General features: G+C 40.1%; 1 protein-coding gene across 3 annotated transcripts; it reads right to left on the bottom strand.

Annotated features, from left to right (window-relative positions):
• Positions 1 to 24,237: 24,237 nt before the first annotated feature.
• On the bottom strand, positions 24,238 to 50,828 carry sp7.L (Sp7 transcription factor L homeolog). 3 transcript variants are annotated; one of them, XM_018244663.2, is made up of 3 exons: positions 45,839 to 45,889; positions 42,287 to 42,345; positions 24,238 to 28,687 (listed from the first exon to the last, which is right to left on the bottom strand). In XM_018244663.2, exon 3 carries the CDS (start codon positions 28,652 to 28,654, stop codon positions 27,425 to 27,427), a length of 1,230 nt encoding a protein of 409 aa, XP_018100152.1. In that variant the 5' UTR covers positions 28,655 to 28,687; positions 42,287 to 42,345; positions 45,839 to 45,889; the 3' UTR covers positions 24,238 to 27,424.
• Between the last annotated feature and the right edge of the window lie 21,261 nt (positions 50,829 to 72,089).

The following is a 72,089-nucleotide window of genomic DNA, read 5'->3' as shown; positions in this document are numbered from 1 at the left end:
TTCCTAGAGACTATTATCCCACTGTTACTATAGACACCATCTCTCCCTACTATACCTGCTATCCCACAGTCACACTCCCTTCCCAGAGACTATTATCCACTGTTACTATAGACACCATCTCTCCCTACTATACCTGCTATCCCACAGTCACACTCCCTTCCCAGAGACTATTATCCCACCTTTACTATAGGCACCATCTCTCCCTACTATACCTGCTATCCCACAGTCACACTCCCTTCCCAGAGACTATTATCCACTGTTACTATAGACATCATCTCTCCCTACTATACCTGCTATCCCACAGTCACACTCCCTTCCCAGAGACTATTATCCACTGTTACTATAGACACCATCTCTCCCTACTATACCTGTTATCCCACAGTCACACTCCCTTCCCAGAGACTATTATCCACTGTTACTATAGGCACCATCTCTCCCTACTGTAACTGCTGTCCCACAGTCACACTCCCTTCCCAGAGACTATTATCCCACTGTTACTATAGGCACCATCTCTCCCTACTATACCTGCTATCCCACAAGTCACACTCCCTTCCCAGAGACTATTATCCCACTGTTACTATAGGCACCATCTCTCCCTACTATACCTGCTATCCCACAGTCACACTCCCTTCCCAGAGACTATTATCCACTGTTACTATAGACATCATCTCTCCCTACTATACCTGCTACCCTACAGTCACACTACCTTCCCAGAGACTATTATCCACTGTTACTATAGGCACCATCTCTCCCTACTATAACTGCTGTCCCACAGTCACACTCCCTTCCCAGAGACTATTATCCCACTGTTACTATAGGCACCATCTCTCCCTACTATACCTGCTATCCCACAGTCACACTCCCTTCCCAAAGACTATTATCCCACTGTTACTATAGGCACCATCTCTCCCTACTATACCTGCTATCCCACAGTCACACTCCCTTCCCAGAGACTATTATCCACTGTTACTATAGACATCATCTCTCCCTACTATACCTGCTCACAATCCCTGCTCACACTATACAGTCACACTCCCTTCCCAGAGACTATTATCCACTGTTACTATAGGCACCATCTCTCCCTACTATACCTGCTATCCCACAGTCACACTCCCTTCCCAGAGACTATTATCCCACTGTTACTATAGGCACCATCTCTCCCTACTATACCTGCTATCCCACAGTCATACTCCCTTCCCAGAGACTATTATCCCACTGTTACTATAGGCACCATCTCTCCCTACTATACCTGCTATCCCACAGTCACACTCCCTTCCCAGAGACTATTATCCACTGTTACTATAGACATCATCTCTCCCTACTATACCTGCTATCCCACAGTCACACTCCCTTCCCAGAGACTATTATCCACTGTTACTATAGACACCATCTCTCCCTACTATACCTGCTATCCCACAGTCACACTCCCTTCCCAGAGACTATTATCCACTGTTACTATAGACACCATCTCTCCCTACTATACCTGCTATCCCACAGTCACACTCCCTTCCCAGAGACTATTATCCCACTTTTACTATAGGCACCATCTCTCCCTACTATACCTGCTATCCCACAGTCACACTCCCTTCCCAGAGACTATTATCCACTGTTACTATAGACACCATCTCTCCCTACTATACCTGTTATCCCACAGTCACACTCCCTTCCCAGAGACTATTATCCACTGTTACTATAGGCACCATCTCTCCCTACTGTAACTGCTGTCCCACAGTCACACTCCCTTCCCAGAGACTATTATCCCACTGTTACTATAGGCACCATCTCTCCCTACTATACCTGCTATCCCACAGTCACACTCCCTTCCCAGAGACTATTATCCCACTGTTACTATAGGCACCATCTCTCCCTACTATACCTGCTATCCCACAGTCACACTCCCTTCCCAGAGACTATTATCCACTGTTACTATAGACATCATCTCTCCCTACTATACCTGCTATCCCACAGTCACACTCCCTTCCCAGAGACTATTATCCACTGTTACTATAGGCACCATCTCTCCCTACTATAACTGCTGTCCCACAGTCACACTCCCTTCCCAGAGACTATTATCCCACTGTTACTATAGGCACCATCTCTCCCTACTATACCTGCTATCCCACAGTCACACTCCCTTCCCAGAGACTATTATCCACTGTTACTATAGACATCATCTCTCCCTACTATACCTGCTATCCCACAGTCACACTCCCTTCCCAGAGACTATTATCCACTGTTACTATAGACACCATCTCTCCCTACTATACCTGTTATCCCACAGTCACACTCCCTTCCCAGAGACTATTATCCACTGTTACTATAGGCACCATCTCTCCCTACTATACCTGCTATCCCACAGTCACACTCCCTTCCCAGAGACTATTATCCCACTGTTACTATAGACACCATCTCTCCCTACTATACCTGCTATCCCACAGTTACACTCCCTTCAAATAACATTTGCAGGAGAAATACACCTGTCCCTCAGGTTCATCCATTCAGTCCCCACCCCAAGCATCACAGTTGAATATGTATAGAAAGGTATTAGTAAGGATTAGGAGGGTGTTATTTTCTTTATATTAATGAGCAGCACACTGAATCACATATAAGCAGGTGACATTGCAAGCAATGTTCACCAGGGTTTCTGAGGCCCATGTGCTGCCAATGCCCCACTTAATGACCAATTGCAAAGATTAATTTCCCTTTAATGCTCCATTTGTCTGCACTTGAGGAATGGGAGATCTCTCCCTGTCCTCAGCTCCTCTTGCTGCAGACAAGTCATGACAAACTACAACTCCCTGCACCCTGTCTCCCAGAATCTGCACTGAGAGTGGAACAGAGAGTTGAACTAGAGCTTGCAGCACTCTCTCTCTCTCTCTCTCTCTCTCTCTCTCTCTCTCTCTCTCTCTCTCACTCACAAACACACACACACACGCGCGCTGCAGCGCTCTCCCCCATGGCCCCATCCCATCCTCTGGCAGGACCGGGGAAAGCAGAACCATGAGGCGACCCGGGGAGGAGTATTCGCGCTGCACCGGCATCCTGCGTTGCCATGGAAACAGGTGCCAGAGGCCCAGGAAGCTGCGAGTGGTGTAAGGTAATTACACAGGCTGGGGAGCCTGATCTGGCAATATTACCATTCCCGGCAGAGAGTCAAGGGAGTGCTCTCTCTCGGGGGCTGCTAGGAGTGTTGGGGGAGTCACGTCCTGGAACAATCAAAGACAAATCGTAGTCCTAACCCCCGCCCCAACCCTGCACTGCAGCGGCGCCGCCAGCAGCAGCAGCAGCTCAAGAAGAGAGAGGAGTGGGAGGGGCGGAGCCAGGAGATTGGATCGAGGAGCGGTCCTAGAGCCCTCTGGATTCATTGCAAGGACGTTTATAATTTGGATCGTTTATAATAGCTCCGGAGCGGCCCACTTGTATAAAATGTACAGTGGCCCTTCAGGCAAATGCCCGAACAGACAGATTGTCAGTCCGGGCCTGGCACCTATGCCTGTGACAGTTGCAAGGTGGTAGCTTTGAATTTTATACCTGCTATCAACCTAAGTGACATAGAATCTCTGACACTGGCATAACAGTACCCCCATGGCAACTCTGAGGTTTGTACATTTTCATGCTATGCGTTTACTGGTAATACGTGTGGTACAGAAAGAGTAAATAGTGAAAAAGTTGGGGGTACCAGTGTTCCACTTCTTTAAAGGAAAACTATGCCCCCAAAATGAATTCTTGAGCAACAGATAGTTTATATCAAATTAAGTGGCATATTAAAGGGGTTGTTCACCTTTGAGATAACTTTTAGTATGATGTAGAGAGTGATATTCTAAGACAATTTGTAATTGGTTTTCATTTTTTATTATTATTTATTATTTGTGGTTTTTGAGTTATTTAGCTTTTTGTTTCAATTTGCATGTTAACCAATCTGGTAACTAGGGACTACATTACCGTAGAAACCATGCATTGCTTTGAATAAGAGACTGGAATATGAATAGAAGAGGCCTGAATAGAAAGACTAGTAATAAAAAGTAACAATAACAATACATTTGTAGCCTTACAGGGCATTTGTTTTTCAGAAGGGAGTCAGTGAAGCCCATTTGAAAGCTGCAAAGAGTCAGAAGAAAAAAGTAAATAACTATAAAACTATAAAAAATAAATAATGAAAACCAATTGAAAAGTTGCTTATTCTATAACATGATAAAAGTTACTTTAAAGGTGAACCATTCCTTTAAAGAACCTTACCAAACTGGTATATATATATATATTTAAACACTTTTTTTCAGTTCAGTTGTTTACAGATTGCTCCCCAGAAATAAAAACTTTTTTCAATTACTTGCTATTATTTATATTTTACTGTTTTTCCAAAACCTAAGTATAAATTTGAATGTTTGTATGTCTGGTGTTTGAGTCTGGCAGCTCATTAATTCAGGTGCAGACTCTAAACTGTTACAATTTTGCAACATTTAGTTGATACATTTCTCAGCAGCATCTCTGGAGTATTAGCAACTATTGTATTGATTCTAACAGCTGCTTGTAATAAAACCCAGAGATTCTGCTCAGCAGGGACAAAGATAAGAAATCTATCAACTAAATTAGAAATTTAGAACTACAGTTTACAGGGTCGGCGACCCCGCCCCCTCACAGAGCTGCTTTAGAAGGTGAAAAAAACACCTCAATATTAGAAAAACAGTGACACATAGAAAATAAGAAGTCAAAAAAGTAATTATGGAAAAAGTGATTATATCTGGTGACCTATCGGAATACATCTAGTTGTTTGAAGGTGAACAACCCATTTAAGTAAATATTGCACTTTTACATCTCTTGCCTTGAACCACCATTTCCGTGATGGTCTGTGTGATGCCTCAGAGATCAGCTGATCAGAAATAATGCAACTCTAACTGTAACAGGAAGAAGTGTGGGAGCAAAAAACATAAAATCTGTCTGTTAATTGGCTCATGTGACCTAACAAGTATAGTTTGTTTTCTTATGTTTGTGTGAACCATGAATCATACGATCCCGAAGGGGCTGCCCTTACACATATTAAATACACGTACTAAAACGTGTATTATTATGAAAATGGTTTATTTACATGAAGCAAGGTTTTACATATGAGCTGTTTTATGCAATATATTTTTGTGGGGTACAGATTTCCTTTAAATAAAAGGTGCATAGCTGGGTAGTCTTGTTAAAGGGGAACTATCACAAAAATGCAAATTTAATATAAGCTTCAACATACTGAAATAAGAAAATTTCTAAATGCTACCAATTAAAAATTCTGCATAGTTTCTGAAATAATCAAGTTCATCTTCACTATCCCATGTTCACGATGCCTCTGTCAGCATCTGTTTCTCTTTATTCTCTCTTCATGCAGCAGTTGGGTGTCAGATATTCATTGACAGTTAGATCCAGTATATGTCTTATAGGAGGGCTCCTTTTGCCTAGAAGATGAATATCTGACACCCAACTGCTGCATAAAGAGAGAATAAAGAGAAACAGATGCTGACAGAGGCATCGTGAATAATACTTGATTATTTCAGAAACAATACAGAATTTTTAATCAATTGTACTGAAAGTTTCTTATTTCAGTATAATGAAGCTTATATCAAATTTTCATGTTCACGATAGTTCCCATTTAAGTAATAGGCAGAGCAGGCACATTAGCTCCCACTGCCTATGCCATTCTGTCATTCAAATGCTCTGTCAGAACACTAGGAACTTGGTCAAGATGGCACCACACGGATAAAGAAAATTACATAGCCAGGCATATTCTTTAAAGAAGAGGATCACCCGAGGTTTATTATCTGTGTTCTTACATAGCTGGTGCCTAATGGTGACCTAATGCATTGTGGAGAAAAAACATATAGGACTGCTGATATTTTTGCACTTTTATGAAGAGAGGCAGCCATGTTCTGTTCGAAAGTATGAAGCACTGGGTATTTGAAAATAATCCCTTTTAGCACCCTGCATCAGTGCCTTTGTGCTAAACCCCATTTTTAGAGAAGAATGGGAAAATGCTGGACATGGTAACGTAACTTCAGAAACACGGCTAGCTATGGTAAGCATCACTCTATCCCTATGCCATAATGCTAATTACACAAGCCTAAATGTACACTAGGCTTTACTTTATCTTTATTTTTCAGTGTTCAAAGCCTTAAAGAAATGTAAGTTCACTATTAGAAGTTTATAGCGAACTATTCTGCAACAAAAGTAAATCTAAAAGTTTCCATTTGACCCTGCTGAGCCACAGAATAGAGTGTCAGCCACTTGTCCTATGGCATGAATATTTTTCTTAGGAACATTGTTGCCTATATCTTGGTAATAATCAGATGACAATGAGCACAATATAGTGCAAAGCCTACTGGGTCACATTGTCAGCCAATGCAATTTATTCTCTGCAGGCAACTAAAATGACACTACTGGGATGTCAGTATTGAGCCGAATGCTATTACATCTCAGTTGATATCAGTTTATAGAGGTAGAAACATTATCATTTCTATAACATGGGTTAAATGCAAACTCTATGCATTTATTTTAATATCACCACAAGTATACTGATGATTTGCACAGAAAGAAATAGGATAATTTATACTAATGGTTTCCAAAGAGAGAGAATCACGGATGATCACAGCACAAATATAAAGAAGTCCCTGTACCTAAGAGCTTACAGTTTAGTCCTTATATGCCTGGCAGTATACATTGTATTTACCCTGCACTTCTTTTCCATTGTATGTGTATTGTAGTAGTAAGTGCTATAAACTGCATATACTGCACCACGTGTCCACTGGAAGTGCTGTTTTACCACAGAGGAAACAATTTAATTAACTGGCGACAGAAGGACCAGCCACAAAACCCTTGTTGGGAGGAAAGAGAGTGAGAGGAGGTGTGCCCGGGGCACCCAAGGCTCTGACTGCTTCTGTATCTACCAAAACACACATTCGCTCTTTCCAAGAGAGCCACATGAACTGACCTTGGAAACATTAGACCAGGCTGCACCATAATAATCGTTACCTTTTGTACAGACCTACTATGCTAAGAATAATACTTCTAAAAGTAGGCGATCATTGATTCCCCTCTATCAGCAATAGAAGATTTATTTAATATAGCTATGACCTCCATCTGTTGTGTGTCGTTGAGTGGCTGAGGATGCTGGGAGTTCTAAGTTACTGGAGCTGGTCATTCCAAATCTTATATGAAATATACAGCTCCCTGTTTATCCAATCAGTAAAATAAACACCCAGTAAAAACATTTGGTGTCGTAATACAAGAACATAACTGAAAACATTTTATTACTTGGGGCTGCCATACTCGTTGCTCTCCTGAGGCAAGATAAAAGATCACCGTTGGTCTCAAATGAAACAATGTCTTGAGTGGCCAATTTATCATGGGAACCCAATGAGTGCTTGTGTGACAATAACTAGAAATACATTTTGTACAAGGCATCGTTCAGATAAGGGAGTCCCCTTGTATTACAGAGGAAGAAAAAAACCCATAGACAGCTTTTGCTCTTTTTACAATCTATAATTAGTGAAAGGCTGCAGAAAAGAATGTAACTGGCTAATTATATAACAAGTCTGACTTTATAGCATTGTTACTAGACGAAACAGCAGTCAAAACAGCAGATTATGAGCTACCTAAGACAAGATGATTAGTTACTTTACTGGGCAGTAGGAAATCCTATAATAGTGAATGTTATGCTGCCAAAGTCATCCTCAGGTACTCTCATCAGTTGAATAAAATAAGTTCATGATTCTGACACAGGCACTTACTATAAACTCTAGTTGCATTCAAGGAAAACCCTCAGCATTGCAGAAATCCTAACCCACAGATCGGTAGCAACCATATGTTTATGATTATTAATGCAAGACTGGTGTGCTTAAAGGTGGTCGAAACCCCAAAAATTAAATGATGTCAATGTAACCAGGGTCCCTATCTGAGCTTATTACAATGCAAATTACATTCATTTTTTTTTTATTAACGGTTTCTTAGCATTTTTAGACTGCTACTACCATGCTTTTTGCTCAACTGGTAAGCAACCCTAGGGTTAATTTAATCTATATAGACGGTGCATAGACAGCTAGGGGCAGATGTATTAAGGGTCGAATATCGAGGGTTAATTAACCCTCGATTTTCGACTGGCAAATTAAAATCCTTGGACTTCGAATATCGAAGTCGAAGGATTTTGCGCAATTCGATCGATCAAACGATCGAAGGAATAATTGTTCGATCGAACGATTAAATCCTTCGAATCAAACGATTCGAAGGATTTTAATCCATCGATCGAAGGATTATCCTTCGATCAGAAAAAACTTAGAAAGCCTATGGGGACCTTCCCCATAGGCTAACATTGACTTCGGTAGCTTTTAGGTGGCGAACTAGGGGGTCAAAGTTTTTTCTTAAAGAGACAGTACTTCGTCTATCGAATGGTCGAATAGTCAAACGATTTTTAGTTTGAATCGTTCAATTCGAAGTCGAAGGGTGTAGTCGAAGGTCGAAGTAGCCAAAAAAACATTTAAAAATCGAACTATTTTTCCTCTATTCCTTCACTCGAACTTAGTGAATGGGCCCCTTAGGGTCGCTCCCCTAGCAGTATAAAACTGCTGAAAGCTGTAAATATCTCAGAAACCACTTAAAATAGCAAATGATGCTCCCAGGACTCTTTCAATGGCTTTTGAGCTAATGGCATTGTATGAACATTACCAAAACATGACTGTGAGTTAAATATGGATGGAGAAGGTGTGTAACTTCTTAAATACAATGTAAAGGAACATGTAGTGGCAATAATTAGGCTGAAGTACAGTCCCTTAATAACTTTGAAGATACTACATTTTTTAACTGCTAAGCGAGTAAAATACCAGAACACCTAAGGTTGGCCAAGTAGAAATTGTTGACATTGGAGATGAGATGTGGAAGGGGGAGGTAGGATCACTATGTTTAAAAATATACAGGTCAATAAAAAATAGAAAAATAAAAAAAAGACCCTGCTTCTTTATTTGCCAGGAGATCTTTTCAAGGGACTAAGATCAGAAGAACGGAAGGGAACACTTGAGAAAGGGCACTGAAGGCCCGAAACATGTTGTGTTTGTCGACAATAAACACAAATTCACAGCAGTAAATCTGCATTTGAGTGCTCTCCTCTTTTCTGGTTAAATACAGAAGAACGGAGGGTTTCTCTTAAACGTAAACCTTTTTTTCCCCAGTGTAAAATAAAACATACTTATGCTGAAAATACATTCAGACTGTGCTTTTCATTTTACAAATTAATATTTATTAGCTATTTTATATTAGAATGCATTAATGGAGCATTGGTTTGCTGAGTTCATTTAGAGCTAATGAGCTCTGTATAAACAACTCCTTCACATCGCCCATTTGTTGTTGTGGCTTTGTCCGTAATCTGTGCACTAACTGACACATTGAAATAGGAAAAAAGTATGTTCAGCACAAGTCCTGTTCATTGTACTCATGTGGCACATGGGGTATAATGGTCATTTACGGTACAAAAAATGTTTTTCCCATTTAAGGCAAATTAAAATAATTGGGTCAATATCTACCGTATTCAGGATTATCTAGGTTATATAATGGAAGCTTAACATGGTCTACATGTGTCTTTTTTCAGCCTCAACTACTATCAATCTATGATGGTCAGCAAAGAATTCTTCATTTATTAAAGCCACGAATTAGAAAGTTCTTAACTTTTTCCTAGAGATATTTATAGCAGTTACCTACAACCCAGCCACTAGAACCCTATGCCTTCTCCAGTTTCATTGACTATTTTCTGCAGTGTCTTGCCATTTTCAGACATTTCAGATAGATTTCCCCCTTCCTGTGGCGAGCCTCTAATGTTGCATTATCGCTGGTTTTGGGTTCCTCTCTGACCGAGTGAGGCGTCTGCTATGACTTCCAAAACCAGTTTTTATTTCATTTTTATTTTCTTCTGCCTTTCGGTCTGATTCATTTTTTTTTTTAAAACCAACTTCCCCACATAGTGCTATTCTTGGTTGTGCGGGAGAATGCATTTTTTCTATGCCAGCAACCTTTAAAGGGATACTGTCAGAGTGTAGCATGCTTAGTTCTGACTTAAGACAACTGGGGTCATTCCCCAGTTTTATTGTGGCAGGGAGCAAAATTGAAAAACCAGGTGCAATGCACAATAATTTTTGTACTTTGCACCCCGCACTATACATAAAAGAACTGAGGGAGGTATCTGCACTCCTAACCGACTTTTTTGTTGTTTCAAGTTCTGCTTTGAGGTCCAACATTTGTTCAGAGCCTCCTTAGCACATAACAGGTTTACAGGAATTTAATCAGTAATAGAACATCTAGGACAGCAAATAATTAATCCGATAACTCACCTGAATTGACCCTCAGTCTGGAATTTCAGGTGTATCCAGGAGATAATATAGGCATTATATCCAAATTTCACCCTGGCTATCCTTCTGCCTGGGCCCCACAAGAACCACTTGGCTACAACGATGAACTCATCGATGCCCAGCTGTTCCTAAAGATTTGAAGGTAAGAAGTTCAAATGCTCCTTCATTACAGCTTAATTGTAAGAATACCAGCAGTAGTAACCCAAATTAGTGACGACAAAGCACTAGTGATGTGATGTGTGGGCCAGCCTGATATCAGTGGGTCACAGGCCCGGACTGGCAATCTGTGGGTTCTGGCAAATGCCAGAGGGGCTGCTGTAAGTTGCCATAGACTATTTAGTAGGCTGGTGGGCAGCTGTTTGGGCCTTTGTGTACTTAAAATGCCTGGGCCTATTTTGACTCCCAGTCTGGACCTGGTACGGGGCGGGCAGGTTTGGGCCAACTTCTGCAAAGCTTCTTCTTCCGGCAGCATCTATAGGCGTGCTCCTGCCCCACCCCCTTTCATGAAATCAGAGATGGTCAGGCCGGGTGCAGGCCTGTAAATACAAGTGCCGGGCAGGTTTCGGGTGTGAATTGGTTCGGGTCAGGTGTGGGTCTGATTTTTGTCGACCTGCACATAACTACAAAGCACCTAAAAAGCACCTAAAACCTCCATAAATCTGCATTACAGCCAGCCAATCATAGGGAGATGGTGAGTTTTGTGTAGTGTTTGGGGAGGCTAACTAAAGATATTTCTACACGAATAAATACGGCGCTAATTCCATAAATAATGCCCCTCATATGACATGGTAGTATAAATACAGTGTCCGTGTGGTCAGATGCAGCCAATCAGCGGTTAGCCTATACTAGTTTAGTCTAGATATAATAATATAAACACGCATGGTCCTCTCACTTATGTTACTTCATTCAATTTGATTGTATCACATGGTACAACTTCATCAGTGAAGGCAAAACACATCTAGATAGAAAGGCAACGTCATTAAAACTCCTTGGTTTATGTGGGCGAACAAGTAATGGGCAGGTACAGCAACTTTATTTGTAGCCACTGAGAGGTCCTCTCTATTTCAGTTATTGTTAAAGGGAAAGCACGCCATTCCTGTAGTGTGCAGGGCTGACAAAGTAAATGAAATGCTGTTCGTGGTTTTACAGAAGCCGGGAAGCAAATCATTCTTATTTAGTCTCAGTTCATAAAAATGCTTCTCAGAAATACTGTGGAACATGTTACATATTTTAGAATAATGTTTGTATTCCATTTATTTGCCAGTTAAAGGGGAATCAGCCATAAATATAATGTAGTTTGTCTGTGAAATTACACAGTAATATTTTATTTACATTTAAAATTTGTATTTGTTTATCCAGCACCTACAAATAAATTATTTCCTGGTAACAAATGTCATATTTTATATAGAGAAGGGTTATTCTATAGTCCTTAGTTGTCCTTTAGGCTGTCAATCAGGAACTCAAATGGCCTGCTGAAATAGTCCTTATGTGGGTATTATCCTCCTCTCCTATCCAGAACCCTTGTGTTGACTTAAGTGCAGGCACACTCAGCTGAGAATGCAAACTCCTACGTTTCTTCGCCAAAAGTAGTCGTCGCTGGGCAACTAATCTCCCCATCTTCCACCACCCTTAGATTGCTCTTAGTAGCATTTGATCCCTATTTATTCATGTGTAAAAATTAAACCCACAGTATACACAGCTTATCCGTTATCTGCTGGGAAAAGCTGATGGTACACAAGGTTAAAGGAACAGTAACATCAAAAAATTAAAGTGTTTTAAAGTAATGAAAATATCATGTAGTGTTGCCCTGCACTGGTAAAATTGATCTGTTTGCTTCAGAAACACTACTATAGTTCATATAAACAAGCTGCTGTGTAGCAATGGCTGAAATTAAAAAAAGTCTATGTGGCACAGGTTAAATAGTGGATAACAGATAACACCATTACATACCTCCCAACTGTCCCTTTTTCGGAGGGACAGTCCCTCTTTTGACAGCTCAACCCGCAGTCCCTCATTTGTACTGGAAAGTCCCTCTTTTCTATGCACTGAACAGCCAGAAAAAAGAAACAAAGTTTCTCACTTAATTGGCTTTTAGCAGAGAGCCCAGAACAGCTAACAGGTGCAAATAAGATACTTTGTAACACACAAAAACACAGTTTAGATAAGGAGAAATATTTTCAAACTTTCATAACCTGCCAAATTGTGTAAAACACACATGGTAATTAGGGGGTGTGGACACAGAAAGGGGTGTGGTCAAAAAAATTGCTGCTGAAAACATTTTTTGTCCCTCTTTTTACTTCCAAAATGTTGGGAGGTATGCCATTATGTTCTACAGAGCTTATCTGCTGTGTAACCTGAGTCTTTTTTTCCTTTGAATGGCTGCCCCCATTGCTACACAGCAGCTTATTTATATGAACTATAGTAGTGTTTCTGAAGCAAAGACACCAGTTTTACCAGTGCAGGGCAACACTGCATTATATTTTTATTACTTTAAAACACTTTAATTTTTTAATATTATTTTGTTTATTAGTTTATTAGTAGTTTGTTTATGAGTAGTTAAGACTCACCTTCAGAGGAAAGCTGAGCCTGGGTTCTCTGTGCCATCAGCCTAAACATGTGTCTTTTTGTATGGCTGCCCCAATATAGTGGTATTTCTTAAGCACAATTTTTATAACCATTGCAGGGAAACAGAACATAATATTTAAATGCATATAAATACATATACAATGCAACATTTTCATTGTCTGGTGTTACTGTTTCATGCTACAGACAACTGAGCACAAAGATCTGCAACAATTCTTTATTCTTTATACTTTTGCACTTTGCACACTGACTTCAAAATAGTAAATGATCCCTAAGGACTTTTCTTTACTCACTTCCCATATGGATTGCCACAGGCGGTACAGTCCAGGCCCTAAATTGTGCCTCCTGAAGTGGCATAGCCTGTTCTCGCTCTGCTGACCCACTGGCTAGCTGCTGACCCCCATTACTCTCTGGTATTGCCTGAATAGTTCTGGGAGATTAGCAGTGACATAACTATATGGGAAGCAAAACTTTTGGCCATTGAAAGGCCAAGATGGGTCCACACTTTGCCAAATTGTTCCAAAATGATCAGTGCAGCATAGCCATGTGTATGACAAAACTTCATAGTATTCTAATAATATGAACATTAAAGGGATACTGTCATGGGGAAAATTTTTTTTTCCAAAATGAATCAGTTAATAGTGCTGCTCCAGCAGAATTCTGCACTGAAATCCATTTCTCAAAGAACAAACAGATTTTTTTATATTCAATTTTGAAATCTGACATGGGGCTAGACATATTGTCAATTTCCCAGCTGCCCCAAGTCATGTGACTTGTGCTCTGATAAACTTCAATCACTCTTTACTGCTGTACTGCAAGTTGGAGTGATATCACCCCCCTCCCTTTCATCAGCAGCAGCCAAACAAAAGAACAATGGGAAGGTAACCAGATAGCAGCTCCCTAACACAAGATAACAGCTGCCTGGTAGATCAAAGAACAACACTCAATAGTAAAAACCCATGTCTCACTGAGACATATTCAGTTACATTGAGAAGGAAAAACAGCAGCCTGCTAGAAAGCATTTCTCTCCTGAAATGCAGGCACAAGTCATATGACCAGGGGCAGCTGGGAAATTGACAAAATGTCTAGCCCCATGTCAGATTTCAAAATTGAATATAAAAAAAATCTGTTTGCTCTTTTGAGAAATGGATTTCAGTGCAAAATTATGCTGGAGCAGCACTATTAACTGATTCATTTTGAAAAAAATTTTTTTCCCATGACAGTATCCCTTTAAGTTTACCTGTATGCGGCCATAATAAAAGCAAAGAATGTATCTAGACAAATATAATGGTATGTCATATTGTATATTGTGTAGAGGGCAGAACAAGACCTATATCTCCACATCAACATTATCTATAGTGCAATGCTTATTCTACTACAACCTGGTACTGTAGTTGTTTAGTAGATGCCTGCTCATAGTACATTTTGTACTGAAGTGTTAGATCCTTGTATCTGAGGAAGGAGTTTTCTTTTCTTTACAGCCAAAGTTTTATCTCAAATAGCTGTTATTGAAACTTCCCATTTATATATAAAAACAATTATTTTGGAGGAATAGCTTATTGTTTCTTTAACGGCTTATCTGCTGCAGATTCTATGGAAGTGACTGGACCTGGTCAAACTTTATTATTGTGCTTTATTACATTGGCCAAATTCCATTCTCCACTATGGGAAAACTGTGTTTGCTAGTAGCACAAAGTTCCAGCAACGACATCACTAAAAAGGGTTAAAGGCATTAGGAGCAGCAAAGCTTTCTGTCTTTATTCTGACACCACCGTGAATGTGATTTCTTTCCTCTGCAGGGTTGCTCCCTGCCAAATTGGTTATTTGGGCTTGCCTAATAGCAAACAATCCAAAAATGGCTAGCACACCCAAACAAACCTGTATACAAATGATCCTTCTGTTTCCTTTTTCCTAATGGGAACTACAGCTGTGGGGACTGAGAAATCATTAATTTAGCTCAGCGTTTCAGAACTCAGGAGCACAAACAGTCAATGTTTCCCTTCCGGGAACCGAACATATAGACCTAATAAATGTGCACCATTCAGATCCTTCCTCCTCTGCCAATATAACCCACATGGAGGCACCCACATATGATAAACATGCGTAAAATAACCACGTGTTAAATGGAGATATTTTTATTCTAATGCATTTAATTAGATATAAACATTAATGTGGTTACACACAACTGCTACATCATGGGTCATCATTAGCTCACCATATAGTAGGCATAAAACTGTGAATGCCAAAGATACCAAACACCTCGACCTATTTTTATGACACAGAGCCAGGCCAAGGCAATACTACTTGGCCCAGTGCCCCCCTTTTGTTCACTTACCACCCCCCCAGTAACTTGCTGGTTCTCTCTCTCCTAATTGTGCCCCCTTCCCACTTGCACCCCAGGCACCTGCCTCTGCTTGCCAACCCCTAGTTCCTACACCAAATCAGGTCTGGACTGGGAATCAAAATAGGCCCTAGCATTCCAATTACAGAGAGGCCCAAACAGTCCCCACCAGCCACTAAAGAGTGACTTTCTATGGCATCTTACAGCAGCCCCTATGGTATTTGCCAGAACTCACAGACTGCCAGTCTGGGCCTGCACCAAATAACAGATAAATAGTGATTAAACATACAGACATGAACATTTTAAAACAGCATTCTATTCTGTAAATGCCACACATATTATTATATCTTACAATCAAGCGTTTAGATCACACAACTGAAGTTCTCCATACATACTGTTGTCACTAGGTGGCATTCTCCTACAGAAAATTTGAGCATGAATGTTATTTCATAAACACATACATGTATACACTCACATGCTGCCATTATTATTACATTAATTGTAAGACGTGATAAATGTATAATGCAGAAATTGTTATCGTTTTGAGTTTCTTTATTCTCTACTTTACTCCTTACTTGATCCACTAGTCTAAATTTCCATCAAACACCATTTTTCAACCACGAAGCATCCTAAAACAGCTACCGCCCACTTGCACTACAAGAAGCCTTTTGCACACAATTTAAACATGGACCTCAAATTCAACAATTTGTGCCTCTCCATCTGGAGGTGGCTTGGCTGGTTCCTCTGAGCATTGTACAGCTCATGGCGCCACGCGGTGGTAAACTTCAGAACAACCACAGCCCTTGAGGATGCCTGCCAAAGACTTTCAGCTTGTACACAGTCCAAGTTTGCACAGGAAAGAGACCAAGAATAAGGTGAGTTGGTTACCAGAGGCATCCAGCCACCCAGGCAGTGAAATCCAGCTCAGGGGAAAAGCACATGGGGGAAACTCTAATTGTGGCTTCTACCATTATTCTGCAGCTACAGTCAGATTTCACTATACAGTGCCATTGTGTTTCATACTGGAATTATTTTTAAGCCACACTGACACAACCATATAACTTTCGGGTGCCACCACCAGAAACTGATTATTTTTCTAAGGCCAGGGCTGTAATGTTTATCCTAAACTTTTGTTGTTACAGGTGTAGGACCTGTTATCCAGAATGCTCGGAAAATTGGGGTTTTCCAAATAAGGGGTCTTTCTATCATTTGGACCCTTGTTTACTAAAAAAACATGTAAACATGAATTAAGCATAATAAGTTTCTATTGCCTTCAAAAAGGATTAGTTGGGATCAAATTCAAGGTGCTATGTTATTACCGTAATACAGACAAAAAGGATATTATTTAACAAAAATTTAAACTTTTTGATTAAAATGGAGCATATGGGAGAAGCCTTTCTGTAGTTTGCCTTTTCTGTAATTTGCATCTTTCTGGATTAGTGATGGGCGAAAAATTTGTGAAACACACTGAAGTCAATGGGCATCAAAATTATTTCGATGCATGACAATTTTTACATGAGGAACAATTTTTGCATGCACAACTTTTTTGTCCATATGCATTAAAGTCGATGGGCAGCAAAATAATTTTGACGCGCAACAATTTTTATGCATGCAACAATTTTTACATGTGCAATCTTTTTCTCCAAATGTATTAAAGTCAATGGGCGTCAATATTATTTTGACACGCGACAATTTTTACATGAGCGACTTTTTTGTCGCAGCTAATTTTTTTTCCGGCGAATTTTTGCAGCAGTTTAGTGAAACAATTTGCAATGTGGATCCATGCCTGGCAAATAAATTCGCCCATCACTATTCTGGGTAACAGATCCCTTTCCTGTACCATTTAGGCACCTGAGGGCCACCCCCTAAAGCTATTGTAAAGAGAACAAAGGGCTACTGACTCTTTGACTCCTCAGGTGAGAATGATCTAGAATCAAGAACAAGAATAGAAGATAAGTCCATATGTAACTGAATATAGGGAAAACAGCAAAGGAGCTACAACTTTTTCAGAAAAAAATATATAATATTTTTACTGCACTGGTCTCTTGTCATACTTTTTGAACACTTTTTATTTCATGACAGTAATCCTTTAACTATTGATTTGCAGGTCCTTAAAAAAGTATTAGGTCCCAATGGCTGGCCTTTGCACACATATGACCACCAAAAACTGTTGTACTCCTAACCTCAACCACAACCATCGTACAGTCTGGAACAGGTGAAGGGTATAAGCATTATAGTACTAAAACTGCAAGCTTGGTGCAGGTGTTGTAAGATAAATAAGGAGGGGTAAACTGGAGGTACATGTGTTGGTCTGGATTGGGATAATCAATGTAGCAATCCATATTAATGATGTTTTGCTACTAAAAAGTTATATAGAACCCCTAGGCATCACAACTATCAGGCTGCTGTTTGGAATAATCAGTATGGCATCTCAATGCATTGCTATTAACAGGCTGATGTCTGTGGGAATCAATGCTGTACAATGATTGTTACCTGCTGCAGTTGCCCAGTACAAATCTAATACATTACTACTCACATAGCAGCAATGCTGGATTTAGTTGTGGTAGTTAGTGTCAGGTATTGCTGGGATTCGAGCCGGGGACCTTTGGGTTTCTGGCTCGATACCTTAACCATTTGGCCAGGTGAGCAGCCTGTAGGGTTGCTCACTATGTGTAACCTGGCCTCTGCAGTCCCAGCCCAGCTGCCGCCTGATTGGCCTCTCCAGCCCCAGCTCAGCTGCTGCCTATCTTAATCAGCCAATCAGGGCTGACTCTTTCCTATTTAAGGGCAGCACTCAGACCACTCCTTGCCAGAGCATTGTATGGTTTTCCTAGTACTGCGGCAGCGCCCCTAACTAGGTAGTTCTAGCTCTTGCCCCTTTTCCCTTATTATTCTGCCTTGCCTTGTCTGCCTGTCCTTGTCTTGCTTTACCTTATCTTGTACCTTCCCAGCCTTGACCTTGTTCCGACCCTGCCTTGTACCTTGTACCCCTCCTCTTGCTATCCTGCTCCAGTCCTCCTCTTGCTATCCTGCTCCAGTCCTCCTCTTGCTATCCTGCTCCAGTCCTCCTCTTGCTCCAGTCCTCACTTGCTATCTTGCTCCAGTCCTCACTTGCTATCTTGCTCTAGTCTCCTTCTGCTCCTGTCTTGCTATCCGCTTCTGTCTTCCTCTGCACTATCCCCAGTTTGATCTGATCTACGGCCGCACCGTTCTGTCCGTTCCAGTTCCACTCCTGTCCCGTCCAGTCTGTTCCTGTTGAGTCGTCGCCCTCTTCTTCCTGCCCAGTCCAGTCCTGATCTTCGCCCTCTCCGTCCTGTTCTGCACCTGATCCAGACTGACTCTTCGCCCTCATCGACCTGTTCCTGCTTCCCTTCAAGTGTTCCCTAGGCACATACAGCTCCTGCCTCAAGGACTCGCCCTTTCCCTTCAGTCTCTACAGTGCCCCCTACCTAATCCTTGACAGTTAGTGCCTGGGGCAAAGCATATGATGCATTTCTTACATAATCTACAGCAGGGGTCCCCAACCTTTGTTACCCATGAGCCAAATTCAAAAATAAAAAGAGTTGGGGAGCAACACAAGCATGCAAAAACCTCCTGGCAAGCCAAATAAGGGCTGTGATTGGCTATTTGGTAGCCACTATGTGGACTGTCAGCCTATAGGAGGCTCTGATTTTCAGGATTCATGGTTTTATGCAACCAAAACTTGCCTCCAAGCCTGGAATTCAAAAATAAGCACCTGCTTTGAGGCCACTGGGAACAACAGCCAAGGGGTTGGTTAGCAACATGTTGCTTGTGAGCTGCTGTTGTGGATCACTGATCTACATTATATAAAATTGGGATCCCACTGCCTTCAGCTGTAGGATAGTGCTGGAAGTTGAACTTCAATAACACATGAAGGTCCATATGCAGGGTTACAGATTAGGCTTGGGCCAATTTGACCCATTTCGTTTCGCCAAATAATCGCCACTAGTGAAATGTCGCAGACGTCCATTAAAGTCTATGGGCATGAAACATTTTTGAGGCCTGGCGAAATTTTTTTGATGCGGGTCGTTTTTTTTTTAATGCACGACGCCATACAAGTCTATGGGCGTAATTTCCATGGCGAAACAAGGAGAAAAAATTTGCCCATACTGATATAAAATGTCATGTTTTGGCACCAAAATCCCCTTGTAATTGCTAGTGCTTCTCCCAACTCTACTGACAGGCTAAACCCAACACCTTTTTGGTGATGATTTATATTTCAACATGATTAGGGTCACCTCCTTTTCTACAAAAAGTGATAGTCCTTACTAGCTGTATTATATTTCTAACGCTGGCATCCAGTGTCCGTCTTACTGGCATTATAAGAGCGGCCAGGTGATAACCCTAAGCACAACACCCAATTCTTTATTAGAGAGTAGGCCGCAGTTCTTTGGCTGTAACTTTTAATAAGGAACAGTGTTATCCTCCAGCGCACATGGTCCAAAACCCCAAATGGAAGCTTCACAGAGCTAGGGAGTCTTGTGGCTTATTTTATTTTAACTCCAGAAGGCGAGGGAGAGCCGCACTCTGAATCAGGGAATGGATTAGCCTCTGACACACCACCAAAAATGTCAACAACTGCAATTAGGAATCCCAAAATCAAAAGCAGCTGTCAGAAGAAAGGGGGGACCAGTGCCAGGTGTGGGGGAAGGGGAGTCTTGGGGTTTCGTTGTTGTCTCTATCTTGCCTTTCATCTGTTCTACTGTTTCACACACAGATTGTTTCAGAGCTTTCAGTGTGATTAGGAGGTAGAGTGGCTGATCCCAGGCACAGTGCAGCACAGGGGCTAGGGCAGGCTTCTGGTAGCTGCATTGATTGCTTATTGAACATTTAATGTTTGAGCAGGGCATTGTGGTTACAGAGCCTGCTTTGCTCATGTTTAAATCTGAGATGTTTGCTCTGCACCTCTGTATTAAATGAGAACTATAGCAAGGAGAAAAAATAGCAGTCTAGCTGTATTACACCATCTGACTTCTATACCAGCCCAAGGCCTTCTCAGCCCTTTAGCTGCTAAGATCTGAGCCTCCAAAGATGCCCCAGTAGCTCCCCATCTTTTTTTCTGCTGATTCAATGCACATGCTCGGTCTGGGCTGGGCTCATTTACCTGAGCTTAGGCACTGACTTACGATATACGGTACTAGTCATCCAGTGGCTCATGAGCAACATGTTGCTCACTAACCCTTTAGATATTGCCCTCAATGGCCTCAACGCAGGTGCTTATTTTTGAATTCCTGGTTTGGAGGCAAGTTTTGTTTCTGAACTAATTAAAAGGGTGGTTCCCCTTTTAGATACCTTTTAGTTTTTTTTTTATAATTATTTGCCTTCTTCTTATGACTCTTTACAGCTTTCCGATGGGGGTCACTGATCCCAATATAAAAAACGAATGCTCTGTAAGGCTACAAATGTTTTGTTATTGCTACTTTTTTATTACTCATCTTTCTTTTCAGGCCCTCTCTTATTCATTTTCCAGTCCCTTTTTCAAATCAATGCATGGTTCCTAGGGTAATTTGGACCCTAGCAACCAGATTGCTGAAAATGCAAATTAAAGATGGGGAACTGCTGTGGCCAATTGAAGTCATGGTTCATTACTCTTATATGGCTGGTGAACCTCTGGGATGATACAGTGAATTCAATATGTCAAATTTTAACTAGGGATGCACCAAATTCAGGATTCGTTTCGGGATTCAGCCTTTTTTTTAGCAGGATTCGGATTTGGCCGAATCCTTCTGCCTGGCCTGAACCGAATCCTAATTTTCATATGCAAATTAGGAACAGGAGGGAAATTGCATGACTTTTTTTCACAAAGCAAGGAAGTAAAAAATGTTTCTCTTTTCCCACCCCTAATTTGCATATGCAAATTAGGATTCGGATTCGGTATTCGTCCGAATCTTTCGTGAAGGATTTGGGGGTTTGGCTGAATTCCAAATAGTGGATTCGGTGCATCCCTAATTTTAACCAGTCTTTGTTAGGTGCTAATTCTCTTTTAAGTGCATGTTTTGTCTTATTTGAAAAATATGTTTTATTAAATACTTCAAATTTTCAGTGAGCATCGTTTGTAATTATTTTTTGATTTGTCTTTGTGTAAACAGCTGTGAATTGTACAGTATATAAAACTCTTGCACAGTCAAAATATTTGATTATTCATACCCAGTGGCAAAACCAGTTACCTCTATATAAGAGGAAGCCCATTCCTCCAACTTCTTCATGCTCTGCTGTACTGATTACAAGAGAAACTGAGGTATGTAATTTATGTGGACCCAAATCCAAGTAATAGTATGAAGGCCCTTGTCTGTGTTATTCCTACACAATTTATAGAGTCCCATCTGCTTAGTCACTACAATGTTGGCGTGTTACGCTGTAACAGCTTCTTAATGTTTGTCTATACCCTACAGTTTTAGGACCACCTCTGGCCAAATCATTGTCCTTCTTGTACAGTACTAAGCCCTCCATTATCCTTACCTAAACCCTAGCCCTAACCCCAATCTATTTATTAATATTAGGTATTTATAAAAGTTATTGATGAACTCTCAATCAACATAGTTCAGACCAACAAGCCCACATGCCCAGCTGATGTAACAATTCCTTATAGATAACTGTGCAACCTACAAGGACTAGGGCAGTGATCCCCAACCAGTGGCTTGTGAGCATCATGTTGCTCACTAATCCCTTGCTCCCAGTGGCCTCAAAGCAGGTGCTTATTATTTAATTCCTGGCTTGGAGACAAGTTTTGGTTGCATAAAAAACAGGTTTATGGCCAAACAGAGCTTCCTGTATGCTGTCAGTCCACATAGGGGTTACCAAATAGCCAATCACAGCGCTTATTCAGCACCCCAGGAACTTGTTTCATGCTTGTGTTGCTCCCCAACTGTATTTACATTTGAATGTGGCTCATGGATAAAAACTGTTGGGCATGCTAGGGCATGGAGGGTTGTGAACCTATAGAGGAGAGACAAGGGAATATGGCTGAAAGCTGATTGAGAAGGGCTGAAATCCAATGGGGAAAAACTGAGCAGGGTGCTGGGAACTGATAGAGAATAGAGGGGGAGATGTTGAGTTGTGTGAATGGCTGGGGAGTGACAGTGGGAGTTGTGGGACAAGGATTGGGTGGAGGTTGTGAACTATACACCACTATATGTTCCAGGATTTTCTGCATCTGTTGACTGGATAACTGTTTTGCCTGGAGATGATTACTGCAGTGACTCACAGCAGCCTTGTTTCCTTAGCACCCTGTGAATAAATTCACTAGTGCCAGAAAAGTGGTTTTCATTTTGAAATGTGTAGTGATAATAAAATGGGAGATTTATGAGAGACATTTTGTTACTCTCAGTTGTTTGTATTTTGAGAGTCCTTTACTGAAAGATTTGAATAGCCCTGTGTGATGTTTCTTTGCAGTGTTAGCTGCACCTCCAGGAGCTTTACACCACTGGGCCATTTAAGGGTGCCAATCACTGTATTGACATTGTGCCTGCTTACAGATTCAACATTGCTGTCTCCTCTTACATCTTGTTGGGAATTAGAATTTGGATCTTTTAATGCTTTTCCTGTCTGGTATCATAAGATGGGTCTGATCTCTTCTAGTGTCACTGCAGAATATTTGTGCCTCAGAAGGGCACCGCTGTGAACATCTGTATTTTCTGGTGATGCCATATTATGCAGGAATACAGCCTCTCTTGCTGGGTCCCCAGGGCCACTGCCCTTCATTTTCTGTTGATCAACACAATCCTGTATTCATGAGATCACACTGCAACCCACTCTGGGACAAACACAAGGTCAGCACAGTGAAGCCTAAGAAGATATTCTAATTTCAGGCAGAATATTAGCACAATGTGGCATAATCCTAAGCAAACCAAGTAAAAAGCATTTGTAGCAAAACCACAAAGGCCTGGGCCTAAGGTGGCACAAATTAAAAGGTGGAATGCTGCCCAAGCGGCACCCGGTGTTACACGTGCTACACGTGCCCTGTCGCCTGTGATCCTGATGTAGGAACAAAGGATGCCCATGCGTGCGATCCTGTGGCAGGAGGGAGGGAACACAGTAGTAAAAATAACTATGGCTCCCGCACACCCTAAAGCAGTGTCGGACTGGGACACCAGGGGCTCACCCAAAAACCTTTGACTAGGGGCCTACTCTCAGTACTATTATGCTTCCTCTCCTCACTTAACCTCTAGTCTCATGTCTTTACATACTATAATCTATTATTCCATCTATTGAGCCACTTTGTTCTCATAGAAATAGGGAATGGCCATGAAATAGGCCAAATGTCTAGCAGCATAAGGGCCTACTGACACCTTGGCCCACCAGGACTTTTCCAGATATCCCGGTGGGCCAGTCCGACACTGCCCTAAAGTCAAATAGAGGAACGATAACTGGTGCACTAAGGTAGAGGATCGGAAAGCTTGACATTTAAGGGTGCCAATCATTGTATTCACATACTCTCTGCACATGTTCCAATAATTCTGTCTTTCTATGTATTCATGTTTTGGTGCCAAATGTCATATATAATGCCCCCTTAACATATGTTTGCAAGCTGGCTTCTGCTGTACTGGGCCTGGACTTGGCCAAAGTTATTCTAGGTTTGTCAATCTTGCTCCTGCCATTGTGGCTGTTTACAGATTCAACATTGCTGCCTCCTCTTACATCTTGTTTGGAATAAGAATCCTACATGCTTGACAAAGGGTTGTGACCCCAAAACGTTGCACTCTTGCATTAAACACGCAAGGCAATCTTGCTTGCATCAATCCTGTGTACCTTTGGATTTCTTTCTAAGGAGAGAGGGACTGACAGAGGACACTGGCCTCAAGGCGCCCTCAGCAGAAATTCGGCCCTCTACCCAAGATCAGAGGTCTGCTGTTATTTTGACATTTTCTCCCGACTGTCAACCCAGTTTTTAATATTCTAAACAGAAATAAGCAGAGGCACGTATCAGTAAAATACATATAATTATTATTTATTGAAGCACAAAATACAAATAAATAAGAAGTTCAAATAAAATAGACTCAAAGGTAAAGTTACACACACTTAAATAGAAGGTCATCCGTTAACATCAGTTTATTAGGTAAGCTTCGGGGGTGGTAACACATTTGTAAGGGGTCTGCCTAGTAAGGGGTTTGTATGCTTACTTGCCTGTGACCCCTAGAGAAAAATGCATTGTGTAGCCCACTGCATTTAATTTCTGGTACCAATGGTGCAGATATACTTTCCCATGCTCTTTTCCAAGTACATGCTTGGCCTGTTGAAATTATTTTTATTATTTTTTAAAGGAGAACTAGAACAACTTTGGCCCTGCACAGCCACCCTTCCCAAACTTGAGCAACTGCTCCCTAAAACTGCTCCTCTCTACTCTCACTAAGGCAGAGTTTCGCAGCTGGGTTCTTCTTAGCACAGACTGACGACTATGTAAATGGGCACTAGAAAACAGAACTAGATTGGCTTTTAGTGCACATACCCCTTTTCATCTATCAGAGCCAGGAACAAAGGTGAAACAGGCAAACATTACCCACCAACCCCTAACTAAAGGGGAAATCTCCATTTCATATACTGGTGAAATACATACATAACCTTCCCTGGCTCCTTGTTTTGCCATGATCCAGAATTCTTCTTATTCTGTTCTCAGCGGGAGATTGGAAGAGTTATGGCTTTTTTCACTGTTATTACTAGAATGTGCAACGTTGTGCAGCAATTACAATAAAATCAGTTTTCTTGTAATACTGCATAAAATGTATAACCCGATGTGCTATAACTGTACCTGTGTGATTATATAAAATTCATTGTTACATTTCCTAATGCAGACCCAGGTCCTTGGTTCAAATGCAAAATATATTATGAATCTTATCTCAACCAATCGTCTGTATGCGAGACATTCAAATAGAATACTCTGGGTCGACTATGTTTGTATTGAAAACATATGGACAGCCATAATCACATTAGAGGGGTCATACATTTCACAAAATACACCTTAACATCACGGGATGCAGGAATGTAGAAACAGGAACCTGTGGCTGCCGGGGGGACTCAGGAGCGTAAATGTCCAATGTAGTATTTAATGATGTGGAAGTTCTATATACATTATACATATTAGACAAAAGCCAGTTTCTGGAAAGTATGGGGCCCTAACATGATTTTTCAGTGTGGCCTACTAACTTCTAGTTACACCATTGTGACTTAACCTTATAAAACCTTATGTTTTTAGCAATACATATATGTTTTAAAACACGCAAAAAAACCTCTTAAAAAACAAAGTAATGTCTGTGGGAAATACATCTAATTTTACAGGTAACTAATCATGGTAATGTATGGCTTCCCCACAGCTTACAGTACAGAGTGCAATATTAATAATACAGCTTATGAAAGTGCACTTCAACATTTCCACAGCATTAACCCATTTACCATCAGTGGGACCCTCTGTGGTTTGCACATTGGCCCACGCACAAATGGAATCAGAGAGGACGAGCTTGTTTAGCACCACTATGGAATGCAAAATCTTAAAGCACTTACACGTTCAAGCAAAAGGCACATTGCCCCCTCTCTTTTGTCCAAATGAGCAGTTAAATGAAAGAGGATCTCTATTATGCCTTCAGTTAAAAAATAAAAATGGATATGCAAACTGCTCATGGTTCATTGCTAGAGTCAGAGACACTAATCTATGGTGTCCCACTGCTATTTATTTTCCATTCATTTAAAGGGAAAGTAACACTATAAAGTAAAAATGCCCTGTGTAGCCTTACTACAGAACACAATACTATATAAAATACTTTTAGTTTTGTTTTGCTGGGCCTTTGGGGGCAGGTCATGAATATGTATCATGCCAACACCGAATGCAATAGACAGGGTGGGGTTTTGTTTAGCATTTTGACATTATAATACAGAAATACCAAAAGCTGAATTTTGATTTGAATGAATAATTTTCTTTTCAGGTGTTTAAATCATTGCCTGACTTCAAACACAATGCTAAAATGTTAAAATTCCACCCTGATGAGCTGGGAACAATACATAAAAGGATCAGTGACACCAAAAAGAAAATGTCTTGTATACATATAAATAAAAGGGGCCATTCATGACCATGGGAGGCACAAGTGCAAGGGCACCGTACAACATTGTATTACTGGCAGAAAAATGCCAGAACCTAGCCCTGCAACCTGTAATTGACTATAATGGAAATCTGTTGGCAGTTGTCCATTATAGTCAACAACAGGAGACACATATGAGATCTGGCATTTTTATACAGAGAAAATGCTACAAGTCATGTATTTCTTAAAATATTTTGGTTGATTAATTTTATAAACAAAAAAATCAATAAATAAACTTACATGAAACAACAATGAAGAAAACTGTAAACTGTCTTGGAATACAAATGTCTAAGTCAAATGAAAGGCTAAGTTTAAGGTTAACTTTCCCTTTTAATGAGTTTTTACACATGAATAGGAAAACTGAACCTAGATCAGCTTCGTTCCTCCATCACCATAAAACCATTCCATGCATTTGTGCCAATTATATAGAATACCCAAGGGAGTAGAACCCCATACTGTTTGTTCTACAATGGCACAGGGGTTGTTTTGATCAATTGTGTGTATTCTATTAAGTGGCATGGCAGCCAGTTTCCACTTCCCATTTTAGGTAATAGCACAAGAGCCCCCCTCTGCTCATATTTCATCATAAAGAATAAAGATCACACAATAACACTATTTTCACTTGTACTGGATGCACCTCTAGTGCTAGAGGGGCTTGTTTCAGCTTCATGAACCATTGGGTTACACTGTCCAGTAAAACCCTGGAAGTGGAGGGGGGTAGTAGACCAGTTAGCTCATATTTCTGAATGTGTTGAAATTAGATTCCCTATGTTAACACTATAAATAACTCATCCTCTTGTGCAAAGAACACACACTACCAGGGGGAATACATTTTGCAAATATTTAAACATGATACACAGTTTACACACTGCCTCCATTCTGGCTCAAGAGCCAAGAGTTTAGGCACAGTCTTTAGCCTATGTTTGTCCTTCACTTTTCCCATCTTTAAAAAGGCGGCCTGCATCACAAAGCAAGAGCACAGCTGCTAAGGTGTTTTATAGATGCCGTACAGCTCTAATAAGCCTGTGGCCTGTTATGGAAGTTCTTCAGCATCATATTTCTAACAAGCCTCCTTGGCCAGGGCTACCAGATGCCCTTTCTTGGGTACCACCGGCTGGTGAGCTTTCGGATAATACTATGCCTTTTTCGCCACAGCTCTCGCCCACTGCTCCTCCATCTCCTTGAACTCCATCATCTTTTGCTGCTGGCTGATCAACATGGCTGCGCTGGTGTTTGCTTAAGTGGTCACTGCGAGTGAACCTTTTTGCACAGAGTGGGCAAGTGAACTTTTTCTCACGTGTGTGGGTGCGCACATGGCGTTCAAGCTCATCGCTACGCGTGAAGCGTTTGCCACAGAAAAGCCAGTTGCAAACAAAAGGACGCTCTCCTGTGTGCCAGCGTAGGTGAGCTTTGAGATGTGAAGCTTTACCATACACTTTTCCACAGCCAGGGATGTGACAGCTGTGCACCGGCTTCCTCTTCAGACCTGCAGCAGAAGCTCCTAGTCTCTCCAGCTCCTGGCAGTTTGGACAGTCACATGTCGGACGGCCAGAGTTCCCATATGATGTTCCCCTTTGGGCCTTTAAAGACCCTGGGCTTTCTAGCAAGGGGTTAGCAGCCAAAAGCTTTGGCTTGTACATTTCTGGGGCCAATGTGTGCTGGGAGGGTGACAGGAGGTGTGAAGATGGGGATGGGCTTGATGAAGGAGAGATGGAGGGAAATCCCACAGAGGGGTATGTGGCAGGGGTAAGAGTGGTGTATTCTGCACTATATTGGGTGCTCATGCCTACTGGACTTGTTACAGGTGGCATGGAAGCTGCCAGCCCATCCGTCTGTGACTGGTTTCCAAGCCAGTTTGTATTTGGATGCATGTCCCACCATGAACCACCACTGCCTGGGGGTGAACTAGACAGAGAAGGATGATGAATGCCTGTTTTGTACCAAGAGCCATATGGATGTCCCATATCTAATGAAGTGTACACGCCAGGCACACACTCTGCTTGTGAGAGACTCTTGGGTTCTTGGCATCCTGAAGAGGAAGGGAAGGAATGAGCGAAAGATCCAAACTCTCCTCCGTAGTTTGATGATGCAGGGGGGGTCCCACATGACGTCATTATATTGCTTCCCCCTAAGTATGTAGAAGAATATCCATCCCCCATTAGTTTTGAGGCAGTGAAGTCATTGACTTGGCTGTATGGCTTCTTCACTCCAGATTTGGCTGAAGCTGTTGAATCCCTGATAGGGCTGGAACCCCCAAACTTGTTACAGGCAGCAGTGAGCATTGCTAAAGGGCTGGAAACATAACGAGCTTCTTCCTAAAAATTAAGCAAAAGACTTTGGGGTTAAAAAAAACATGAAGAGGAAGATAAAAGGCCCTAAAGTTTATCTTGCTTGGGATCTATATGTTTAAACCAAACTTATAATGTTACTACAACAAACTCCTAGGTTTATCAGATGGATCTTTGAATGTTAAATTTGTTAAGCCAGGATTTCATAAAGAGAAACTATACCCCCCAAAAATTGCAGGTCTCCAAAAAAATATATCACGTACAAAACAGTAAAATACTGTCTCATATTTAAAAAGCATTGGCCTGTACACATACTGGGTGGATTTTGTTGTGAAAATGCATACTCATGTCCTCAATCTGCCCTAAGTGTGCATTGACAGTCAGATGCAAAAGGCAGTAAATTGGTGGTTTCTTCACTGACTTAATACCATGTGTGACACTAGCTGGCAGCCAGTGCACCAATAAGCTTAGTATCAGTGGTTCTGCTTTACTATGGTTGTCATCCTATTCTCCATGTGCACCTTCAGTGTAACAGTTTCTGGCAATACCTTTCAACCTATTGATCTCTCTGTTCGGGTGCCCCAAGGGTCTGTCCTAGGGTCTTTCTCTCTTTGCATTTTCTCTCTTGGTGACTTCATCACATCTTTTGGATTCTCCTATCACCTTTATGCAGATGACACACAGTTCTTCCTCTCCTGCCCTGATCTCAACCCTGCTGTTCAGGCAAAAACCACGCAATGCCTTACTGCCATTGCATCTTAGATAGCTGCTCAGCACCTTAAAGGAACAGTTCAGTGTGAAAATAAAAACTGTGTAAATAGATAGGCTGTGCAAAATAAAAAATGTTTCTAATATAGTTAGTTAGCTAAAAGTGTAATGTATAAAGGCTGGAGTGAACAGATGTCTAATAAAACAGCCAGAATCCAACTTCAGCTTTTCAGCGACTTGAAGGGGGGCCACATGGTACATTTCTGTTCAGTGAGTTTGCAATTGATCCTCAGCATTCAGCTCAGATTCAAAAGCAACAGTTATGACCCATGTGCCCCCCTCCCCCTCAAGTCTCTGATTGGTTACTGTGTTCTGACTGACATGTTATAGATCAAATTATTCCAGCCTTTATATATTACATATTTGGCTAACTAACTATATTAGAAACATTTATTATTTTGCACAGCCTATCTATTGACCCAGTTTTTTTTTTTACACTGAACAATTCCTTTAAGCTTAACATGTCCAAGACTGAACTGCTTAAACTCACTAAACCTGGCCACTCCCTCTGTTTGACATTACAGTTGAAAATGTCACCCTACATACAGTCCTCTCACTTTCTCAGCCCACATCACATCTCTCACCAGAACATGCCATGGTGCTGGATGGGAGCAGTATTGACACTGCACAGAGCAATGGTTGCAAAACTGATGTGCTGCCCCCCCCCCATGGGGTTCAATGCAGTGGCCTGGATGGGCTCAGCCTAAAGGTCATTTAGGAGGATATTTGGGGAGATTGTCTGTTTATGCTCGTGGATACTCATGGAAGCCCTGCTGGAAGGTCAGTTGGGGTGAAATTTGTGGCAAACACATACTTCTGCCTCCTAGATATTCTTGGAACTATATACAAAACACTGCTAATACAATATTATCATACATCATTCTATAACCATATTATTAGCTAAGGGGAGCCCTGAACAAATGTTAGACCTCAAGGGGGATGGGACTTCAACCAAAAAAAGCACAAAATTCCCCTGGCATAGAGCTTCTTACAGCTGGAAGTGCACACAAGAGAGTACTTTCTTTAAAATGAGAAACATTACAAGGGTATACATTTCCCTTGAATTATTCAGAAGGGCTATTTAAAGTGAAGGTGTAACATAATAATACAGTTACATGATTCCAGTGTGATGTGCAACTCTGCAATGGTAGCAATAAAGAAAACTGGTCTAGCAGCTAGAGATACACTACCTTTATTAACTGTGTCCATGTCCCAATATAACAAAATTACTGCAACAAAAATCTAAAGGAAGCATTTCACTTTCATACTCTTCCCTTACAGCAACACACCTCTGTCTCATGCACTTGTTTCCTTCCCTGCTTTATTTCTGTACATCTACTCTTCCTTATAGATTGTAAGCTCTTCAGGGCAGGGACCTCATTACAAAACATTTTTTAGTACTGTTTAGGCACTAACTGAACAAGCTATACAATGTATCCTACAATAATTGGGGCTATTTGCCATTCAAGTAGATGTTTTAGGCTTTCATTTGATATCCCATTATAGATATGCTAATTCTGAAGTTCCTGTTCTTTGTGTCTACACACGCACTAGACTCATTATACACAATATCTGACATGATATCACAGGTCTCCATATAGCCACAAGGGACAATCTCCCTCAACTAAATTAGTCTCAGATAGCTTTAATGCTTTGCTCTTCGTGTTTACAACCTAGAATTAGGCTCTTTGTTAAAGGGTTGGTTCACCTTTACATTAAGTTTTAGGGTGTTCTTAGCAACTTCAATTGGCCTTCACGTTTTCCTTTTTATTTAGTTTTTGAATTATTGAATTATGATCAAAGCCTTCAAAGTTGTCACAGGAACTCCCCATCTTGGATTTTTGTTAGGAGTGTCTGCGGCACTGCACATGCTCAGTAGGCTCTGGGCAGCTATTAAGAAGCTAAGCTTAGGGGTCGTTGCAAATCATCAAACAGGAAATGAGGTTTGTCAGTCAGATAAGCGGATGCTACAGGGATGATTATTGCATTTTGATGCTAATGGTGCTGGTCTCAGAGCTGTCATGTAATAAAAACATGATTAATTAGCCTTGTATTGTGACTTATGCAGAAATAATGGTGGGCAGCTACTGTGGGATCTTTGTAGGTACAGATCTTTATTGCCGTGCCTTGGGCTGGTACAGAACCCTAAAACATCATCTGCAACATTTCGGCTGTCTACTGTACCATGTAACACAAAAAAAAAATCACATTATATAAAGATATCTGAGCTCTTGCAGACCTGTGGGCACATTTTTAAATCATGTTTAATATGTTTAAGTGCAGCCTCTAGAACAGGAAAAAGATATTGTGGCAAATGTAATTGCCTATTCAGCCATGATAGGGGAAAAGTATAGGAAATGTAGGATATTTTTCCATTAACTGTATCCATTAGGAAGTGTTCAAGGCAACTTGTTAGTATGGAAGGACTGATATCAACCAATAACCACCGGCAGCCCCTGTATGAAAAGTTTCCAGCTCGGTTAAAAGGTCGTTAATTATTTAAAAATATATCTGAGACTATTCCAATGAATCTGGTGCCCACAAACCAATAGCTTTCACTGGAAAGGAACCAACTCCCATTGAGAAACTGCGGCTGGCAGTTTGTCTAAAGCTGACTTGAAAGCCTGCCCCTGTGCCCACGGTCCTGGTAAATCCATTACATGTAGGACTTGGGTGCTACTTACACTCACTTTTTTAAAACTGGAAAAAAAAATGGGGAAATTATCTTTTGCTCTTGTTTATTTCTCTTGAATACAGAAACTACTACTGCTTTTCTGACCAGATTTGGCCTCTTACATAGATGAAAAAGGTTAAACAAATCCTATTTGTATCTCAAATGTACAAAACCATAATTTTCATTACATTTTGCCAACCCATAACTATGTGCAGACAAAACATACTTATTACAGTGTGTCTCCCGCTAGCCAAGAACACACAAGGCTGCATTCCCATATACAGGACTGGAGAGAGAGATTAAATGGGGTCTCAGGGCAATGCAGGGAGGCTGGGGATTCCAATTTCAAAAAACAAAAATTAAAGTAAGTTACTTTATGGATTCCTCCAATGGTTGTTGCACTACAACTTCCAGAAGCCTCCAACAACATTCAAGATGTTAGAGTTGCAGTTGAGCAACAACACCATGGGCTTGTAAAGAGAGTCTAGAAGTAGTTGTACAAGCAATAGGTAATTCCTACTTTTAGTAAGGGAATCTTTAGTATATATTTTATAGAAGCCTAAGTCTTCAATCTTCCTTTCTATAAATCAGACTGCAAAAGAAATGATCCCTAGTAGCCCACATGGCATATGATAAGATAATACATTGCTGTGATTTAGCAGCACAGGTATGGGATTGAAACCCGTTATCCAGAAAGCTCTGAATAATGGGAAGACCAGCTCCCATAGATTGATTTCCCTTTTCTCTGTAATAATAAAACAGCACCTTATACTTGATCCCAGTTAAGAAATAATTAAATTTGGAGGCAAAACCAGCCTAATAGGTTTAATATAATGTTTGAATAGTTTTTTTAAGTAGACTTAGGGGGCACATTTACTAATGGTCGAATATCGAGGGTTAATTAACCCTCGATATTTGACCGTCGGAGTAAAATCCTTCGACTTCGAATATCGAAGGATTTACCGCATTTCCTGCGATCGAACGATCGAAGGAAAAAACGTTCAATCAAACGATTAAATCCTTCGAATCGAACGATCGAACGATTTTCCTTCGATCAGAAATTTGTTAGAAAGCCTATGGGGACCTCGGTAGGTTTTAGGTGGCGAAGTTTTTTTTAAAGAGACAGTACCTCGACTATCGAATGGTCGAATAGTCAAACAATTTTTAGTTCGAATAGTTCGATTCTAAGTCGAAGGTCGAAGTAACCAATTCGATGGTCGAAGTAGCCAAAAAAAACATTCGCAATTCGAAGTATTTTTTCTTCTATTCCTTCACTTGAGATAAGTAAATTTGCCCCTTGAGGTATTAAGATCCAAATTATGGAAAGACTCTTATCCAGAAAACCACAGGTCCTGTGCATTCTGGATAACAAGTCCCATACCTGTATGTACAGAACAAATTAATAGCTACTGTATTGTTGAAATGGAACTCCAGCATCCACATCCAACTAGTAAAGCACTACGATGGGCTATGTCTGCATTGCAGAATGATATTCATCTTACAAAAGTAGCAAGAGCAGGACCTGGAGTACTAATAGCAATATCTAATCTCAGTAGCCCCTGTACACTCTAGAACCTAATGGGTTAATTAGCATTCCCATTAGTGAAAGTCTCCTTATAGTTGCACCATCATACAGTGCAAGGTGTTTACATGAGTGGGCAGAATACCAATCTATATATGTCTTCCTCAAATAATATTTTGCGAGAGATTCTGGGGTTTTTTGACCTCAGCATACAGGCTTATATTTGCTAAGCCAGCGTCTGAGGCTGCTCATTATCCACAGAATTTCAAGCATGTCCCTATTGGTTTTATACAAATTATTTTTAATGTTTCGTGATCCCACCCAAATGCATCCCCACCTTCGGCTAAGGGGAGCAAATTTAAAAATATCCCAGAGCACAAAGCTTGGTTTTTAACTTGCCTGGTAGGGCTTTTAATAAGTTTATATTTCTCATATCATATAATGACCATTCATTTTCAGTGATAATATTCTGTTGATATACTGATAAATTTTCCCTGTGAATTTTAAAGGGGTAATTGACATCTCTTATTGCTTATTACTTTGTCAATATAGACAGAGAATAGCCATGGCTTCCTTTAGGGAACGCTGGGCAAACAAGCCTTGCAACATCCCATTATACATAAGGGGGCACATTTACTTAGCTCGAGTGAAGGAATAGAATAAAAAATACTTCGAATTTCGAATGTTTTTTTTGGCTACTTCGACCATTGAATTGGCTACTTCGACCTTCGACTACGACTTCGAATTGAACGATTTGAACTAAAAATTTCTGATCGAAGGAAAATCGTTCGATTTGAAGGATTTAATCGTTCGATAGCGATAAATCCTTCGACTTCGATATTTGAAGTATTTAACTTCGACAGTCGAATATCGAGGGTTAATTAACACTCGGTATTCGACCCTAAGTAAATGTGCCCCATTGGTCTTCATTTTTTATGTTATAGTTTTTTTTTTTTATCTGCCTTTCTCTTCGGCTCTTTCCAGCTTCCACATGGGGGTTGCTGACTCCGCCAGGCATAAAGCCATCATTTGACGAGGCCACAATTGTATTGTTATTGCTACTTTTTCATTCTTTTACTTCTATTCGAGCCCTCTGCTATTCATCTTCCAACTTCTCATTTAAAGGGGTGGTTCTATGTCATAGAATAGCTAATTCTAAGCAACTTTTCAATTGGCCTTCATTTTGTCTTGTGTATAGTTTTTGAATTATTTGCCTCTTTCCAGCTCTCAAATGGGGGTCACTGACCCCATCTAAAAACAAATTCTCTGTAAAGCTCCCCATAGACGCGACGATTCTTCTTGCCGGAAGCCCGACCAATTATCGTGTGGTTAGTGGTATTCGAACGATCGTACATCTTACGATTTTTCGGCCGACATCTGTCGGGAAATTGATCGGCCAGGTCAAAAAATCTTTGTCGGTCCCAGTGCAATCTCTCTATGTTTGCAGGGCCAAGCAGGCAGCTCCCCTTTGTTTTCCTGGTAAATTGGTCTTTTTAGTTGATGGTAAATTCGTACGATCGTACGATCGTTCTGAGAAGATCGTGGTCTCACGATCAGGATCTGATCTTTTAAAAATCTCAACATCTATGGCCAGCTTAAGGCTACAAATGTATTGCTATTGCTACTTTTTATTACTCACATTTCTATTCAAGCCCTCTCCTATTCATATTCCAGTCTCTTATTCAAATCAATGCATGGTTGCTAGGGTAATTTGGATCCTAGCTACCAGATTGCTGAAATTGCAAACTGGAGAGCTGCTGAATAAATAGCTAAATAACTCAAAAATCCAATGAAAACCAACTGCAGAAGATCTCAGAAGAATATCACTCTCTACATCAGTGGTCCCCAACCAGTAGCTCGCGAGCAACATGTTGCTCACCGACCCTTTGGATGTTGCTCCCAGTGGCCTCAAAGCAGGTGCTTATTTTTGAATTCCCAGCTTCAAGGCAAGTTTTGGTTGCATAGAAACCAGGTGTTCTGCCAAATAGAGCCTCCTGTAGGCTACCAGTCCATGAAGGGACTACCAAACAGCCAACAACAACCCTTAATTGACATCCCCATGGAATTTTTCATGCTTGTGTTGCTCTCCAACTCTTTTTTACATTCAAATGTGGCTCACGAGTAAAAAAAGGTTGGGGACCCCTGCTCTACATCATACTAAAAGTTAATTTAAAGGTGAAAACCCTTTTTAAATCACTGACTGGTTACCAGGGTGAATTAGATCCTAGCAACCAGACTGCTGCTGTAATTCTAAGCTGAAGAGCTGCTGACCAAATAGATAAATCAAAAACCCCAAAAATTAAAAAACAAAGATACATTCTCAATGGATTCTGGGAGCTGCTGTTTAACAACAGCCGAATAAGGTTTATCTAGATAAGATAACATTATTATTAAAACAACTTTAGCTCCCTTACATATCCAAGCAAGCTTTAAAGCTACAAAGATCAGCCGCATCTGACTCTCATGACAGACTGGTTTTGCCAGTGGTTTCTCCAGATAGGGGCAAGCAAAACAGAGTCTCCAAACACAGTAGCCCAGGATACAAGAAAGGCTTATAGAATAAACGTTTCAAATGTTTACATATCCATTCTAAATCTGGTACCGGACTCTAAATATTTACCCTACAACCAAATGGAACCATTTAAAAACTGCCAATAACAGCAATCTAAAACAAATTGAAATTTGGGGAAAAAAACCGAATGCTCACATGAACAATATCAGCCAAATGTGACATGGAAATGTATTTCATTTATTTATAAAGCTCACAGTTGTCTCTGTGTCCATAATTTGTTAACTGAGCTGTTATTAGCCAAGGTTTATTGGTACTGGATTATGCATTGGAAATGAAATAAAAGGTGGAATGTTGCTACTGGTCTAATCCATACCTCCCAACATGTTGGAAATAGAAAGAGGGACAAAAAGCTTATCTTAAATTGTTACGATTGCTTTTTTATTATCTTAAATTAAGTATCTACATGCAACTGCTTTATGTTCTGGGCTCTCTGCAAAAAGCCAATTAAGTTAGAAACATTGTTTATCTGGCTATTCAGTGCAGGAGATCAAAGAGAAAGTCGGGACATTTCAATAACAATCCGGGACTGCTGTCAAAATCGGGACAGTTGGGAGGCATGGTCTAATCACCTACAGAAACATCAGGAGGAAGCATTTACTGTTTAAAATAGGGATGCACCGAATCTAGGATTCGGTTCGGGATTCGGCCTTTTTCGGCAGGATTCGGATTTCGGCCAAACCCTTCTGCCCGGCCGAACCAAATCCTAATTTGCATATGCAAATTAGGGGGAGGGAAATCACGTGACTTTTTGTCACAAAACAAGGAAGAAATTTTTTTTTCCCCTTCCCACCCCTAATTTGCATATGCAAATTAGGATTCATATTCATTTCAGTATTCAGGCTGAATCTTTCGCAAAGGATTCGGGGGTTCGGCCAAATCCAAAATAGTGGATTCGGTGCATCCCTAGTTTAAAAGCAAACATCTTATTGGTTGCTGTCTGTTACTGCACCTGGGCAAAGAAGTGCCTTTTATTACATACTGGGGTAAGACTCATGTCCAATATGACAGTTTTATCTCTGGCCCAGCTGCACACAGAAGTATTTTTAAGAAATGGCAGATATGTAATGGCATCCTGTCATGACGCACACTGTCAGACACAAGATTTTACCCAGAAAATGCACACTTAAGCAAACAAAATACCACATCTGACAGCCTAAAAAGATATTTCTGTCTGCAGATGCACCACGAATAAAACAGAACTTGTCGGTCCAGTTATATGTAAAACATAGGACTCAAAGCCCCAATGCTGAATTTTTACTTCCAATCTTCTGACACTCTAGAGTTTGACACTTTGTTTTTAAACAGCAGAGCCATAGATTGGGTAATTATTATTTGTTAGTTACACTCTCCATCTTGCCTTACTATAACTGCCTATCCACAGTATCAGCCCCTTTGCAAAAACTATTATCCCACTGCCACTATAGAGATTGTGTCTACCTTGTATACCTGCTATCCCATAGCCACAGTCACTTCCCAGAGACTATTATCCCACTGTTACTATATTCACCATCTCTCCCTACTATACCTGTTATCCCACAGCCACCGTCCCTTCCCAGAGACTATTATCCACTGTTACTATAGGCACCATCTCTCCCTACTATACCTGTTATCCCACAGCCACCGTCCCTTCCCAGAGACTATTATCCACTGTTACTATAGGCACCATCTCTCCCTACTATACCTGCTATCCCACAGTCACAGTCCCTTCCCAGAGACTATTATCCCACTGTTACTATAGGCACCATCTCTCCCTACTATACCTGCTATCCCACAGTCACACTCCCTTCCCAGAGACTATTATCCCGCTGTTACTATAGGCACCATCTCTCCCTACTATACCTGCTATCCCACAGTCACAGTCCCTTCCCAGAGACTATTATCCACTGTTACTATAGGCACCATCTCTTCCTACTATACCTGCTATCCCACAGTCACACTCCCTTCCCAGAGACTATTATCCCACTGTTACTATAGGCACCATTTCTCCCTACTATACCTGCTATCCACAGCCACAGTCCCTTCCCAGAGACTATTATCTCACTGTTACTATAGGCACCATCTCTCCCTACTATACCTGCTATCCCACAGTCACAGTCCCTTCCCAGAGACTATTATCCCACTGTTACTATAGGCATCAACTCTCCCTACTATACCTGCTATCCCACAGCCACACTCCCTTCCCAGAGACTATTATCCACTGTTACTATAGGCATCATCTCTCCCTACTATACCTGCTATCCCACAGTCACACTCCCTTCCCAGAGACTATTATCCCGCTGTTACTATAGGCACCATCTCTCCCTACTATACCTGCTATCCCACAGTCACAGTCCCTTCCCAGAGACTATTATACCACTGTTACTATAGGCACCATCTCTTCCTACTATACCTGCTATCCCACAGTCACAGTCACTTCCCAGAGACTATTATCCCACTGTTACTATAGGCACCATTTCTCCCTACTATACCTGCTATCCCACAGTCACACTCCCTTCCCAGAGACTATTATCCCGCTGTTACTATAGGCACCATCTCTCCCTACTATACCTGCTATCCCACAGTCACAGTCCCTTCCCAGAGACTATTATACCACTGTTACTATAGGCACCATCTCTTCCTACTATACCTGCTATCCACAGCCACAGTCCCTTCCCAGAGACTGTTGTGCAATACATTTACACATGTTGGAATTGTGATTAGAAATGCATTAAGAAGTGGGTTTAGTAAACATGTAATCAAAGATGTAATTTAGATGTTCAGATGTGTGCTTTCACTTGTTCTTCCATAGGCCTCTAACAAACACGGAAAAACCAATTGTGTTCATAAAGAACTAACAGGGTGCTAAGTGAAAACTTTTTTATAACACAGGCTACATAGTTTTACGTCATAATCATTTTTTCATTTACGTTTAAACTGTAACAGATATTTATGCATTATTTTCACCTCCCATAATTAGATAGCTGCTCTGTACATATGATGTAAAATATTTGTTCAGGTCGTATGAAAACATGTTATTATTACTAATTACCGCTTACCCAAATGAAGAGTGTAAGCTCTACAGTTTGCCATGAGACAGAAAACTTCTCTAATATATTTATGTATGGTCATTTACTAAGACTGATTAACACTGAGGGGTCTCAGACAAATTCTTTTTTGCAGAATGAAAGAAAATCTAATTCTAAGCAACTTTTTCACTCAAGATGCACATTCACAAAGTGTATAAAGTTATTTGTAATTGTAATTGCTACTGATGGCCGTATCTATCCGGTAGTTAATATTCTCTGCACTTATGGTTCTGTCCCCTGAAATAATGTAGCAGAAGCCAGCTGATTAACATTACCGGAAGAGGAATAACTTCTACTACATTGTTTCAAGAGCCAGAACCAGAGAACCGAAAGTGATACACATACACTGTTTTCAACTGCACTGACATTTACAAATACTGTAACTTTGAAATTTGATTACAACTGCATTTTCTTTTGTTATGTAACGATGGAGAGCATGGAAACAGTGGAGATACCCTCTAAAGGGGTGGTTCACCTTTAAGTTGATAGAAGGACCAGTTCTAAGCAACTTTTCAATTGGTTTTCATTATTTGTTTTTTGTAGTTTATAAATTACGTAGCTGCTTCTTTCCAACTTTCAAATGGGGGTCACTGACCCCATTTAAAAACAAATGCTCTGGCAGGCTACAAATTTATTTTTATTGCTATTTTGTAATACTCATCTTTCTATTCAGACCTCTCCTATTCATATTCCAAACTCTTATTCAAATCAATGCATGGTTGCTAGCATCATTTGGACCCTAGAAACCAGATTGCTGAAACTGCAAACTGGAGAGCCGCTGAATAAAAAGCTAAATAACTCAAAAAACACAAATAATAAAAAATGAAAACTAATTGCAAATTTTCTCCAAATACCACTCTCTACACCATACTAAAATTCAAAAGGTGAACAACCCCTTTAAAGGGGTGGTTAAATTAACTTTTAGTATGTTATAGAATGTCCAGTGTTAAGCAACTTTTCAACTGGTCTTCATTATTTATTTTTTTATAGTTTTTCAATTATTTGTCTTTTCCAGCTTTTAAATTGGGTTCATTGACCCCATCTAGAAAGCAGTCGCTCTGTGAGGCTACAAATGTATTGTTATTCCTACTTTTTATTATTCATCTTTCTGTTCAAGTCATCTGTTATTCATATTCCAGTCTCTTTTCAAATAAATGCATGGTTGCTAGAGTAATAGGGACCCTAGCAAACTGAAACTGCAAACTGGAGAGCTGCTGAATAAATAGCTAAATAATTATAAAAAAAACACAGATAATAAAAAATAAAAAGCAGCTGCAAATTGTCTCAGAATATCACTCTCTACAGTGTACTAAAAGTTATCTCAAGGGAGAACAACCCCTTTAACAAACTGTATTTTGCTTTGTGGAGGGTGATAACAATCAGCAAATCCCCTTTTTTAAGAATTAATGTAATCTGTGAACTAATGATGTGCGGGCCGGTCCGATACCTGCGGGACCCGTTCGGCTGACCTCACACTCCTCTTCGCGGGTGGCGGGTGTGGGTTGAGCTCTTCTCCTGCTCTCCCCGCCCACCACCTTCAAATGCTGGCTTCCAGCTTTATAGCCTCACGCCTGATCACTCCGCACCTTTTGTGACATCGTCGGCAGGGCGGGTCTATAAAAGGAACCCGGATGCGGGCAGGCGTAGGTGGAGGGAGGGCGATTCCGGTGCGATTTTATCCGACCCGCACATCACTATTCTGAACTCCTCCTGTGCCAGGTCAGTTCCTGGTGAACTATGTTTCTTAAAGTGGTTGGTCACCTTTAAATTAACTTTTAATATCATGTAGAACAGGAATCCCCAACCTTTTGAACCCATGAGCAACATTCAGAAGTAAAAGGAGTTGGGGAGCAACGCTAGTATGAAAAATGTTCTTGGGGTGCCATATAAGTACTGTGATTGGTCATTTGGTAGAACCTATGTGGATTGTCAACCTATATTGAGGCTCTGTATGGTTTTTATAGAACCAAAACTTACCTCCTAGCCTGAAATTCAAAAATAAGCTCCTACTTTGAGGCCTCTGGGAGCAACATCCATGGGGTTGGAGAGCAACATGTTGCTTGCGAGCTACTGGTTGGGGATCACTGATGTAGAGAGTGATATTCTGAGACAATTAGCCATTCTTTAACATACTAAAAATTAACTTAAAGTTAAACCACCCCTTTAAGGGGTTATACTTGAAAACACACACACACCAAAATGGTGAATTCACTCAATAAATATGCTCCTACAAATGCCATACAAGTGGTGGAATGTAACTGTGGCAAATTCTAGGTCTCCTAGATAAATATGGCACAGAGAGAGAGAGAGAGAGAGAGAGAGAGTTACTTTCCCTTTTGCCAGTATTCTATCTTTAAGGCCTGTAAGCACTAATGCACTAAAAGCCATCATAATGTGCAGATCTGTTTTGTAGATGGGTAGCCCATGTTACTCACAGACTGTGCTAGGCTTTTAAGCAATATTGAGTACACTGGAATAACTTCTTGCAGCTTGCAGTCTAATGTGAAATGTGACAATTACACAAGAAAGGGATTAAAACAAGGCACTTGATCTCTGGGAGCATTTGGGTTAAATTGGCTTCTGCCTTGTTCTTCCCTTTGAAAACTGTCCTAACCACAGAGTTAGAAATATATTCCCCTTAGAGGATTTGAGGGGGGAAAAATATAAAATAAACTTTGTTGTTTCCGGACCCAAAATCCCTTTCTGGTTAAATCCGCAAACTGAGCCCTTATTTCTGGTTGAGAGGAGAGACAGGATTCTATGATGGTAAATAGTCTTTGAAAATCTTAACTCTGCTGGATCTGGAATACAGGCAAGGACTGGGCTGGAATCCTGAGTTCCTACAAGCGCCTGCCCTACTCCCTGTGGCTCTCAAGTTAAACAAAATTCTCTTCAAGTTGGAAAGCAACAACCGGCTTTAGAATTTGTCAAAAAACATTTGTAAAAACAATTCGACATTTTTATTTTGAAAGTAAATTGGTTTGGTGTCAATGCGCCAGAGGAAGCTGTTAAAGGGATAGCTCACCTTAATATTAAACTTTATTAGGATAAGACAGCAGAATCCTAGGACAATGTGTATTTATCCTTCAGAATGGAACATCAGTAGGAAAAAAAAAAGATAATCAATACAAATTACGATAAACAAGAATACAAAATAATGGAGGGGTGTGTGTATGGATGCTGGGTTTTCATTTGGAGGGGTTGAACTTGATGGACTTTGTCTTTTTTCAACCCGATTTAACTATGTAACTATGTAAAAATAACATTGAATCCTTACAGTTGATCTGTTGCAGGTATCAGTAACCTAGCAACCAGTTAGGTTGTAGACTGGAATTAGTCAGAACTGGAAGGCTAATAATAAAAAATAAAGATACAAATAAATAATAAAGACCAACTGAAACAATGTTAGAACAGGTACACCTATAATATAATAAAGGTTAATATAGTATCCCCTTTAATGACGAAATCATCTCTTTAAAAGAGATTTTATTTTAATTTTGACCCAGTAAGAGAAACAGCAGTCCACACTAGGGATGAACAATATGTGGCTTCTTGTTGTCTTACTACAGCTTCCAGCATTGCTCATCAACCTTTGACCCTCAAGGGATTCTGGGAGTTGCCGTTGTCCAGAAGCTGAATGGTTGTAGGGTAGAAAAACTTGCTCAAAAATATTTCTCAGTTGTAAATGACATGGAACTATATTATATGGCACCCACATAAATGTAAATATACCCAATTTACTAGTAGTGTAGTGTCTCTTAGTAAAGTGTACAGACACAGCTGTATTTGTACCTATACTGACTGTGTATTGCATCTCAACAGAATGTCACGGAAACTAAACCCAAATAGCCATATACAGATTGCAATGTTCTGCTAAAGCCTTTAGAAAATGTTCCAAATAAGGCAAGCCATGCGGAAGCTCTCATTCATATCAATATATTTAAACATACTTAGAAGAAATGTTTTTAGCACAAATTATGCTCAATGATGCACAGTGCAGAGCCAAAGCAAAACACTTGGGTCCAGTAAAAGCAATTGAATAGAACTGCTAAGAAACTGCAGGACGTAGCTGTAAGGAGCTCCCTCCCCAGAAGAGCTGACAGCCATAGATACAAAGATACTATTGTACGAAACGATCATTTGTAAAATTGTTTTGGGGCATGTGTGGATTTTCCCAACATTTTTCATGCCATTGGTCGTTCAGTTGATTGGACAGATTAAATTATTTATATCGGCTACTGATAATATCTCTGTATGTATTGCCTATCTGACGATATCAATGGGAGACTGTCACCACTATTTGTCGGACATAACTTTCGTATTACTAATTGTCTGTCAATTAATGGCCCGAGCATCATGTGATTTGTTCTCTTTACTACTTTATATTAGTCTGAATGGTCAGTTGAAGGTCGGAAGATTGGAACGGACATTCATATAACCTAATAATCTGTACAACTATGGCCAGTTTATGTCTTGCTTATTCAAGATTTAAATCTGATTGTGGATGAACTGACTAGTATAAACTGCCTGTTAGTGCTTGGATTGGTTCAGTTCCATGTGCGTCTACTGAAATCAAATGAGAGTGCCAAGAGTGCTGTCCAACACACGCAGATTCAGCCAGCCACACCAAACAGCTGCAGTTCTGGTCCAAATGCCTGTGTTGAACTGCACATATGTGACTTGAATCCAAGTTGAAAGTGCAACAGAGTGTGCATACAATTTATACTGGAGAAAGTAAGGTCACCTGAAAGGAACCTAAGCCTACAGCGAGAGAGAAAGAGAACTATATATATACATACATATATACAGGTATGGGATAGGTTATCTAGAAACCCATTATCCAGAAAGCTCAGAATTATCTCCCATAGGCTCCATTTTATCCAAATCTTCTCTGTAATAATAAAACAGTACCTTGTACTTGATCCAAACTAAGATATAATTAATCCTTATTAGTTAAGTATATAAGTAAAACCAGTCTATTGGGTTTATTTAATGTTCACTTGATTTTGTAGCAGACTTAAAGGACCAGTAAAATCAAAAAAAAAAACAAAGACAAATTAAACTTAAAAAATCGCAAAGCCTTTATTAAGAAATAACTTACCGAAACTCCGCTTCCGCTCCTCTTCAGAAAAGGTAACAATCCATTGTGCAGCGCTTGATTACTTCTCCCTGGCTATCTCCTATAAGGAAGGCAGGGAGGAGAAATCGAGAGGCGCACAATGGATCTCCCGATTGTTTTCTGAAGAAGAGCGCAAGCGGAGTTTCAGTAAGTTAATTCTTAATAAAGACTTTTAAAGTTCAATTTGTCTTGGTGGTTTTTTTTTTCCGATGTATACTAATGAATTTTTTTTAAAAACAAAAATTGATATTACTGGTCCTTTAAGGTATGAAGATCCAAATTACGGAAAGATACGTTATTCGGAAAACACCATGTCCCGAGCTTTCTGCTTTCTGGATAATGGGTGCAATACCTGTATATATATATATATATATATATATATATATATATATATATATATATATATATATATATATATATATATATATATATATATACACACACACACTTTGGTTGGATATCGGCACTCACGATAAATAGAAAAACAATTGCCTTGGTTCCGTCCTCTAAATATTAATAGTCATGTGGTCCATAGAAGTCGCACTCACAGGTCTTAAATTAAATTAGAAAAATCTTTAATGTGGTTACAAAGAAACTAACATTTCGGCTGGGACACCACTTTGAGAAAGGCTGGTGTCCCAGCCAAAACGTTAGTTTTTTGTGACCACATTAAAGATTTTTCTAATTTACTTTAAGACCTGTGAGTGCGACTTCTATGATATATATATATTTTTCCATATAGCCTAAGAACATAATATCTATATCTATCTATCTATATATATATATATATATATATATATATATATATATATATATATAGATATAGATATAGATATATATATATATATATATATATATATATATATATATATATATATATATGTTCTTAGGCTATAAGGTTAAAAAAACCGATAATTTTAGATGAAGGAGTCAGAGGTTTATAAATATGATATACTTATACTGCAAGGACACGGGTTCACTTGAAACAATGAAACTTGTAACAATCTCCCACTATCTGAATTGGGGCAATAGATGACCCCTTCCAATTATGATGCCCCAAGAAATCCACACATTTGGATAACTAGTGTTTTCCCTTTTGACTTTTATCCCACCCCAGACATCATCAAGCATTTTAGAAAGACGTATCAGCTAAAATAGACAAGACAGATCCGCAATCTTGCCATTCATTATCAGCTCTGGGAATATTGCATCTCTCACTATTCCGTGATTTGCGCATGATGATTTCTATTGCCCTGGATTGGCTGCTCGTCCCAGCCCAGACTGTACCTGAGCGCATTAATAATACAGCGCAAATGGGGGGGATACGGACAGACTTCCGAGGCAAAACACAAGTCTCACTCCATTCTACTTAATTTCCCTTTAGCTTCCCCTCTAAAAGGCAGTTATTTCCCCCTAGCAGATAAGTTGTTTCCCTTTATGAGCAGAGAAGTGATTTACCTCTAGCATGGGAGATGCCATTCCCCTCCTGTCTGTGAGGCTCCTGGAGATGTGAATGCTCGGGCTGCTCTGGTCCTCACACGGGATCTTGTGATCCACCCACAGCCCCTGGGCTTGTCCAACATGCACCTCTCACTTGTGCAAAGCCCCTCCCCCATGAAACTGAGCAAGGGTGGACAAGAGGAAAGGGTGTGCGTAAAAATAAGGTAATTAGCAACTTTGGATCCTGGGGACACACTTGGGACCTTATTATCTCTGCAATAAACTCTCAGCAGGTCACTGTTTGGGAACTGGGGGAAGTTTTCATTGCTCACATCAGAGAGGGATTCACTTGGCAGGTTTATTTTGGAACATACACCTCACTGTAGTGCAAATAAAACATGTCCTTGGCTGCTGCACAAAAGCCTCTAAACGAAATAAGAAAATTACATTATCTGACAGCAGGTCCCTTCTCTGTGCACCAAAGTCAGATTTTAAGGAGTGTGCATAGATCCAGCATGAATTAAAGGACCAGTAACATCCAAAAATAAAAATGTTTTAAAGCAATACAAATATAACGCAGTGTTGCACTGCACTGGTAAAACTGCTGTATTTGCTTCAGAAACACTACTATTATTTATATAAATAAGCTGCTGTGTAGCAATGGGGGCAGCCATTCAAATGAGAAAAGGCTCAAGTTACACAGCAGATAAGCTCTGTAGAACATAATGTTATCTGTTATCCACTAATTATCTTGTGCCATGTAGCCTTTTTTCAATTTCCGACATTGCTACTCAGCAGCTTGTTTATATGAACTATAGTAGTGTTTCTGAAGCAAACACATCAGTTTTACCAGTGCAGGGCAATAGTACATTATATTCTTATTACTTTAAAACACTTTCATTTTTTGGTGTTACCGTTCCTTTAAATTTAATTTTCTATCTGCGAGTCTGAATCTCTGCTACGGGCTGCACAATGCATGTGCCAAATTTTATATACTGTTTAGGGCAGGGTTGTCCAACCTTTTGGCTTCCCTGGGCCACATTGGAAAAAGACAAATTGTCTGGGGCCTCACATGAAATACACAAACACTTTTAATTTGTAACAGTAAAGAAAATACACAGAAAAGAACTACAATACCAGAGCTATACACTGGAATATGGGACACCTGGATATCAAATAGACTTATTATATTATTATTATTACTAATTGGGCAATGGGAAGAGTCCCCCCCCTCCTATATCCTTTGCGACATGACGTTTCCTCGGGAACCGAGTGTTTCAAGCTGGGCCGCATTCATATCCATCCTGGGCCGCAGGTTGGACACCCCTGGTTTAGGTCTCGGCACACAGGCAGATTTGGGGATCCTCTTCTTCTTCTTACTGTTCCTTTATAGGCAATGACACACACAGTGCTATTTGCCCGCCTCAATTTATCATGGCTACAAAAAGCCAGGAAATTTTCATTCTCAGTATTGTCTATAGCAGGGTATTCTCTGTCGTTTTGTAGCTGCGACAAATTGCGGGCGACAAATATCACATATGTGTGTGTCATTGCCCTAATGCAGTGATCCCCAACCAGTAGCTCGTGAGCAACATGTTGCTCTCCGACCCCTTGGATGTTGCTCCCAGTGGCCTCAAAGCAGGAGCTTGTGTTTGAATTCCAGGCTTGGAGGCAAGTTCTGGCTGCATAAAAACCAGGTGCACTGCCAAACAGAGCCTCAGTGTAGGTTGAGAATCCACATAGAGGCTAGCAAATGGCCAATCACAGCTCTTATTTGACACCCAAAGAAGATTTTTCTTGCTAGTGTTGCTCCCCAACTCCTTTTACTGCTGAATGTTGCTCATGGGTTCAAAAAGGTTGGGGATCCCTGCCCTAATGCATCTTCAGTGTAGTACAAGCCTTGTGGAATTCTTTTTTCGCCATCCTTTCCTTAAGATCTCAATCTACAGTTAATCACTACAACTCCACTGTGTCTTCTCTATAAAAGTCTGACAGCTTCAGTGTCCATGGAGCTGACAGATGCAAACAGAGTCGCTGCCCCAAGCTCAACTGTATAACCAGAAAACAAGGTTCCTTTATTTCAGTTACTTTCTCTTGGTCCTTCCTATATTTCATTTGCTTTTTTTTTTTGGTTGGGACCAAGATAAGACTGGGGAGTCAGTTTGTGATCCTGTCTTTGATATATAATTAAGAGCAAATCATATGTATCAGTGCAGGAAGGCATTTCACTTGATTAAATAGGGTCACGGTGACCCACCCTAAACAGGATTGTGACCCATTGTGGGGATCCAATCCATATCTTAGCAAACCGTGCTCTAGTCACAATCCATACAACCCCACACTTAGCGCCTGTTGTGTAAGATTATAGGAGGGCTCAACACAAAAGGAAAAATGGGGTGTTAAAGATGGAACACACATGAATGGGGAATAGTACTAAATCCAAGATTCCTGGTCTCCCTTAATTTACTAAGATATTATGTGGCTGCTGCTCATTTAACCATCATCTCTGATGTGTAAAGTGAAACCAGTGCATGCTGGTGACGTGCTCGCTGAGCCTCAGTGGTAAGTTTGAAGTCGGACTTGGGCTAAGAGACGTGGCGTCTGCCAGTTTAGAGCTATTATACAGGCAATGGTACATCCTCAGAATTCTGCCTGGAATCTGACATATTTATTATCTTATCTTGAATGTGAAGCTCTCCATATAAATCTGGGTGTACAAAAATTTCCACTGAAAAGAACCAGACTAAATATAAATGTAACAGAAGAAGACTTTATCAGTCTGCAAGTTTTTAGCATATGGACGTATGTATTTATTGTAATGGCAGGGCACTGTGAGCAAGGTTGGAAAAAATGTCTTACTTCTCCCTCAGATATTTTAAAGATTCTCAGGAAATTAAAATCAGTGTTGTTTTATTATTTTACGGTCTCGTGTAACGTGGCATGTGATGGCAGCAAAGACAGTACGATAGCTATTTTGACTTCTGAAGAAGTAGGGACTTTTCCATTGGGGGGGGGGGAGAAAATCTTTGGAGCCAAGAGAAAAACTGTCTCCAAAATGGTAGGTGTTATTGTGTAATACAGAATGATATAAAGTTCAGGGATTATCTCCTGCTAACTTCTCATAGATATGGCAGAAGGATTCCATCATTAAACTTCTGTTTTTTCCACTTTCTTCACCTCAACCGATTGCTTTGTTTCTCACCTATTTCTTATACTCAGTATTTCTTTTTTAGTCTAGTGAATCTATGTTGTTCTTCACCAAATTATCACGGATACATGTTTTTTACGTGTTCTGGTTCTTTACAGATCTTTACAGTACAGGTATGGGACCTGGTATCCAGAATGCTTTGGACCTGGGTTTTTCCAGATAATGTATCTTTCCTTAATTCAGATCTTCATACCTTAAGTTTACTAGAGAATCCTGTAAACATGAAATACACCAAATAGGCTGGATTTTATTCCAAAAAGGATTAATTATATTTTAGTTTGGATCAAATACAAGGTACATTTTTATTATTATAGAGAAAAAAGAAATAATTTCTTAAAAATTGGATTATTTGGATAACATGGAGTCTATGGGAGATGGACTTTCCATAATTTGTAGCTTTCTGGATAACAGGTTTCCGGATAATCGATCCCATACCTGTACTGGAAAGCTTTTTAGAAGGAACCCTTATATCTGATTTAGTTAGGGCTTATGTTAAAAAAGCAGTTTGCCTATTGAATTATTACAGAATCTATAGTTTTTAATATTTTTTGTACAAGAGAGTGCAGGAAACATAATTAAAGAGTGGTTTCATTACCACACACTTAGTTCTTATGAGTTAGAGAAAGAACATACTTAACCTGATTTTTCTTCCCATTTAAACCCCCCAGTTTAAACAACTCATTTTATGTGTTAAGTACATTAGTTATAAGTAGAGTTTATGAGCTTATCATCACTCCTTAGGGTTAAGACAGATTAGAGTTTGATTGAAAAACCACTGATCACCATTTAGCAATGGGAAATACCATGGGTGTTGCCCAAATCAGTTGCCCTGTGTGTAGGTTGACCCCTAGCAACCAATCAGCATTACATTTTGATAAGTGCAGCGAGAATAAGATATACATCCTTGGACAAGTGGGTCAAGATGGAACATCTAAAGGTTTGTAGAAAGAGAACATTGTGATAGCAATGGCAGAGGAGTATAATAGGCTGTTACTCTAGCACAGTGATTCCCAACCAGTAGCTCACTAACAACATGTTGCTCACCAACCCCTTGGATGTTGCTCCCAGTGGCCCCAAAGCAAATGTTTATTTTTGGGTTTTGAGGCAAGTTTTGGTTGCATAAAAACAGTTGTACTGCCAAACAGAGCCTCCTGTAGGCTGCCAATACACAAATAGCCAATCACAGCCCATAACTGCAAATCTCAGGAGTTTTTGAATGTGTCGCTCAGGTAAAAAGGTTGGGGATCCCTGCTCTAGCAGAATACCAAAGCCAAGAATAGGAAGTGGTTAAGAAAAGAGGTGGACCTCAAAATCAGAGAAAAGGAACTACATATGCATTTTGGGATGAGAGTTGAGATATAGAATGGGGCAACATTGTTAAGGTGCCATTATGAAATATAGCCTACTAGAAGTTAGATTTTCCTCTGGGAGGTAACTCAGAGACATACCAGTGTCTGCAGCTGGCAGGTACTGGGTGGCCCAGGAGAGCAACTTTAGTATTAAAAACTGACTATAATTGGGGCCTCGTGATATGAATATAATTTTTACAGTAAGTGATGTATGTCAATTATCCCGTCCTATATTTTGCATTATATATATATTTGTGTTGTGAGCCTCCTGAAACTTTATGGCATTTGAGAATGCTGGGAGTCCACAATAATTAATAGGTTGTAACTGAGATAAAGAAATCCAAAAATCACCAGAAATATCCATGCGCACATTATGATAATAAAAACGTTTGTATATGAAATAGTTTTGTATTTAAGGGTAACTTACTTTTAATTCAGTTGTAGCCTCTTGAGCCTCAGAATTATTGGGCGATTAAATCCATCAAGGTGAGACAGGTCTGATGTGTCCTGATGGGGACCCTGCTTGGCTAGTTTGTAGCACAAGGCACAGAACCCTAAGGGGGGCAAAATAAGATGAATAGGTTAAAAAAAACAGCCTTTGATGTCTGAAAAGAAACCTAATAAAGAAGAGAACAAGGGAGGATAATTGACCTCAGCAGAGGAGCTCCAGGTGGGAATTGCCTTGTGGCATTCTAGAATTCTGGGCAATGCAGTCTGGATACAAAGGATATAGTACTTGTTCCTTGCAAATGTGTAAACACGGTACAGATCAACATTTCCTGCAAAATAAGTATATTCAGCATTGAAACAGATGTATACATAGCATAAGTAACAATGACTGGGGCAAATAGTCTGCCAGAAGCCCTTGTTAACCACAGTTTGAAAATGCAAAGTCTATACACAAATTGCAGGCTTGCCACCCTGGAATGCATCTCTGGAGCAGGATCCGTTTTAGGGCCAGGCACAGGGACATTAGATGGGCATAAAACAGCCCCAGCAGTAGAGGGGCAAAATGCAGAATAAAATGACTGTGTAATAACTATACCCCATCACCTGGAGGACTGCTGACTGGTGGTCACAGATCTTCCTCCTCAAACGGGACCCCAGACTTTCAGCACTCCCAGTTCCTGTCTTCCATAAACTCAACCTTACTTTTTATTTTGTGAATCTGTGGGTAACACTGAAATAACCAGGTTAAATATTTTAGAAAATATGAATCTTACTTGATGCCAATATTATTAATAGCGAAGGATAGTAAATAAGAAGGGCCATATTTTTTTCCTGTAAAGGTGACCACCTTGCTTTCTTTTTTCTGCCTTAACATTACCTGCAAATGCATTTGAGGCATTTGTATTACCTGCAATAATGGTGAGCATGAAATCCATCACATATTGACAGTTAAGGAGGTTGGTGAGCAACATGTTACTGATTGGGGCTCACTGGTTATTGGCATCTTACAGAAGATGGCATATCCTCAGATTTCCAGTCCAGGACTGCTTGCAACCAAACATGCTACTTGCACTTGCTTTAGTTGTTCTGAGTGCCATGATATCAGTCAAGTCTGCTCTGACATTGATGTGTTGGGGATCCCTGGAGCTACCACCACCCTGCAGCTTCAATACATGTGTATGATAAAGGTCACCTGTCAGAGGTTTTGGAAGTTGTGCCTCTGTGAAGGGATTAAAGGGGATGGAGCAAGGTAGATTCTTATATTAAACAAACAGAATTAATGTATACCAAAATGTGTTTCAAATTAATTAAAATTTGGAGCTCTAATGCAATCTGGTCCTTCAAACTAAAATCTCATCATCGTTATGCAGTAAATTGGGATTCAGCTCCCATTGCCCCACAGGCTGCACCCTTGGCCTATTTGATGAACCTACAATATGGGCGTACTTAGACGTAAGCTGGCCATACACATGAAGATATTGTCGCTGCCCTGAGAATGATCTTATTGGCTACACGATTGTATTAATGAACAACTTACCCATCCATGATTAAGGATATGTGAGTTTAGCTACAAAATCTCACTTATATTTACCAATGGTTATCTCTTTCTTTGTTTACTTTTGCAAAAAGCATGCACAGTGAATGATCGTTTAATGATGATCATCTGATTGTTCCATCCACTGACCGATTTAATTGTTTCAGGATGAAAATGTTTAAGGGAAGGTCACACCTGGAGATTCGGGGAGATTTAGTCGCCCAGTGACTAATTACCTCTTCTTTGGGGCACTAATCGCCCGAACGGCTTCCCCCTGTCTTCCGCCTGCTATAATGAAAAAATGCCTGCAGAATGGCACTTGTGGCGCTCCGTTTTCCAAAGTCGCCCGAAGTTTCTGGGGACCCCAGAAGACACTCATGCATGCTCTCATCCTATCAAGACTAGATTACTGTAACCTTCTACTAACTGGCCTCCCTAACTCCCATCTCTCCCCTCTACAGTCTGTATTAAACACTGCTGCCAGAATTATCCTCCTCTCATCCAAAAGGGTACAGGCCCCTCCGCTGCTGAAGTCCTTATCATGGCTTCCTATAAAACAAAGAATAACTTATAAACTCCTCCTCATAACCTTCAAAGTCCTTCATTCCGCTACACCTAACTACATCTCATCTCTTGTCTCTCTATATGTTCCTGCCCGAAACCTCCGCTCCTCTCAGAGCAACCACTTGGTTGTACCCCCCACTACTACTGCTGTTTCCCGTATCAAACCCTTCTCTCTTGCGACTCCTTATATTTGGCCAGGCCGGTAAAATACCGGCCAGGTGGCAACCCTATATGTCATGCCTATTGTGACCCATCTCCCACAGCATGGGCTTCTGTCCCTGTTCTTTACAAGTAGGTAGAGGTGAGAGGGATGGATCAGTAGCTTCTGCATGTCTGTATTGCTATATGTCTAAATTAAAACTGTACATGTACAATGAGCATTCTGCCCATGAGGAAGGGCCTGTGCACATGAGTAGTGACCCCAGTGGGGCCTCATGTACATGTGCAGTAATGACACACAATAAGCCACAAGCACAACTTTCAGCAGTCTGACTTTAGTAACTTAAAGGTTGACTTTAGTGCCCTAGCACTTGTGTTTAGGCCAATGGTATGAAATGAAATCAATTTTATTATGACTTACACATACCATGCTGTTTTTGTCTTTACATGGCAAGCCTTAAATGTTGTATCATTGCTATACACTGCTTCCCAAGAAAGCTTACATATGATGGTATTTTTTGTCAGTTGCCCTGCAGTAGTAGGGTTGCTCTGGTTACTTGCCACAAAACGACAGCAAAGACTGAGGAAATAATGAATTAGTGACAGGCCATGGAGAGAAGCACAAGGTGTGTGTCAGTTGTCAGGCTGGGCTCTTCTTCCCATTGTTACCCCACAGTTCCTCCAGCAGTTCTGCCCTGCAGCTAAACTGCTATTCACAGGTGTGAGCAGAGCCTCAGGCATCCCAGCTTAAACCCCAATGAACCCATTCCCTACTGGGGAGCTGCTGACAATTTACCTTTCTATTGTTGTGTTCTCCCCAGCACATTTCTGCTTCATTATGGCGGCAATTTGCAACGCATCAATTGTCTACTGTAGTATCTGCAGATCATCTATTGTACGTTATCTACTGCCAATCTCTGCTCCTCTGTTTCACTCAAATCATTCAGCTTCTGATAGCTACATCCAGTTTATGGTTGATCAAAGGGCCTGTTTTAGGGTAGGGTAGAAAATGCATTTGCATTAGGCCCTATGGGAGGGACATAGATACAGTAAATCAAAGGACATAATTTATTGTATACAAATTGTTAGATATTTGTATAATGCTTCTGATTTAAAAAAGCATTATATACTACAATTACCCTTTTCTTTCCCCTGTTGCCATTTATACTCTTTTTACAGAGTGTTGTTTGGGTAATTGATTTGTTTGTATATACACAAAGTAACTATGGTAATGAGTTACATTCTATCTAGCTCTATATGTATCTATGTCTGTCATCTATCCCTACCACCAACATTCACCTTTAAAAAGACTTACAATGTGATGCACACATACAGGTGTATTATGTGATGGAATCTCTACAACTTCACATTAGTTATGGCTTCGACATTTCCTTGACTCTCAAATTTCACCCAGTCAGAATTTTTGAACACTTATCACAAAAAAAAAAATTGCACTGGGGCTTTCAGGTGACTAGAAGAGTTTTTTGGTATGGGACCAGTTATCCAGAATGCCCGGGACCTTAAGTTTTCTTGTTAAGGGGTCTTTCAATAATTTGGATCTCCATAACTTAAGTTAGGGTTGCCACCTTTTTCTATCGCTGACTCTGTTTGGGGTGATGATGTCGAGGGGCGGGTCTGTGACGTAGTGGTGGCAGGGTGTTGACTTTCCAGGGGCGGGCCAGTGATGTCAGGGACAGGGCTATGACATGGCAGGTGGCGGGTGTTCACGTTAAAGGGTGGGCCAGTGACATCAGGGGCAGGGCTATGACATAGCAACCAGTGATTGGCTGATTGCCACATTAATCTCAGGTAATCCTGCCCAGTTTTCTTAATTTGGAAAACCGGGCAGGTAGTTTTGACCCAGGCAGCCCTTCCAAAAACTGGGCTCTCCGGGTCAAAACTGGACAGGTGAAACCTTACCTTAAGTCTTTTAATTAATTATGTAAACATTAAATAAACCAGGTAGGACTGTTTGCCTTCAATAAGGATTAATTATACCTTAGTTGGGCTCAAGTACAAGGTACTGTTTTATTAATATAGAGAAAAAGGAAATCATTTTTTAAAATGTGAATTATTTGATTATGATGGTGTCCATATGATGGAACCAGTATAACTGGTTTCTGGATAACAGATCCCATACCTGTATTAGTCTGTGAAGTTCCCAAAGCATTCATGTGTGCAGGTCTGGACTGAGAATCAAAATAGGCCCTGGTATCTCAGGTACCCAGAGGCCCCAACAGGCCACACAGAGGCCCACACAGCCCCGCACCAGCCTACTAAATGGTGAGTGTCTATGGCATCTTAAAGCAGTCCCTCTGGCATTTGCCAGAACCCACAGATTGTCAGTCCGGGCCTGAATGTGTACCATTATCTAGAGATGATGGTCAACTGGTGTAGAAATGCCTGAATTACAGCCTCCCTTGACTTTTAGAGGGTCGCTATCTGGCACCATGACTTTTTGGCCTGAAAACACTAGAGTGTGCTTTTGGACTGAGAAAAGCCAAGTTCACTAAAACAAACAGGGGCTGGGATTCAAAATAAGTTCTAGCAAGTACATAGTGGCTCAAACATCACCACCAGCCCAATGAATAGTAACCATTTATGGAATCTTACAGCAGCCCTCTGGCATTTGCCAGAATCCACAGATTGCAATTCCATGCCTGAAAACAGACCATTCTATGTGCCATGGCCCTGAGAAGTCTATAGAGTCTATAGAGGCAGTCTGCATCTAATGTAGAAGGGACAAGGGAATGATAAAAATTTGAAGAAGGTGTTTTCAGTGATGTCATGAGCCATTGCACAATGCCATTTTTCATGAATCTTAGCAGAAATGTAACTTTGCTGCTCTACCCAGTGGCAAAATGTGGTATCTCTCAATACATATACTGTAAATATCTTTAAAACTTATTATTCGGATTTACTTATACATGAATGTATAATATAGAGGAGAACTGTAGTTATAACGTACCATTGTGGGGTGGTTATTAATAAGGTACAACTGATGTTTTAACACTGCTTTTTAACACAGTCCAAATTCAACAGCAAATTGGCCCTGTAAGTATGGTACATAACACATTTTGATGGCTGCTAGATGTAACTGATTCTAGCCCATTCCTGCTCTCACCTGCTGTCTAACCACTATGTCTTTGTAAAGATAACTTCATCCCCAGCTGTGATTGGGTTTGCTGTAACCCTTTCTGTCTTTCCTTGTAATGTGAATTATAGAATTATAGGTTCGATCACAAAAATGGAGTGGCAGCGGGTGGATTCAGTTGTGCAGCCCCTGGGCCGTGAGGTTTGCACATTATGCACAGAACAAATTGTTAATTAATCATAATTTTCACATTTTGATTGATATCTGTTCAACTCCAAGAAAATATCTGAGCAAAGAAATGTTCTGCCCAGTCAGTAGTTACAGGCACATTGTTCAGTTATATCTGATCATGTATGGACATGAGGCATCTTGAGAAAACACGAGTCCCATAAACTTTACACAGTACCCTTCAAGGTGCCTTTCATCTTAACTATGATATGCAATCATGGGAACAAAATAGGGAAATGCCAGGTTGGAAAGTATTAGTGCTGCACAAACCCTAACTAACCCAGAGAAAAACAGACCTATATTAAGAAACATTGATTTCTGTGTCCGCAACAATCTCAAAGTTAATTTTGGGTGACCTTCCCTTCTCATACACCTTGGTCATGGGAGATAAATTACCAACTTGTATAATCTACAGTAAAAGGCTATAGTGCCCTGCATGAGTGCAATTTGCAAGGCAACCTATTTAGTGGACAAAGCCCAGATTGGTCACACTGCTAATCTTTTTCTTATCTGTAAGGTGTGGCCCTATACAGTCCCAAATTAGGTGACGGGGGATGGAGGCAGAAAGTGGCACTACTTGCCTGAGGGCTGGGATAGAAAGGAAAAGGGTTATAACAATAGATTAGAGTTTGGGAAAGAGAGAAGAGCAGGTTAGGATTAGTCTACTTGTTATTGCGTAGACCTGGATCCCCAACCTTTTGAACCCGTTTAGAAGTAAAATGAGTTGGGGAGTAACATGAAAAATGTTCTTGAGGTGCCAAATAAGTGCTGTGATTGGCCATTTGGTAGCCCCATATCGATTGTCAACCTACACTGAGACTCTGTTTGGCAGTACACCTGGTTGTTATACAACCAAAACTTGCCTCCAAGCCTGGAATTCAAAAATAAGCTCCTGCTTTGAGGCAAGTGGGAGCAACATCCAAGGGGTTGGAGAGCAACATGTTGCTCACAAACTACTGGTTGGGGATCACTGATGCTGCAATTTTTAACTACAGTCCTAAATTAAAATGAAGAAGTAACTGTAAATCCATTTAAAAGTCTTGCAGGGAGAACTTAGGTTTATCATCAATATGCCCCCCTTTTGTATTAGCATCAATATGCTTGAAGAGTATTTCTTTTGCACCATCTGAATAGTGTAGCCATAAAGTGCATATAACTGAACATCCACAACCTGCCTACATGGTGCCAGCACTGACAAAAACATATTACTTGTGTATAGTGGTGGGTACAAAATTTTAAGGAAGATGCAATGACCTTGGAATTTTGGTGAGTCACTACCATACTCCAGAGTCTCTACCATATGCTGTAAAATGTGATTGCCTTGGCTGTATTGGAAAGGTCTGTGCATGAATTCCTTGTATTTTATTACTGCGGTCACATCAAATATGGAATGTTTCTTTATTGAGATACAATACAACTAGGTAAGAAAAAAAAAAGACAACGGTCACTTGTATTGACAAGGAATATTCAGGTTTTCTCATGGTGCTGGGGTGCTTATTTTTCTTCTGACCAGACCAGGGAACTAACTACATGGAATATGTATGCTTTAGTCCTGTCGTTTTCATTGTTTCTTTGCAGTGCTAGGGCCATTTGTTTGGCAGCAGTGTCCTTCACTGGGCCTAAGGTGCTCCAGCCTGACACTGGTAGGGTGGCCACCTTTTTTGGAAAAAAATACCGGCCTGCCTTCTTGTATTATATAGATTTTTTCCCTATTAATAACATTGGGGTCAAGCATCATTTTTACCGGTCAGGCCAGTAAAATACTGGCCAGATGGCAACACTAGACACCTAGACTCGTTCTGTCGGCAGCTTTTATTGGCCCGTGTATGAGAGCCTTAACTATAATCTGAGCTAGCTCTCTGTAGTTTACTACTATCTGCCATTACTAGTTCCTTGGGCTTTGATCACACCTCCAGCTATTAGAAACCAAGCACCTTTCACCATTAGGCCACACCCAAGTCTATAATTTTTTAAACAGATTAACACTCACAGAAGTTCTAAACGGGAATAAGGAAAATTATATACAAAAACATTAGGCAGAGCATTCTCCAGGGCAAGGTGACATTTCAGGCAAGGTAATGCCTACAATAGTAATATATAATTATGTAGTATGATGTTATATGTTTAATTAAACAAATACAAAGGAAAAAAAACGAATTAAAACCTTAAACGGGAATTATCGTGAAAATGAAAATGTAATATAAGATTCATCATACTGAAATAAGAAACGTTGTAAGTATAATCAAATATCCTGCATTATTTCTGAAATAATCAAGTTTATTTTCCCTATCCCTCTCTCAGCATCGGTTTCTCTTCATTCCCTCTTCAGGCAGGAGTTAGGTGTCAGATATTCATTTACAGTTAGATCCTTTAATTAATTGTTGCTGAATTGCACTTACTTCAAGGAAATACCTTTGCTGGACATAGATTCTTGCCATCGTTCTATAGAGCCTTTGCGGACAGTGTCGGACTGGCCCACAGGGATACCAGGAAAACTCCCGGTGGGCCCAGGTGTCAGTGGGCCCTCATGCTGCTAAACTTTTGGCCTATTTCATGGCCATTCCCTATTTCTATGAGAACAAAGAGGCTAAATAGATGGAATGATATATTATAATATGTAAAGAAAAGAGACTAGGAGAATAGAGGTTGATTGTGGAGATGAAGAATTACAGTACTGAGAGTGGCCTCTGGTCTAAGGTTTTATGGTGGGCCCCTGGTCTAAGGTTTTTGAGTGGGCCCCTGGTGTCCCAGTCCGACACTGTTTGCGGAAACACATGAGGTTGTATTGTTTCCCTCCCCATAGCCACTGGGCAATGCTCCCTGCTGCCTTCTTGTAAGTTTAATATCAAAATACAGGATAGACATATGACAGGGAGCTGGCATGTATGATGTTTTTTTCCAGAATCAATCTTTCTAAATAGGGAAAGAATATTGCATAAAATGCTTTCTAGAATGTCTGTATTTCTGGATTTTTTTTTCTGGATGGATCGAGTTATAATTGTACAGGATTGGCTCTTCACCTTTACCATTTGCATGGACTTTTTACAGTGGACTTTTTTTACTCATTATGGTGGGAGGGCCCTAGGGTTGTTTAAGGGCTTACGTGATTGGACCACATCACCTGACGAAGGGGCCAGCCCCCGAAACATTGTGTTTTTCATTGATATAATAAACATGTAGGGGATCACCACTTTGAACTTGCTATCGAGTGCCAGTACTTTGATTTAGAGTATTATTCCAGAATCAGAAAGTAGAGCGTGTAACACCACAGTGTAATTTTGAACATTGTGCTCTCTTACATTAAACTCCTTCAAAGACATTTTACAAACATTTCAGAAATTTATTATAAACATTAGACTCTTGCAAAGAGAAAATAAAAAGGTCTGGTCCCTATTAGACTCGATTAGATTTGATTTCAGGCACCCGCTTTTTTTAGTAGCTCAGATGAGGGTGTCAAATCTCCCAAATTACTGAAACTGAAACTCACCTCTTCCAACCCACTTGGGTCTTCTGTCCCTATAGTTCAGGCAGGACCGCCATCAGAAATCACAGGGCCCCATACGAAAAAATTTCCTGGGCCGCCTGGGCTGCGCCCACTGCAAGCCCCACCTACAGGTCCGCCTTCCCCACCCCACAGGTCCGCCCCCCACCACACAAAAATATTGGTGGCTACGGTTCCCACATGTTAATAAAAAATAAAAAGATATTGGTGGTCAGGGTCCCCCATACATAAACATTTGTGACCAGGGCCCCCCCATTAAAAAATATTGGTGACTAGGATCCCAGATGAGAAAAATAAATTGGTGGCCAGGCCCCCCCCCCACATTATAAGAAAATTGGTGGCCAGGGCCCATTAAACGTCCATGCCTTCCCGAAGTCAGCAGCTCTCAGAAAGATGGGGGCCCGGCTAATCAAGTAAGTGTGGTGTGGCTGGGCCCCCCTTACCCTCGGGGCCCCCCAGGGGTCCCAAACCTTTTATACCCGTGAGCCAAAGTAAAAAAAAGTTGGGGAGCAACAAACATGAAAAAAGTTCCTGAGGGTGCCAAATAAGGACTGTGATTGGATATTTGGCAGCCCCTTGTTATCAATACTGTATTTAGGTCCGATGCTGCCCTAGGCACCGGACCTAAACACGTGCGTTGTGCGGGTGACGTCACGCGGACGGGCGTTGCAAAAGTGATGTCACGCGAAGTGTGTGCGTAGCGTCACTTCCACCAACCAGCCCTCCCCTGTACCCCTCACCCCCCCAGCGCTTTCACCGGATTTCCTATGGAAATATGTGATTTTATATGATTTTTTTTAAAAATACATTTATATGGACCCGAGGGCCACCCCCCAAAACCTGCCACCCTAGGCACAGGCCCTCGGGTGCCTTAATATAAATAGGCCCCTGCTTGTTATGCAACCAAAATGTGCCCCCAATCACCTGCTTTGTGGCCACTGGGAGCAACATCCAATGGGTTAGTGAGTAATTTCTTGCCTATGAGCCACTGTTTGGAGATCACTGCTATATTTATACCCCCTTGCATTAGCATGTGAGTTTTGTGGAGAGTTATTAGGCAGAATTATTTTTAATAATCATAAACCTATATATGAAATAGACTCACAGGGTAATTTATAAACACTGGGCAAATTTGCATGTGGGCAATTACTAATAGCAACCAATCAGATGTTTGCTTTCATTGTTTTCCTTGCAGCTGGCTGAAAAAAGCTACCCACCGATTGGTTGCTATGGGTTACTGCCCAGGTGCAAATGTGCCCAGTGTTTATAAATAAGGCCCACTGACTGCCAGTCAGAAGCTGCCAGTGCAAACAGGGTTTGAACTGTATTAAATGGAGTATAGATTCATGGGAATAGAGCATTATGGTGTGCAGACATCACTTGCACGTCAAACATCAGAAATTTTGCCAGACAGACTGACGCAATTTGGAGTTCAATTTATGACAAAGTGCAAACATCTGTTTCGATGAATTGCGCAACACAATTACGCAACAGCCAGGAGCAGCATAATTGCGTCCAATTCAGTTGCAATATTGGGCCAGATTCAATTCAGTGAGAAAAAAGTTAAAACTGATGGAAGAGATTCAATTTGAGATACCATTCAATTTGTAAAAAAATTAGCTAACAACATGAAAATACTATTGAAGTCTGTTGGGAAAAAAACTGGAACTGAATGTGGAGAAAAGTTTCTCCTCTAATTGAATCTCCTCCATCAGTTTTCACGTGATAAACCATGAAATAACTGTTTTTCACTGAATTGAAGGTGGCCCATTGTGTGCTCTGACCCATGGTTTCTGGGGAAAAACAGTGCAATGTGCAAAAATATATGGCAATTGTGTCTGAAATCGCACTTTGTTCACTGTGTCAGGGTAATTGAATGTGCCCTTCCTTTTTAATTTTATATAGTGGGGGGTTGAATAACTAGTAATAAAGTGCTTACACCAGTGTTAGAAGCATAAACATATCGGCTGAACATGAGATTGTGTATTTCTATCTTGTCAGCATTCAGTTTCACAAAATGACAGTTTCATATTGAAATTCTTTGAACAACAGTTTTACAGTGTAGTTTCTTCTACACTTGTGCCTAATAAATTTGATTCAAAAGAAATTTGCTCTGAAAGGCTTTAAACTGTGACACTACCCAACCATCATTCTGTGCGAAGATTCTGAAGCAGACTAAATGCCCTTCCTTCAAGCCATTGAACTTTCTGTCCTGCACCACCCTGTCTCTGATGCCAACCACATCAAATGTTGCCACGCAGATACCCAACTTCTATTCCAGCCATGCTCCCTCCCTAATACCACATGTAACCCTCCCAGTCTCTAAATAAAGTTTTTCTAAATATAATCGTGCTCCCCCTACCATTGCCACACATCGCAAACCCACACACCTCTCTCTTCCTCCGCCCCCAAACCCTCTGAGACAGGGGTGGTCCCCACAGCTCCAGATATTTAGGGAATGTAATATCTGGAGTTTCCGTGGCTTTGCTTTTTTGAAAAACAGGAGGAGGGAGAGACAGAACCTGTGGCTTATCATTGAATTTAATTTTATATATAAATACAGGTATATGATTTATTATACAGACTGCTTGGGACCTAGGGTCTTCTGGATAAGGGATTCTGTTGTAATTTGGATCTCTATACCTTAAGTCCACTAAAAATCATTTCAACATTAAATAAACCCAATAGGATTGTTTTGCCACCAATATGGATTCATTTGGCTTAGTTAAAATCAAATACAAAGTACTGTTTTTTTTATTAACGAGAAAAGGGAAATCATTCAAAAATTTTTACTTATTTGCTATGGGAGATGGCCTTCCCATAAGTCAGAGTTTTCTGGATAATGGGTTTCTCGATAACAGATCCCTTTATATAAGACCTATATATATTTGAATATATTTGGATTGGGAAGTGTTTTTTGGAGGAATCGTTATATTATTTTAAAATCTTATTCTAATAAATATTATTGGTAATCAGATTGTACTCATTTTCCCTTATAACTACAGATATAAAATCTGTTATCCCGAATGTTTGGAACCTGAGGTTTTCTGGATAAGAGTTCTTTTTTATTGAATCACCATAACTTCAAATAATAAATAAACCCAGTAGGATTGTTATTCCACCAATATGGATTTGGGCTGTTTATTTAGCATCAAGTACAAGGTACTGTTATATTATTATTACAGAGAATTTTTTTTTTAAAAAAAATTATAATTATTTGCTTAATGAGGACCATATGGCCTTCCCATAATTTGGAGTTTATATATATATATATATATATATATATATATATATATATATATATATATATATATATATATATATATAGACAAATACAAGATTCCTCTGCACTCAACCCATTATCAATATATTTAAGACAGCGACATTTTGTGCATACTGCTACTGAAAAATGCCTTACCCTTTAAACAAAACAGGGATTGTTTGTCCATATATTGCAATATATTTAAGCTGGCCAACTACGTCAAAGTCATCCCATATCTGGCCAGTCCTATGCTCAATTTTCATTTGATTCATTAAGAATTCTATGGTTTAATTATACATTTTATAAAAGGGACGAATACGTTTTACCTGCAACTTACTAGCTGCTTTCAAAGTAAAACTCCCAAACTTGGCTGCCCTTTTATTAGACACCAGTGGGATCACCTGACTATAGCTGGGAGGGGTGGGAGCTACAACATGGAGCTGGTCACTGCTTCTGTATAACTATAACAAACAAGGGAAAATTGTGCTCACCACTAGTTATATATATATATATATAATACACAAAAGCCATGAATATCCTGTAAATTATATCCTTATAAACTGTGAGTTCTGATGTCATCAGTTATAAACGGTGAGTTCTGATGTCATTTCTGTCACATGACTCATTGAAATTTGTGTATTATAATAAATAAAGTACCCCAGTTGTAAAATATGAGGATATTAGAAGTTACCTCGGAGTTCCATGACCTGTATAAAAACACTCGGCCTTCGGCCTTGTGTTTTTATATGGTCATGAAACTCCTCGGTAACTTATAATATCCCTATATTTTACAAAAGGGGGTACTTTATTCACTATATATATATATATTTCAGAGAGGTATAACCTATTAAGAGCAGTCTCTTTAGAAGTGCAGTTGCATGCTGTATTTGCTCTATTAAGTCCATCAGGGCTTAAACATAGATAAAGTGAATTGTAACAAAATAGGCATTTGTTTTAATCGCTTTTTCTTTATCCATATTCCTACATAACCCCATCAAATCCAAGCTTGGCAGCTACAGCAATAACGTTTAAGCAGTGCGCTATACATTAACAAATGAAAGCAGAGATCTGATTGGTTTTTACAGGTAACCCCAATGGGGTAGTTCAGCACTTCTGAGACCTACTATGGCAAAACTCATCAATCATACAATAAATTTTAAAAATGCAGCGTTGCAAAATTTGGCCATCCTTCCAGTTAGTACTTAATAAATTAATCAATCCTCATATCAAAGTAAAATTATGTCACCAATCCTAGACCTTTGCATCTTCTCTGGATGTTTTACATACACTCAGTCTATGGGGCCCATTTACTAACAATTACATTTCATTTTTATCCACAAATCTTGAAAAATTTGTGGTTTTCCCATATTTCTAAAAAGATCTAAAAAAAAGTGTAAAAAACACGAAAACATGTAAGGCTAAACTTTGTTGAGTAAAAGTTGTCAAGGTGCTGTAGAAGTCAATGGGGTGCACTGATCCTATTGGACCATTTTTAAACCAATCAATTTTAGAGGTGTTCCAATTTTTTTCCGCTACATATTGCCTGAAAAAACAGAATTTTTAGAGGTTTTCATATTTATTAGGATCGTTTTTGTTTGTACCTTTTGTAGCCTACCCAAGGTAAGACTTGATATAGTAGTGATATGATTGTGGTGACACCTCAAAGATTCACAATAAATACCAACACAAGCCAAAAGTGAACCCAGATTTATTGTATGATTTATTAATTTTCTGGCCATCAATGTGTGACCTGAGGAGGTGAGCCCACTGGATAATCTTTAACAAGTTGTGGCAAAATGAATGTATTATAGGTGATCTTCAATAAAGGTAGTCCTGTCTTCCGGTTTATTCACAGGGGCAAATGTGAAGCTGTATGAATAGAGTTTGTTATTCTCACAACCAGAGTGTGATATGACACAGTAAGAATAATTTCAAGTAGAAACTAAATAACAGCAACAGACTCGAGTCGACAGTGAAAATATAGTATCAGCCCCGTCTCACAGTGTGAGCGCTATGGTAAAATCCCATCATGCTCCGTGTCAGCTGTCAGAATGTTCCTGTCACAGAGCAAAGTCCCTCAGCACAATCCTGTCACACAGTGCCAAGCAATGCCCAGCGCTGTATCCTGCCACAGAGGCTGTTTCTTACACATTTGCATTCTGACTCAGCCACCGAGCTCTCCCTGAAAGCAAACTAGCCACACGGCCTTGACCACAGACCCCAAAACCTGGAAAGCACCCCAGATATAAAATAGTCCTGCCTCTGGAGTCTCGCTGTCTGTCTTTTCCACTCCACCCTCCCACATCTTTATCTGGATCCCACTCTGGAAACCTCTGTCTCAGCTTTGCTCAGTGGCTCACACTAATTTATTTCTGTATCAGTCTGACAGCTGGTCTAATATCCTGCATCCTATTTACCAACCACTAAATTGAATGAAGACTGGCAGGGTGGATTGCACAATGATGGTGGTAGCTATAAGGGTGGTGGCACATGTAGCGTTCCAAGGAGATTAGTTGCCCAGTAACAAATCTCCTCTTCTTTGGGAGACTAACCTCCCCTAAATGCCTTCCTGCCGGCTAGAATGTGAATCGCTGGCGGGATGGCACTCGGATCGCTTCTGTTTCCTTGTTAGGCAACTTTGGAAAATGAATGTGATTGCCATCCCGCCGGCGATTCACATTCTAGCTGTGGGAAGGCATTTCAGGGAGATTAGTCACCCAAAGAAGAGGTGATTTGTCCAGATCTGGACTGAGAATTTAAATAGGCCCTGGCATTTCAGGTACACAGAGCCCAATCAGCCCACAAAGAGGCCCAAACAGCCCCCATCAGCCCACTAAATACTGGCTTTCTATGGCACCTTATAGCAGCCCCTCTGGCATTTGCCAGAACCCACAGATTGCCAGTCCGGACCTGGATTTGTCGCTGGGGGACTAATCTTCCCAGAACGCCATGTGTGCCTCCACCCTTAAGCTGTGGGAGCATTGCACTTCATTATGAGTCTGCTGGAGGTCACCAACACTTCCATCATAGATAGCTGCATCCTTACAGTAGGCCAGGGAATCTGCATTCATACTGTGATAGGTCTGCTGGATACCTCCTATCCAGTTATATGCATCACCAGCCTCACCCACATAACCCTCTGAAAACCTAATTGTTCAGACCTTTCCTAGCCTAATCAAAGCGCCACCCCTTACTAAGGCTACTAATTCAGAGTAGTCATGTGGACAGGAAAAAACGCTACCCACACCTGACCCTAATCCAAAAAACATGCATCCAACACAATCCCGCAAAATGTTGCCATTGTTGGATGCGCGCACAACTGTACCCATGTCATGACACTACCTCTATGCACGCCTCTGGTCTCAAGAAAGAGAATCTTTTAGAGAAATTGAGAAGTGTACTTCCCCAGCCTGACCCACGCCCAACCCATGCCTTCAATGCTTTATCAGATTTCAACCTGAGCCCACCTGACCCACAGGTTCAACTCAAACATCACTCTTTCAGAGCCACCATTACAAATAGCCCCATACCTTAAGTCTGCTAAAACAATTGAAAATAAACCCAAAAGGATTGTTTTGGCTCCAATAAGGATTATTTATATATTAGTTAGGATCAAGCACAATGTACTAATTTATTATTAGAGCAAAAAAGGAAATACTTTTTTTAAAAATTCCAATTTCTTTTATTAAAATGAGGTCTATGGGAGATGGCCTTCCAGCTTTCTGGATAATAGATCCCATACTTGTATAGGTGAAATATTGTAAGGGAATCCTTACATACAGTATTGAGGAGAACTATGTCAGAGCAATATCAGCTGATGCTAAATGGGCACTTGTTTTACAAATATTAAACAATAAAGGATTTGTATGTTGTTGTTTTTATTAAAATAATAAGCAAAGTCTTAATTATGAAGTCTCTTTAAAAGAATACTGTGTTCATTAGTGCCCTACCTAAGCCTGATAAAGTATATTCTGTAAATATTCTGTAATATCGAGCTGCTGTATATTATGAAGGAGTTACTCACCAAACTCTACAGCAGTGCAGTCTACTAATGATCTATACTTTCATAGTTGTTTTTGTTCCATACCCTTCCCAGAGGCACCACATACAATTGTAGTGGGTAAAATGAATATTGATGAATGGTGAATGTTGTTTACTAAGGCTACCAACCAATGGCTTCCCATGTTCCTAGTTTATAATTATACTTTCCATAAATTCCATATATATGTGTATGTATATATATATATATATATATATATATATATATATATATATATCTTATAGTAGTGGACAGCACTCCGTTCCAAGTCCTTTGCCTGGGTGCTCGGTAAGACCAGTATATAAAGATAAAAAAGACCAGCAACACCTTGAGAAAGGTCCCAAAAGGGACCGAAACGTAACGTCGGTTACATATGCAATAACACTTTTTCTACTTGCAAAAAAACCTGGTGTTGCTGGTCTTTTTTATCTTTATATATATATATATATATATATATACGTACCTCCATAGGCCGCACTCAAATCTTCTTCAAATCTCTCTGAATAATCACGGGTGCTGCACTTGGTTGTTTACATAAACAACCAAGGTGGAAGGTGTGCGCACAGACTCTGTTAATGGGTGAGTGCAAATAATGTCTTGTATTTGTCTATATGAATTTTGTGGTCACAGCCTCATTGCACCCCTCACTTAATGGTTTAAAAATTAGCGGTGAACACAACTTTCCCCTTGTTTGTTATAGTTTATACAGGAGCAGTGACCAGCTCCATGTTGTAGCTCCCACCCCCTCCAACTATAGTCAGGTGATCCCACTGGTGTCTAATAAAAGGGCAGCCAAGTTTGGGAGTTTTAACATTGAAAGCAGCAAGTAAGTTGCAGGGAAAATGTAGTCCCTGTTTTAAATGTATAATGAAGCAATAGAATTCTTAATGAATCAGATGCAAGTTGAGTGTAGGACTTGCCAGATATGGGATGACTTTGACGTAGTTGGCCAGCTTAAATATATTGCAATATATGGACAAACAATCCCTGTTTTGTTTAAAGGGTAAGGCATTTTTTGGTAGCTTAAGGCATGTCACAGTGTCTTAAATATATGGTTAATGGGTTGAGTGCAGAGGATTTTTTGTATATATTTATATATATATATATATATATAGAGATTAAACAGGGACCCGCACTCCAATGTTGAGTGAAGAAAATTAGTTTATATTCAAACTTGTGCATATATATATATATATATATATATATATATATATATATATATATATATAAAATAAACCATTCCCAATACTACACAACTCCACCTGATGAAAGGTAAACACATTCATGCATGTGTAATATACTTTTTATTTTTATTACTTCATCCAAGAAATCATATAACACTTCATGTGTGCCTTAATCCTCGAATGCATAGTAAGACCCAATGCTTTATGTAATATGCACAGTTCTTCAATCTCCATAGACATATTGAGAGGTTTCCCAGCTCATTTGTTGCCACAAAGTAACCTACCAAACTACTACTTTTAGAATAAATGTAAAATTGACAAAAGTTCTCATTTAATCTCTTTGTCTCAAGCCTCATATCCAGAACAAGCTGTAGTAAGATGACTACGAAACTAAGTTGCATTCAAGAAGGGTTTAATAGCTATAATGAGTTGTCCGCTCATACCTATTTCATATGTCATTTTCTCTTTGATTATGCTTTACCAGCATTTATACCACCAAAAGAATGGAAGGTTCCGTATGGGCTGATTAATGTTGTGGTCTATTATTTAGGAAAAAATATATTGTGGTTTTATTACAGACAAAGCTGTTTTCAGATGCAGATTCTGACATAATGAAGAATTTCATGAGATGAAGAATACTGTAACAAGCTAAAAATGGACAGGCACACTATAAGCAGGAATTGTAATGTTTTTCTTTTCTCTATTTTGCAGCAGAAATAATTATTAATAAGGTTTTAGCAATATAAATTTTTCTCTTGATAAAGAGAGAATATACCCCCTATTTGATGTAAACTCATTCAGTTGGGCTTAGGGCCAGGCAAATAAGGTACATGGACATTGTCTGAACTTTCAACAATAAATGTAAATGTTTTTTTACACAAATATACCTGATTCTACAGATTGAAATGAAAACCATAATATTGTATGACTCTGCTCTTTGGGACCAATTCCCCACCCCTTCAGCTCACAGTGTAAAGCAACCACTCCTTCACCTTGTTCCATTGTGAAGTAATGAATTTTTGGAATTAACGTCGCTCTGCTTTCCAGATAATCTGTGCACCACCCACTAAACTAATAGTCTCTAGTAAGGGACTGCAGCTGTGGGATATTAAGGCAAGTTAGTTCCTGCTGAGATAATAGCTTTTGGTGAGGAATTATGGAACAGTAAAGGTGGCCATACATGGGCAGATACACTCGTTTGGAGAGGTTGCTAATCGAGTCGATCTTGCACCTTGAGTGGGCGATATTGGGCTGAGATGATCATGGGCCCTATGGCCTAATGATCGGATCACAAGGCCGGGAAAGACAATAAAAGGGGCAAGTTCCCCACCTGCGACAAAATTGGTGTTGTGCGACTCTTTTTCTAAACTCAATTGCAAGCCACATACAGTACACTGGCCAATAAGCTGCCTACTTTTGTCTGTCGGCAGCTTTCATCGGCCCGTGTATGGCCACCTTAACTACAGTAGTGTGAGGTGGTGGTAGTAACTTCAAAGGATAAGTAAACCTTTAAAATAAGTGAACGTAAAATTGACGAGAGTGCTATTCTAAGCATTTTTGTCTCTTACATTCATTATTTCTTTTCTTTTTATTCCAAGATATTAAAGGGATTCTGTCATGGGACAACATGTTTGTTTTTTTTAGAAAAGCATCAGTTAATAGTGCTGCTCCAGCAGAATTCTGCACTGAAATCCAATTCTCAAAAGAGCAAACAGATTTTTTTATATTCAATTTTGAAATCTGACATTGGGAAATATCACTCCAACTTGCAGTACAGCAGTAAAGAGTGACTAAAGTTTATCAGAGCAGAAGTCACATGACTGGGGGCAGCTGGGAAACTGACAATATGTCTAGCCCCATGTAAGATTTCAAAATTAAATATTAAAAAAAAATCTGTTTGCTCTTTTGAAAAATTTCAGTGCAGAATTCTGCTTGAGCAGCACTATTAACTGATGCGTTTTGAAAAAACATGCTTCCCATGTTTCCCATGACAGTATCCCTTTAAGGGATACATGTACTGTTTATGAATATATTTTGTTCCAACATCGCCACCTGCTGGTCAGGTTCCACCCAGTCTGACCACAAAGTAGTCAAGGAAGTTGTCAATATACAGAAATAGACTGCTCTGATGTTCTTCTGTTTAGGAAAAAAACATTAGAAACCTTTCTCAAATCTTTCCTGACAACTTCCTTGAATAGTTGGCAGTCAGACTGGGTGGAAAATGACCAGTAGGTGGAGCTCTTGTAACTAAATCCGTTCATAATAACAGTACCGGTAAATGTATCCTTTAATACAGTATATTGTAATTTAAAAATAAATAAATAATGAATGTACATTAGAAAAGTGTTTAGAATAGCACCCTCAACAATTTTACATTCACTTATTTTAAAGGTTTACTTATCCGTTAAAAATATTTTTTTTACCAGTATTGAACATAGGGAATCCCTTTACCTGGCATTGAAGTAGAATTCCCAGCCCCAGGGCTGTAGGAAGTACATGTATGGGACCTGTTATCCAGAATGCTTGGGACCTGGGGCTTTCAAGATAATGGATCTTTCCGTAATTTGGATCTGCATACCTTACGTCTACTAAATAATCTTTAAAATTTAAATACATCCAATAGGCTGGGTTTGCTTCCAATAAGGGTTAATTATATCATAGTTTGGATCAGGTACTGTTTTTTATTACAGAGAAAAATTATTTTTTAAAATTATTATTTGGAGTCTATGGGAGATGGCCTTTCCAAAATTCTAAACTTTGTGGATAACGGGTTTCCAGATAACGGATCCTTTAGCTGTAGTAGTTTAACAATAGTAGAAGGTCTATAAGCTAGACAGTCTTACATTACATTAAAAAAACGTGGCCCCACAAATTTGTTTTTGCTCTGGGATTCTCCCTACAAATGGTGGTCCTACAGACTTCAAAGTCCAGTTTACTCTCTAGGGCAATTACAATAATAACTGTAATTTGGACCGAAACATTCCTCTGAAAATGCAGCATCCATTAGCCAATCACACATGCTTATATTAACTACTGAACTCTTCGGAGCAATACCTTTCATATTAGTCGATTGCACACTGTACTACATATTCTAAAAAGTGCAATGGTGAATACTGATAAATTTGCCTCTATGTAAGGGATATTGGAGAAATTAAGATGACATAGAATTTGTCCCATTTTAAATACTGGTATTTGAATAGAGAAAGAAAGAAAATGCTAAAACAGTGAGCCGGAGCTGAAAATTGTATGTGAACATGGGAGGCCTTATTAACCCCTTACAAGCAGCCATCCCTGTGGCCTCTTCGCTGCCTCACCACTTCTTTAATGAACCTCCTGACCACAGACTCAATCAGAGCCAGATGACGGCTCTGTCAAAAAAGGCAAGGATCAACCCACAAGATAGTATGTGTGTGCCCCCCTTCTTTCCAAGCTACAGCCCTGGTGCCGACGCTACTCATGTGGCTCAGGGACGCCTGGGAGAGGAGCCTGCAATTAGATTCAGCTCTGAGAGTTGTGGTCAGGATGCAAAGGGAAACATTTGCTTCTGTTTGCATATCCCTTATAAGGCAAGAAGGCCCTCTTGAGAGCTAGTTATCCCACCATTAGTGCCATTACTGATCACCTCATACTGGAGACCTGAAAACAGTTCAGTTGTATACCAAGTACTCAGAGACTCTGGATCAGTTAAGTTATCAA

This window comes from Xenopus laevis, chromosome 2L (assembly GCF_017654675.1).
Source record: "Xenopus laevis strain J_2021 chromosome 2L, Xenopus_laevis_v10.1, whole genome shotgun sequence".
Classification (NCBI taxonomy): Eukaryota; Metazoa; Chordata; class Amphibia; order Anura; family Pipidae; genus Xenopus; species Xenopus laevis.
Note: the sequence above shows the minus strand (reverse complement) of the source record. Positions and strands in the feature narration are given on the sequence as shown.

Coding starts and splice junctions, on each gene's coding strand:
- sp7.L (XM_018244664.2), bottom strand. CDS start 28,654: ATGCTCACTGCTGCCTGTAACAAGTTTGGGGGTTCCAGCCCTATCAGG.